The sequence below is a fragment of the Silene latifolia genome, chromosome 9, assembly GCF_048544455.1.
Source record: "Silene latifolia isolate original U9 population chromosome 9, ASM4854445v1, whole genome shotgun sequence".
In the NCBI taxonomy this organism is placed as follows: domain Eukaryota; kingdom Viridiplantae; phylum Streptophyta; class Magnoliopsida; order Caryophyllales; family Caryophyllaceae; genus Silene; species Silene latifolia.
Genome location: NC_133534.1, coordinates 15,173,670 through 15,245,758, shown reverse-complemented (window position 1 = coordinate 15,245,758; position 72,089 = coordinate 15,173,670). Strand labels below are relative to the sequence as shown.

General features: G+C 40.6%; 2 protein-coding genes and 1 long non-coding RNA gene across 8 annotated transcripts in view; all 3 read right to left on the bottom strand.

Moving 5' to 3' along the window:
- Nucleotides 1–1,541, bottom strand: part of LOC141599199 (putative aquaporin NIP5-1) — a 7,644-nt gene extending 6,103 nt beyond the window's left edge. The window contains exon 1 of the mRNA XM_074419138.1: nucleotides 705–1,541. Within this exon, the coding sequence (XP_074275239.1) occupies nucleotides 705–926 (222 nt within the window). The 5' untranslated portion in view covers nucleotides 927–1,541. The remainder of the gene's footprint in view (nucleotides 1–704) is intronic.
- Nucleotides 1,542–29,813: 28,272 nt separating this feature from the next.
- On the bottom strand, nucleotides 29,814–34,005 carry LOC141599198 (uncharacterized). 6 transcript variants are annotated; one of them, XR_012523758.1, is made up of 7 exons: nucleotides 33,768–34,004; nucleotides 33,448–33,560; nucleotides 32,854–32,929; nucleotides 32,594–32,655; nucleotides 32,081–32,256; nucleotides 31,014–31,084; nucleotides 29,814–30,187 (listed from the first exon to the last, which is right to left on the bottom strand). It is a non-coding gene; the product is annotated as an uncharacterized LOC141599198 (long non-coding RNA). The 6 variants fall into 6 exon arrangements; XR_012523759.1 differs by having other exon boundaries at nucleotides 32,081–32,230; XR_012523756.1 differs by having other exon boundaries at nucleotides 32,081–32,655; nucleotides 33,768–34,005.
- A 28,736-nt stretch (nucleotides 34,006–62,741) lies between these two features.
- On the bottom strand, nucleotides 62,742–63,583 carry LOC141602453 (uncharacterized). Its single transcript, XM_074422731.1, has one exon. It carries the CDS (start codon nucleotides 63,456–63,458, stop codon nucleotides 62,949–62,951), a length of 510 nt encoding a protein of 169 aa, XP_074278832.1. The 5' UTR covers nucleotides 63,459–63,583; the 3' UTR covers nucleotides 62,742–62,948.
- Nucleotides 63,584–72,089: the final 8,506 nt, after the last annotated feature.

The following is a 72,089-nucleotide window of genomic DNA, read 5'->3' as shown; positions in this document are numbered from 1 at the left end:
GATATATACTTAATTAACAACTCTTTCTTCTTAATTTAGTCGGTAGGTGTTTAAAATAAGGAAAATAATAAGTTCCATGACAAATATCTCGCTTCTCACTACTAGTAATATTTCAATTCAATTATTTTACGTACCATTATGATACTTCAACAAAATATCTTATTATGGTAAGAAAAAATGATGTCTATATCATGCGAGATCAATATAAATGACACTATTATGGTAAGAAAAAAAATGATATCATTTTTTTTCAGGTGAGCACGTTTGTGTCGCCAATGAGAATCGAATCCCTAACTTCGTAGTTAGAGTAAGAGTTGGTTGAAAATGATACGAGTAATTAGGATGGTAGCATCCGCATCCAAAAGAGTTAATCAGTTGGTTTTATAATAACGTGTAAAACGGTTTTATATAAAAATTATTGCATCCAAAATTAATCAGACACATAACTTAACTTTAACATAGTACAAATACTTATACAAAACAGTCTCGATTACCCAGTTTACTAAAGTATAAGACAATTTTAATATAAGATGAACATGAACTTATTATATTGTTATATAATTTTACAAAATATTATAGACAGACATTCTTAAAACCGAATATGTAAAAGCATTCTTATTAGTTAAGGCGTACCATGACGATAATAACCAAAATATATAACACGAGCATCAAGGTTGAGTATAGGATTAGTTATAGTTAGTTACCTTTCGGGTGAGAGTGACGTCAGGAGCTTTGCAGTCGGAAAAGCAAGACTGAAGTGGGCCAGATCCGAGGCTCAACGGCCCATCTGGGAAACATTGACAACGTGGCATTGACGATCTCTCGTACGACACAGAGTCAACTCTCCTACTGGACAGTATCGGCAACGGTGTCCCCTCTGGCGTCCCTGGTATCGACACCGATACCTCACTCCTCTCCTCTCCCATTTTCCGTAACCAGGGTGTTCACAGTCGATAACAATGATAAACGCAAGAAATCAAACTTTTTTTTGTTTTTTGTTTTTTAAAAAAAAGTGGGAATTACTTAAAAGCTTAAATTTTACATAATTTGTAGGTTTTTATAAAGTTGAAATTAAGGTATAGTAAGAATGGTGGCCACAACTCTAAGTAAAACAAAAGCAAATAAAATTAGGTAGAGAAATTCATAAGTTTATATATCAAAATATACAGTATAAAACTAATTTTTTTTGGGGGTTTTTTTTTAGTTGGATCTAAGAGAAAAAATAAGTTTTAAGTTACATAATTTGAAGAGTTTTTATTAAGGTATAATTAAGGTGTTATAATTTTGTCGAAGAGAGCCACTTTAAAGCGAAGAAATGCGAGATTAGGACTAGTATAGATCAAGGAGGAGTTTATGATGAATCATGTAAAACAAAATGAAGATGTTGAAGAAATAATTAAGTAATGAAGTAGGAGAGATGGAGGTGATGTAGATAATTTAGTGAATGAATAATGAATAATGGGGGTGGTGAGATTGAAGAGAGCAAGCATTATACATTTATATGGAGTGAAAAGAGAAGGGAGGTAAGGGTGGTGGAAATGAGATTAAAAAAATGTCTTATTTGGAAAGTCAAATGTATTGTCCACATCCAGCTTTTTGTAGTTTTCCATGCTTCCACTAGCTAAGTAGCTAGTATTTTTATAGTAGTAGTAGTACACATACTAAGGTGGTGACCATTTGGCGGGGAGGTTGGGCTCGGAAAGTCTATAGGCAGACTCTCCAAGGTAGACCTTCCGTCTGACCCCATAATCAAATTGGTTTAGGTCCACTTTCAACCCGTCCGGTTTGGCCTGACTTGACGTCACCTTAGATCGATTCAGGACTATTTTCCCAACCTGATCGATTTAGTCTGACCTAACCTAGCATCGGGCTTGATTAATATAGATCATCTTTTGAATACTTAAAATCAAAGCAAGTTAGAATCCATCGTTTACTAGTTGATTTAAAACAGTCATGTTATAAGGGAAGCGATAAAAAATACACATATTTACGTGGTTTACTAATGGTATGTTATCTATGTCCACAGGGCAGAATGTACAAGAATTTTATTGATATTGAGCAGATTACAGATTGATCAAATTGTTATAATATGCATCACTATTAGAGTGTGGCTAAGAGAGTTTATATAGTACGTACTCTTTAAGACCACTACATAATAACCTTAGAAATCCTAAAACTGTACCCTAGACAAAAGGATATTAGGAGAGCCCTAATCAGACACCGTTTAGGTCGTTTCGAGGGCTGCCCCCAAACCCCCACCAAGGCATTTCACCCCTGGACCCCGACTTGCTCCATAATAGTCGTTTAAAGCGGCAACTATCAAATCTAAGGCATTATTCAACAACTCGGATTATTTGTTGTAATTATGTTAAAGAACTAGCTGGAAACACCCAACCCTACGCATTACTGACTACAGACTACTAATGAAGAAAAACAAAATTCATAATCGAAAATTAGTGATACTACGACAACTCGAAACTAGCACTTGCCTGCCTTTTTATTCTTCCCTCTCCCTTTATTTAGAATATGACTTAGTTCCATCTTTCTATAAAAAGGTGTAGTGTGGGGAACGGGAAGCTCTTGACCATCCAATATAACCTTTGCTACAGATTCTGTAGGCCATGCGCACCATTACACTTAATCATACCTCGTACTTTTTAAACCTAACATAATACTATAAACAAATTACGCAATATGATACTATCTCATGCAATTTAGGATATAAACTCGTTAATATACTTAATTTAAGTAAAATTGTACCGGCTATAGTGATATACTACTAATTTATGTTATGATACCATATAGATCAAGTTTCAATAAGGAGACCCTTCTAAAATACGGAGTACTCCGTAATAAGCTATGAGATCCCCAAAAAAATGCTTAGTTTGTGAGATACTCCGTGTATAAATGACACTTTTTTTTGGTGACTAGGGTACCTATAGCCATTATTTTCGGTGCGTACTAGGTAAATTACCTTCGGGTATACATACGTAATCGTCCACGTAAACTTGCTAAGTACTCCGTATTTTTTAAGCTTGTTTCAATGAAGGGCAGTGGTGGAGCCAGGGAGGGGCTAGCAGGGGCGGTCGCCCCTGCTGCCGTTTGAAAATTTCGAAATTTTTAGTTAAAATTTCCGAATTTTTTAGTTAAAATTTCCGAATTTTTTTTGAAGCCCCCTTATAATATTATCGTTTCGCTCCCGCTGAAAATTTTTGCCCCCACTGACTTAAATTCCTGGCTCCGCCACTGATGAAGGGAATTGGTGTGAGTTAGAATAAGTGACACGTTCATAAAACAAGTTAGGTTATCTATAGGGGTTGTTTGAATGAAGGAAACTCATCACAGTGAAGTATAATAATCTTAAGAATACTTGGAAAAACACACAGTACAATACAAAAAGAAGCGTAGAGCAACGACGCTTTCCGCACGTTTGTCTTATGTAATAATGAGAAGTAATCAAAGTATATTGGACCCATTCGTTATTGGTGGATTAGTGGTTCAAAACATCAAGCTAAGGATCTTTAGAAAACACTAATACGATTCCACATTTCATGACGAAAGTTAGTCTTGCCACAATTCAACGATTTGCACCGAAGATTTCTTATAACTTAATGGTGAAAAAGGAGGTATTATGGACGATATTTAATAGGTTCGAATTCCCCTACCCTAATTTTATATAACCCCCTTATGAAATAAAAATTGTCACAGCAATAGCAATAACTTGATAACAAAGGTCATGACTCATGAGGCTTGTATTTGAATTCGCTAAATACATACGTTTAATTCAGTTCACAAACAACCTATAATTAATTCTTTTGATAGCTATGTTATTTGGGTTCTTAATATGTCTCTTATTAGAACACACGTTCGAATAACCGATACGCGTGCTATTTTTATGGAGTGGTCCTTAACAAATTCCTCAGTAAAAGATACTCCGTAAGTGTCTCCCTCCCCTTTTTCTCGAATCCATTAAAAGACAAGTTTCAGTAACACAAAACTCCTAACTAAAAGATATAAGACTTGGTTTATGTGAATGAATTGTATTAGCATTGAGAAGGTTACAATGTATATATATAGTGTACATATGTTAGCAACTATGGTAAGTAAATAATCTACACAATAAAGAAAGGCAATATTTGCAAGATTTACATGATTAATATAATATTTCCTAATTGTGAGATATATGGTTAATACGCCCCCGCAAGATGGACGTCCGAGGAGTAAGACCAATCTTGGATCGAAGTTCAATGTGCTGGAGCTTGTGGAGGGGTTTGGTGAGAATGTCAGCTAACTGATCCTTGCTTGCAACATGTTGAATACGAATTTGACCTTGAAGTAGTTGTTGTTTGACAAAATAGAAGGATAGAACCATGTGCTTCATGCGAGAGTGAAAGATTGGGTTTTTGGCATAGAGAGTAGCGGAGATATTATCACAGAAGATGGCCGGAGGTTGAGGAACGGAAATGTTGAGTTCGGTGAGGAGGTTGCGGAGCCAGAGAAGCTCAGTTGTGACGGATGCAATGGCTCAAAATTCAGCTTCAGTGGTGGATAGAGCAAGACCGCGTTGTTTCTTGGAGGACCATGAGACTGGGTTGCGACCAAGATATAGAATGTAACCAGTTGTGGAAACATAAGTGTCTTTGTCACCTGCATGATCGGCATCACAAAATGCATGAAGACGGGATGGTGAGTCTCGATACAATTGAAGGCCAATGGTTTGAGTACCCTGTAGATAACGAAGAAGTCGTTTTAGGGCAGTCCAATGAGTGGTTGTGGGGTGATGTAAAAATTGTGCAAGACGGTTGATTGCAAAGGCAATGTCAGGTCGAGTGAGAGATAGATACTGAAGGCTACCAACAATAGCGCGATATTCTGAATGATCATGGATAGCTAAGTGATCTTCACGAATCAAGGGAGGGGAGGTAGCCATGGGTGTCGTGGTGGGTTTAGCTTCGAGCATTTTGTATTTGGTTAAAAGATCATGGATGTACTTAGATTGATTGAGGTGAATTCCACGAGAATTATGAGCTACCTCAATGCCTAGAAAGTAAGATAAGGGTCCTAGGTCTTTAAGCGAGAAACGTTTAGACAATTGTTCAATGAAGTAGTTTAATTGGTGAGGATTCGGACCGGTGACGATGATATCGTCAACGTATATAAGCATGTAAATAAAGGTGGTGCGTGTGTGTAAAATGAATAAAGATGAGTCGGAAACTGATTGTTTAAACCCATAGGAGAGAAGGTAAGAGGTCAATTCCGTGTACCAGGCTCGAGGAGCTTGTTTGAGCCCGTAAATAGCTTTATTTAACTTGCACACATGATGAATGTTGGTTTGGTTAACGAAACCAGGGGCTTGAGTCATAAACACATCATCACTTAATGTGCCTTGGAGAAATGCATTATTGACGTCTAATTGTCGTAGTGACCACGAGTTCGTGACAGCTAAAGAGAGAATTAAACGCACGGTTGTTGGTTTAATGACAGGACTGAATGTTTCATTGAAATCTATGCCAGGTCGCTGATGGAATCCCTTAGCGACAAGACGAGCCTTGTGCTGTTTAAGAGTGCCATCGGGGTTGAATTTATTTCTGAAGACCCACTTGCATCCTATAACATTTTGAGAGGAAGTGCGGGGAACAAGAGTCCATGTGTTATTTCGTGTAAGGGCATCAAATTCTTCTTGCATGGCGGTGCGCCATTGTGGAAGAATAAGTGCTTGTTTTACTGTGTTGGGTAAATTATCACTTGTTGACGAGGTGTGGGCGAGGTTGTTAGCATAGTTAGAATTTGGTTTCCTTATGCCATTGTCTAGACGAGTAACGATGGTTTTAGGAGGTGGCTGGACAGCTGCTTTTCGAGCTTTAGGTGCGGATGAGGAGGGTGCGGCGGAAGAAGTGTTAGTTGGAGTGATGACAGGGGGGTCGGACTGAGTATGTGGGGTCGTGGAAGATGGCATAGTCGAAGGTTGAGGCCTGCGGGAATAAACGGCAGTGATTGGAGGACGGGTGGGAGGGTCGATTGAAGGGTCGATTGGAGTGGGTGTGGAGGTTGGCACGGCAGTGGGTAGCGTGGAGAGGAGGGGGATATGGAGAGTACACCAATCATCAGCTAGGGGTGTAGGAGATGGTGGGTTGGTGCCTCGAAATGGGTAATTGGTTTCAACGAATTTAACGTGACGAGAGGTGTAAATTCGATGAGTTTTTGGGTCTAAGCAATGATACGCACTTTGAGTGTTAGAATATCCAACGAAAATACAAGCGATGGAGCGATCATCCAACTTATGTTTTGTATATGGGCGTAGCCAAGGATAGCATAAACACCCGAAATTTCGAAGCTTGTGATAGTCGGGCTGGGTTTGATGCAATTTAAATTAAGGTGAGTCTCCGTTTAAGGTTTTGGTGGGTAGACGATTTATGAGATATGTCGCGGTTGTAAAGGCAAAGGGCCAATAAAGAGAGGGAAGACCAACGTGATTGAGGAGGGCGAGACCGGTTTCTACAATATGTCTATGTCGTCTTTCGGCGTAGCCGTTATGTTCAGGTGTGTGGGGTGGACTAGTACTATGTGATATGCCATTATCGAGTAAGGAGTGGTTTAATTTGATATATTCGCCACCATTGTCGGAAAAGAAGCGACGAATTGGTCGATTAAAATACTTTTCAACTAATGCTTTGAACTGGGTAAAAATTTGAGTGGTTTCTAATTTCCGTTTTAAAGGATAAAGCCAAACGTACTTAGTAAAATGATCTACAAATATGACGTAGTATTTGTAGTGGTCTCGAGATAGTACTGGGCTAGTCCAAAGGTCTGAAAATATTAAGTCCAAGGGTGCGTTGGAGGTTATCGATGAAGTAGAAAATGGCAATTTCTTGCTCTTTGAAATACAACACGCATGGCAGTAGTCGAAATCTTGAATGCAAAAAGGTAAATTTTTATTAATGATTCGGATTACATCAAACGTAGGATGACCGAATTTGTGGTGCCACGAAAGAGGCGTGGTTCCTTTCCACGAAGGAGGCGTGGTTCCTCTATTTCGGAGAGCAGCTTGATTGACGACCGGTGGTGGACACCATTCATACACTCCCTTGGTTGCTCGGCCATGGAGGAGGGTTTTCTGGGTTCGACGATCCTTTACAATAAAAGCGTTATCAGTAAAAAGAACATATGCGTTATTGTCGAGACATAATTTCGAAATCGATATAATATTACGCGAAATTGATGGAACATGAAGAACGTTGTTGAATTGAAGATTGTGCATATGAAACGAACCTGTATTAGCAATTTGGAGGGTAGAGCCATCACCTATTATGAGATCGTCAAGGCCGTCGTAGGGTGAGTGGAAAGCGAGAGTGTCCAAATCATGTGTCAAGTGGTGAGAGGCTCCACTGTCGAACAGAAAATTGGGGTTTGGAGCGGTGTTGGCATAGGACGAGGTAGGTGGAGCGACGGGTTGATAGTGTGGGTTGCCATAGTTGGCGACATGGGCTTGTGGTTGAGCATGGTGTTGGCGATAATTGGGTTCGGGAAAGGTAATATTAGGAAATAATTTCCTGAACAAGGCACAATTAGCAATCACATGGCCTGTTTCGCGACACCATTGGCATCGGCCCTTGAAGGGGCGTGAAACAGGAGGGTTCGACGGTGGGTTTTGGTGAGAGGGTTGTTGATAGTGGTTGGTAGTTTGTTGACGAGTGGTGTTGCGGTACTGATTAGTGTTGCGGTAGGCTGGGTTTGCCGAAGGGGCAAAGTGATTTTGGTTGGTGGAATTGTCATGGTTGGACATTAGGTCATGGTTTAAGAGTTGCTCATGAAGGGCTTCGAAAGTTATGGGTGTGTCCCGGCCCCTCACGGTGGTGATGACAGATTTGTAGGTTTCATAGTCGAGTCCTTTGAGGACTTTGTCTATGATATCTTCGGGGTCAAGAATTTTGCCCATTAAGGCGAGTTGATCAACACAAACTTTGATCGAGTTCATGTAATCGGTTATGGTTTGATCGGTTGTTTTGACAATAGATTCGAAGCGGTTTTTGAGTTACATTATGTGTGCCCTTGAAGGGTTGGCATACGTTTGAGCAATGATGTCCCATGCTTCTTTAGCGGTTTTGGCCCGTGCTATTAATGGTTGTAGGGCAGCCGAGAGGGTACCCATGAGGGCCCCAAGAATTAGTCCGTCTTGTTTGAGCCAAGTCAAATAAGACGGGTTTGGTTGCTCACCTTTGGTGGCGTCAGTCACGGTTTTGGTGGGTGTGGGCTCGGTTCCAGTGACAAAACCGAGCAGGCTGAAACCAAAAAGAATGTTGGTTAATTGGAACCGCCAGGCGGTATATGATTTAGATTAAGCGAGGTTAAAGGTTTGGTGGTGTCATGAGGATTAGGGATGATGGTGTCGTTGTGGTTGGTGTTGGTGGCCATGTCGAGGGTTGAGAAGGACGAAGGAAAGGCGGCTTGGCGTTTGAAAGTAGGTCGTTTAGGTCGGAGTTTTAGATTTGCGGATCGATGAGAGCTCTGATACCATATAAGACTTGGTTTATGTGAATGAATTGTATTAGCATTGAGAAGGTTACAATGTATATATATAGTGTACATATGTTAGCAACTATGGTAAGTAAATAATCTACACAATAAAGAAAGGCAGTATTTGCAAGATTTACATGATTAATATAATATTTCCTAATTGTGAGATATATGGTTAATAAAAGATTGACAAGACCAATCAAATTAAAGATGCTTAACTAAGCAAGTCTAATTACCTTTTGCTACAAAAGTACCTAGCTAAGAGCTACAATAAAGAATAAATCGCTAATAAATGGTGTTCAAACCTCAGGAATCTTGGATCAGGTGAGATTTGACGTAATAAAAGAAAAATGATTGAAGCAAGGAACGTTCAAGTGGGTTCAGGAATTTGGTCATGTGCTTTGGAATAGTACTTGAGTTAATCAGCATCTTTACTATTCACGTTACTACCATGAAAGTGAACTAACACCACCAGTCCACCACCCTTCTTAATATGTCCCCCTCTCTTTTGTTCCTAGCATGCGCCATTACTTTTCTCACAAATTCTTATGACGGTTATAAGTTTGTAACGTTTCATATCAAATTTTAAATAATGTAAAAAGAAAAAGGGATGTAAGAACATCCGCAAATGTGAGACTCCCCATATTTTCTCTTTTCTTTCTTATTCGTTCACCCCATTTTTCACTAATTTTTCCATTTACCCTCCTTATTTCATAACCATATCTATGCAACAATGGGGTTACCCAATTCACACACAAAAATTTGGGAACCTTCCTAAAAGTAACACAAATTGCTTTACTTTTTTTTTTGGACCTCCCCTAAAAACAGTAGTGGAGCCCCATTTTATGGGGAAGTTGGTGCAACAATGAGGTTGCTCATTTGAGGAAAGAGAAGGCAAATGGGGAGGTGATTTCTCTCCTTTGCGGATGCTCTAAGAGACTAAAAGGCCTTGTTCTTTTAAATTTAATTTTGCTGAACTTTTCAAAACTGAATTTATAGGGATTTGAACGTTTCTAAACTGAACCTATAGGATCTGAACTAAATTTATAGGATCCGAATTTTTCTGAACATATAGAATCTAAACTTTTCTGAACTGAATTTATAGGATCAAAGCTAAACAAATCATTTGTAGCTAACGCCCAAAAAATTAACAACCCGAAACCGACTTGACCCAACTCAACACCTAAAACAACTCGATAATCAGTGACCTGTACTCCACCCGACTCGACACCCGAAACAACTTAATGATCAGTGACTCGAACCCCACCCGAATTGATATTGACCCAATAAGATTGATGAACCGAAAATAATTAAGCATGATTTTGATCAAAATGAAAGCGAAATAGTATTTAGCTTGATAGTTTTTGCAAAATACTGTTTAGCTTGATAGTTTTTACTTAACAACAAATTAACTAAACCAAATAATAGTCGAAAACTAAATATAATAGTAAAAAAATGAACTAGTGTGATAAAGTATCTACACAGGATAATGAGCAGACCCAAACCTGATCTGACCCGGTATATCAATTAACCCGAAATGACTCCACCGACCCAATTCGACAGAGTATGCTAGCTAACTCGATATGTCTGAATCAGATATAATTCAACCCCGCCTGGCCTAACCCAAACCCGACCTGATGGACCCGATCAGCACCTCTAAGTCTACCATATAAGTAGAAAGCCCAAAACGAGATGAATAACAAAAACCATGACCAAAGCCCAAACTCAACCTCAAATTGAGCCGCCTGTATTGACTCGAAGTATAAAAAATGGGCCTCAACCGAACTTATAATCCAACACAAAATCTCATTTGTGACGGCACGTATCCGTCATTTTGGAGTGACGGATACCATTTTCTCTCACAAATGACGCAAATAGAGGAGAGAGGGAAGCACATGGGAGTGCCCCCACCTTGTCCCCCTATTCGTTTTGTGAGTGACATTACCCGTCACTTGCTCCGATCCGTCTTCAGCAAGACTAACTGATAATCCAATTGGAATAACATGTCACCACCACCATATGACACCGTAACAGTCAAACCACAGCAGCGCCCTCCTCCTTCACCGCTTCCGCCATTTGTTCATTTTTCACCATTGCTTCGACATCTGTCATCTACGTAAATATACTATATATATCCCTCCCTCCATAATCACGTTCATTCCACGTGCAATACCATAACATACTTTCATAAAACTTAAAGAATCCTACGTAAAATATATAACAAAGATGGTGAACATGAAGAGTTGTGTCCTCCTAATCCTACTAATCACTTTGCCCTACCTCATGGCGGTCTCGACCGCCTTCCAGTGCGGTAGGCAAGCCAGTGGGGCCCGTTGTTCTGGTAGACTGTGTTGTAGCCAGTATGGATATTGTGGGTCTACGTGGCAGTATTGTGGTCGAGGACAGTGTCAGAGCCAGTGTTTGCTTGATATGCCTAATCAGTCTCAGGCTCAGGCTCAAGCTCAAGCTCAAGCATATGAGGCTGCTTTGACTCAAGCTCAGGCTCATGGCATAATTCCTACGACTACGGTTAAGGCTGCCGCTGCTGGTGCTCCTTGAAGGATGGATGAAGTAATTATAGTGTACAAGGCAAATACGCTTTGCCTGTTTGTTACATAAATAATTAGTATCATGAAAGTGTACTACGTAGTTTAGAGTTTAATGTAAATATACAACAACGTGGTTGTGAAATAAAGAGTAACTTTTGGAAATAGATCTTGGATCGCCTAATTTCTTCTCTCAATCTTTCGTATATTATATATACCCACGTATAATAACTAGAGAAAATAATGTCGCATATAGTTATAGCACGACGACACTAATAAGGTTGGCTATTATTACGGTGCTCTGATACCATTCTAAGAGAACAATATTGATGATACCATAAAACTCATCTGCTGTCTCATTAATCCTCAAACGAATACTTATACTCTTATAGTACGACACTAATAACAAATATAATAACAAATATAACTAGTTTAGACCCGTACAACAAATGCACGATATATATAGTTATTTTTTTTATATATAAATAAATTACTTATAAAATGTAAAAGTGTTTAATCAGATGGTTTTCTCATTGATATTCCTGCGTAATATATACAATGATACAAACATATCTTAAGGAAACTAATCCCATTGATTGAGCCTAGAATCATGGGTTGACCACTAATTATGGAGAGTCAATCTCCTAAATAGGTTAGCTAATAACAAACTAAATATTACAAGGATAATATCAAAACTATATGGAATATTTACATATTAATACACCCCCTCAGTCGAAGCGGGAGGTGGTCGAATGCTGAGACTGGCGCGGAAATCGTCGAACAAAACTTTAGGAAACCCTTTAGTGAACACATCTGCGAATTGGTACCGTGACGGAACATGTTGGACTTGAACTTGACCAAGAGCGACCTTTTCTCGTACAAAGTGTATATCCAGTTCAATATGTTTCGTACGCTGATGATTTACTGGATTTTCCGAAAGATAAATGGCAGATACATTGTCGCAATAAACCAGTGTTGCTTTACGAATAGGACAGTGTAGTTCGAGCAAAAAGTTACGCACCCAACTAGTTTAGACCCGTGCAATAAATGCACGATATATATAGTTATTTTTTTTATATATAAATAAATTACTTATAAAATGTGCAATTAATCAAGAGAATTGGGTAATGTGCTAAAATGTATTTTAAATAAAAAAAATTTCTCCGCAAATCTAGTGATTTCATTTTTTTTAAAAAATTTTCACAATTTAAAAAGATGCTTTTTGGAGGGAAAAATGTGAGAATTTCTATTCTTTTAGTAGATAGGGGATGTAGTATGTATCAAGTCATTCTCAAATAATAGTATCAATAAAAATAGCAATTTATAGTTTTATGTATATTTTATTTATAATTTAATTAAGATATTATAGTTTAAAGTTAGGTGAAAATAATATAATTTGATGAAAAGATTAATTTTAATTAAAAGATAATAATTTAATGAAATAAAAATTTAATTATTAGTTTTCTTTTTTTAGTGAATGCACATAATTGTAATTACCTTCCTTATTTAAAAAGATGTTTTTTTGGAGGGAGAAATGTGAGAATTCCTATTCTTTTAGTAGATAGGGGATTGATGATTGATTTATAATTTTATATATGTTGATTAATACTTAATAGGACTATAGTTCACAAATTCTAAAATTAAACGGTCTCTTATGTTGTGACTGTGTAAGATTCTCCTTTTCTACGAAAAATTACTCATTTATTATTATCAATTGATGAGTGCGTTTTTTTTTTATAAATAGACCGTCGTATAATGTGACCATCTCACATAATAATTACTATAATTACTCTTAAGTCATAAGGTGGGGAGTATAATAATCATCAATTCATCAAAATTAGGTTTAAACCCGTGAAAATTCACGGGTCTGCTTTATATGTTTTAATATGGTATATTTGTAATTAAACATTATTATTATTACTTTTATAATGATGATAATATTCATTTTATGATACAAATTTTGTCCCTGATAGATATATATCTCATTAATTATAATAATGTAATACAATTATATTATTTTATATTAATTTTATGATGATAAATTTCAACTCTTTTCTTTATTAATATGTCGGTCACCCAACCTTCTCATTTTCTCATATCTTAAGATGGTCATTTTGTATAAATGAGTAGGTTTCTTACAAAGGAATGGTGTCACACTCTGAGATCTTGTAACACTTTGCAATTGTCTTACTTAATAATCAATGTGAGTGACTAAACTTTGTAATTGGCTTATGTTGTTTTTTTTTTTAAAATTATTTTTCACATGGTTTGGTGAGGAGTTATTTTTGAAATTTGGTAGAGACAAACATATGTATTTTCATTGCAAAGTACTCTGTGTAAATTAACTCTCATTATTCCGATGAGATTTCAGATATGTGGACTATTTTTGATTTATGGTTTATATTTCCATTATTCTTATTTTAGAAAAAAAATGATAACAGAGTCAGATAAAAAATTACATTGGATTATAAAAAAATAAGTTTATACGTAATTAGAGAAACTAATAAGTAACATATTCATAGCGAATCATAGCCCAAGGAGGGTTCTTTCGTCGTGTGCTTTGTCCATGCGATGGACAGAAAACTAAAAAATGAGAATAAATAAGAATGTTATTGTTTTTTTTTTTTTGGTGCTAATAAGAATGTTATTGTTAGTGTAACTAATTAAGCAAGTGAATGACAAACTTAGTAACGTTGTAGTTGTAATTTGAATTGAATAAAATTATCTACATTTAGAAATAACTCCAACTTCCTCTACAAATTCTCAAATAACTCCCGCATCCGCTGCAGACTACTACACCAAATTCGCAACTTGATTTTCAAAGATAACAACAAACAAAATGAGAGGCCTTTCGTTATCCATGCCAATCACACAAAATTTTACATAAAAGCTGGAAACACACACATTTTTATGAATTATCAGTCAAGTATTATGTTTTTAAAGTTTAGAAAAAAAAAGTATATAAAAGTCATTAAGGAATAAGACAATCACCTTGGAATGCTTGTTTCATAGCACACCGAGTGACGATGATGGCAGGTTCACTGGTTCCCTTATGACTTGATACAGAGTCTTGCACTACACCAACATAGTCATTCCAGACTGATGAGCATGTGGTGATATTCATCATTAGCATTTTTGTTTTCGAGTGAAATGTTGTGTTCTAGATTTGTGAAATGGTTTTTTTTTTTTTAGTATAGATTTGTGAAATAATGTTGATTAATGAGAAAGATTTTTGCGCCGGTTGGCATAAAAAAATTACATTTATAGGTTTTTTTTTTACTTCTGTTAATTTGAGCTTGAGTTTAGGGAATATTTTGTGGTATAAATTTCGAGATTAGGGGAGATAATTTCAAGTAAATTTGGGGAAAATAGGGGAACAATAAATAAAAGAAAGTAGATGATTATTAGAAAAAGAAAGACAAGATAACCTGCAAAAAAAAAAATTAAAATAAATAAAAATAAAAATATATCGATGACAACAGGTAACTAAGAGGGAGATATCAACAAAAGATAAATGATGTAATAGTTTAGTTTATCCTGGGATAATGAATAGTTGGGATTATTTTGAGCCACTATTCTCTTTTTCCATAACTTAGCAAGAGCTTGGGTCTAATGCTAAGTCCGTTGTATACTTTATACGTAAAAAGTAACAACTTTTTATAGGACCCTCTTATTCCATAACTCGATATTTTATAATGAATACTGACATATTTTATTCATTATAGTACGCTTATGACCATCTTACCCTCCTCATTTTCGGAGTACATATTTTACTCGAAATCAAACCGAACCCAAAACTAAGGCTAACCCGACTTAAATGGAATCGATTTAACCCGATTTAAAGCTTAATAACCGACGGACCCGTTTGCGAGATATAGCACCATGATAGAAAAGCCCAATACAAAGTGAATAACAACAGCAACTCTCTTATACGACCGTCCTATAGCATAGGACTGATCCAAAAGGAGTATAACCCAAAATAAAAAATTTATTTTATTTATATTCTATCTTTATTTTGATAGTCCGATATCTTATGATGAATACCGACGCATTCAGTTATGCTAGTTATCAATATAAAATGTTTGGTTATCAAAATAAAATATTTTAATAGTATATATTTATCAATTAATTTTATTGGACTTTTTCATATTGGGTTAGTCTTATGTAGAAAATGGTCTTACACAACAATTTGTCGAATAACAAATACCACCCCCAAAGCCCACACACAACGTTAAATTGAGACGCCTGAATTGACCCAAATATAAAAATGGGCCTCAACCGAACATATAACCCAATCGGAATATCATGTCACCACCATATATATCCATAATCCATATGACACCCTAACAATCAAACCACACCAGCGCCCTCCTCCTACAGTCCTACACCTCTTCCGCCATTTGCATGTTCACGTTTCGCCATTGCTTCGACATGTGTCATGTCATTTGCACATACAAACATTATCCACTACTACGTAAAATAGTATAAATACCCGTCCATAATCATGTACACTATCACAATACCATAACATATTTACATAAAACTTAAGAATAATCCTACGTAAAAGATTATAACAAAGAATCAAAGATGGTGAACATGAAGAGTTGTGCTCTCCTAGTCCTATTGATCACCTTGCCCTACCTCATGGCGGTCTCGACCGCCTTCCAGTGCGGTAGACAAGCCGGTGGAGCCCGTTGCAGTGGCGGGCTGTGTTGTAGCCAGTATGGATATTGTGGGACTACTTTTCAGTATTGTGGTGCTGGACAGTGTCAGAGCCAGTGTTTGCTTGATATGCCCAATCAGTCTCAAGCTATGGCCCAGGCTCAAGCTCAGGCTTACGAGGCTGCTTTGTCTCAGGCTCGGGCTTATGGCATAATTCCTACAGCTACGGTCCAGGCTGCCGGTGCTGGTGCTCCTTGAAGGACGAACTAGTTAATTATAGGGTACATGGCAAATACGCTTTGCCAGTTTATTACTAGTAGATTCTTATAAGCTGCTAGTAATTGAATAAGTTGAGGTTTATGTTTGTTACATAAATAATTATAATTATCATGCAAGTGTGAAGTGTACTACTATACTACGTAGTTTAAAGTTCAATGTAATACTACAACGTGGTCACGATGGAATAAAGAGCAACTTTGTAGAATAATCTTTATCGCCTTATTTCTTCTTCTCTCTATCTTTCGTATACGGAGTATTATATATATACACGAATAATATTAATAACGAATAATATTAATAATGAAATAAAATGTGACATATAGTTATCTAATACGCGGTTCACTGGTATGTGTATAAAACGTACTCCATAGTCCATGTTACGTAGACGATATCATTTGATTTTCGCTAGACAAATATACTCTCTTTCTTACTCCCTTCGTCCTGGTTATTTAAACACATACAACTAGGGATGGCAATGGATCGGATCTGGACCGGATCCTACAGGATCCAGATCCAGATCCATTTCACTGAGGATTTACCCAGATCCTATCCAGATCCTAAGGATCTAAAATTTCAAGATCCATATCCAGATCCTATGGATCCGGGTAGGATCTGGGTCCAAAACGGATCTCAACAAGTTTGAAATACAAGAGTGGCCAATACCTTAGTAACATCCAAGTTCAATGTTACAATAGCTAATTAGTGAACTAATTAGTAAGCCAATTTGATTGTACAAACAAAGTTGATAGGAAACGAACCTGATTGTACAACTGAGAAAACCAAGATCGAAGAGATGAGAGTGTCGCAATAGAAGATCGAAGAGAGTCGTTGACTTGACGGTCAGACTGTCAGACGGAGGAACACAGCCGGCGTCGCATCTTTGAGGAAGATGAGTTTGATATGGTAATTTGGAAAAGTTAGGGTTTCAAAGCTTTGAGGAAAGACGGAGAGTCAGATCGAGGGTTTCAAATTAGACTTAAAAAAAAGGAAATGGGCTTGAGCTTATTAATTAAATGGGCTTGACTCTTGAGCTTGGGTGAGAAACTTAGACTTAGGAAAATATATGGATCCGAGGGTCGGATCCGGATCTCAGGGGAAGGATCCAGATCCGGATCCTTAAAATCATATATGGATCTGGATCCGATCCGGATCCTACGGATCTAAAATAATGGAATCCAAATCCGGTCCAATGGTATTGGATCTGGCGAATCCGAGGCGGATACCCAATCCATTGTCATCCCTACATACAACAACCGTCCTTCATAAATTAAACATTTGAACAAAACTGTATTTACAACAAAATAAAATACTAAGTGACAAGTGGAGTCGGTTCAGGCCTAGAAAACAAGACTGGTCCGACAAGCCGTTAAAAAATAAAATAAAAAATATGCAAGACTGGTCCGATAAGGCGTTAAAAAATAAAATAAAAAATATGCATCAAGCCGAGTTTGGGCCCACATATCTCCACCCTTTTAGCCAGTGCAGTTCAACCCATCCAGACAAGTCGGTTCAGAGCCATCCAAAGGAGCTTTGCTTGCCACGGGATTGCTCGTCCATGGCTACGTTTAATCCAATTGAATGAAATTTCATATATAAGTTAGTGTTTGTGTGAAACAAGATTAGTACCTTGAAGGTCGAAAGTACCCTCCTATATTTTGTGATCTACCCTTAAATGCAAGGGTTCGACCCACGGTTTGTAAATGCGTAATCTAATAAACAACGCTAAATTACTTATAAAAATTTAGCGCTCAACAATGAATGATATAATTCTCAAACTTAAACAAAGGAATTCCCAACGATACTTATATATCAAGAAGATTCCAATAACACAACATCAACTAGACTCTCACAAGAGTACTTGTGAATGCTAAATTACAAGCTAAGGGATATATGGCTGATTACCTCCATGATCGGATGGGCTCGTCGTGCTACTTCTACTTCTACTTCTAATGTTAATGCTAATCTACGCTACGCTTAAGAGACTAATCTAAAGATAGAATAAGTTGTAGTTGCTGTTTGAGTTGTCGTTTGTTTGAATGAAATGCCTCCTTATATAGGCATCATTCGGCTTCTTGAAAACTACTCCTTATAGGAGGCGGTTAGTAAACCGCCGAGTCTTCTTGAAGCTTCATATGTATTAACCAAGATCATTCTTTATCCTCCATATCTTCACATAATCACAAATCAAGCAAAGTAAATAATAATATTGAGTAAATATAGCTAGTGTATAAATCTTGTCTATAGGCTCCATATTCTATCCTAATTTAGAGGTCCTTTAGTCCCTATAAATACCAATGTAAACATCAGTACAATGTATCCTTGATACAATCAATATAAACCTTTTCTATATGGTATCTAGGAGCTCTAAACGATCCATCAACAACCCTCTATCACCTCGGCAAGCCACCTCCTTCAAACGTTCCAGCCCTATTTCCGTCACCATCAACACACCCGCCACCATGTCCACTCCAGAAATCACCATTCCCAACCCTCATGACACCACTACACCATTGATATCACTCAACCTCAACAACTGTGTAAAGTTGAACCCCATGAATTATGTCTCATGGAGGTTTCAACTCATGAACATCCTATTTGGATACAACCTATTCGGGTTTCTTGATGGAACCCAACCCGCCCCATCACCAACCATCACGGGTGATGAAAAACAGGAGAAACCGAACCCGGCCTATCTCTCATGGCTTAAACAAGACGGTCTCATTCTGGGTGCTCTCATGGGCACTTTGAGTGCCACCGTTCAAGCCCTAATAGTGAGAGCCACCACGGCCAAGGAAGCGTGGGATATCCTCGCTTCCACCTATGAAAACCCGTCTAGAGCGCATATTTTACAACTAAAAGACCGTCTAGACTCCATAGTCAAAACCTCTGATCAATCGATCAGTGACTACATCAATTCTTTCAAAACCTGTATCGACCAACTAGCACTATTAGGCAAAACCGTCGACCCCGATGACATCATATCGAAAGTCCTCTGTGGCCTAGATTACAACCTCTATAAGTTAGTCATCGACACCGTCCGCAATCGTGATAACCCAATTTCTTTTGAACTTCTTCATGAGAAATTACTTCACCATGAATTATTGTTAAAACAACAACCATCAAACGATTTATTTCAACCGACTGCAAACCTGTCTTACCGAAACAACAACAACAGCCGCGGCAACCATCGTCACCAATACCAGCCATCTGCCAACAACTACAACCCTCTGCCTCACCAATCCTCGGCCTCCACCAACGCAACCCCACGACCCTTTAAGGGTCGATGTCAATGGTGCAGGCAAACGGGTCATGTAATTGCCAATTGCCCCTTCTTTAGGAAATTATTTCCTAATATTGAATTTCCTTCTCCACCATCTCGCAACAACCAAACCGCACCCCAGGCCAACACCGCCACTGCCAACCACCTCGGCCCCAACCCCAATTATCTGCTCCACAGTGGGGCCTCCCACCACGTCACCCACGACCTCGACACCCTTGCCCTTCACTCCCCTTACCTCGGCCCAGACAACCTCTTTATTGGAGACGGTTCCTCGTTGGACATTGCTAATATAGGTTCGCTTCGCTTACCTTTCTCATCGCTTAAATTTACGAATGTTTTACATGTACCTCGTATCTCTCGTAATATTTTATCTATTTCACAATTATGTCGAGAATATAATGCGTATGTAATTTTCTCATCATCTTCGTTTATTGTAAAGGAAATATCGACGGGAACGATACTCCTCCAGGGCCGAGCTAAAGACGGGATTTACGAGTTGAGCCTGTCACAACCCCACGCCTACTTCACCAAGAAAGGCTCAACTCCTCTTTCGTGGCATCATAAATTAGGACACCCGACTTATGATGTAATGAAACAAACTAATAAAAATGCAACATTTCCATTTTTCGATTTTTCGTTTTGCAATTCATGTCATATCAGTAAAAGCACAAAACTCCCATTCACAACATCGTCGTTCAAAACAAGTAAACCACTTGAATTAATTTACTCGGACTTATGCACAACTCCCGTTCTATCACGCGAAAAATATAAATATTATGTTATATTCGTAGACCATTTTACTAAATATATTTGGTTATTTCCTTTAAAACAAAAATCCGACACCACTCAAGTCTTTCTACGATTTAAGGCTCTTGTTGAAAAATATTTTAATACAACCGTTAAAACATTTTTTCTCCGACAATAGTGGAGAATTCCAAAAATTAACCCCAGCCTTTTACTCGATAATGGTATAAGTCATTCAACCTCTCCGCCTCACACCCCCGAACACAATGGATACGCGGAACGACGTCACCGTCACATAGTTGAAACTGGGCTTGCACTACTATCCCACGCGGGCCTCCCAACCACTTTTTGGCCTTTCGCGTTTAGTACCGCCACCTATCTCATTAATCGTCTACCAACTCGAACTTTAAACAACCAAACACCGTATTTCAAACTTCACAATGTTGAACCAAACTATAACAAACTACACAACTTTGGTTGCTTATGTTACCTATGGCTTCGGCCCTATACCAAAAATAAACTCGATTATCGATCAACACCGTGTATTTTCGTAGGATATTCTACAACTCAAAGTGCTTTCCACTGCCTTGATCCCAAGACCAATCGTATCTATACTTCTCGTCATGTTAAATTTATTGAAGACGAATTCGCTTACCAAAGTCTCGTTTCTACCGCATCAACTCCTCATACTCACAACAATCCTGATGAATGGTGTAATCTCGTTATTCCTGTATTATTGCACCCTCCCAATAACGCCTCTAGCACCGTTCCACCACCTGCTTACCAATCTCGACATCCCATTCATCACGTATATACTCGTCGAACAACAACCACCACCCCTTCATCAACTGCTACACCCTCGGCATCTACCACACCTCCATCCACCTCGGCCACCATACCCACAATGAACCCACAACCTCCAAGCACGGTAGTCACTCGACTTCAAAATAATATTCGAAAACCCAATCCTAGATATGCGAACCTAGCTCAAGCTTCCACCACCACTCATTCGCTACCAAACACGGTAAAACAAGCTCTTATCCTTCCTCCATGGCGTCATGCTATGCAGGACGAATATGATGCTCTTGTCCGTAGTAAAACTTGGACTATCGTACCTCGACAACCCTCTCACAATGTCATCGGCTGCAAATGGGTATATCGAATTAAATATAATCCCGATGGTACCCTAAAACAACATAAAGCACGCCTTGTGGCTAAAGGATTTCACCAAAGACCTGGCATCGATTATACTAAAACCTTTAGTCCGGTGATTAAACCAACCACTGTACGACTCATTCTCTCTCTGGCGGTCACCAACAATTGGACCCTTCGACAACTAGATGTTAATAACGCCTTTTTACAAGGCACCTTAACTAATAATGTATATATGGCCCCGCCGCAAGGCTTCGTGGATTCCGCTCACCTACCTTCGTATGCCAGCTAAACAAGGCTATATATGGCTTAAAACAAGCACCTCGCGCATGGCATACCGAACTTAAATCATACCTTGTCAACTATGGTTTCAAACAGTCCATATAAGACTCTTCCCTATTTCTTCTCAAAACCAAAACAACCTGTATTTACATGCTAGTCTACGTCGACGATATTATTATTACTGGTCCAAACCACACTCATATACAACAATTTATAACACATTTAGCTAACCGATTCTCAATAAAAGATTTAGGACCGCTCTCTTATTTTCTTGGCATCGAAGTTGTACATAATACTCTAGGCATTCACCTCAATCAATCTAAATACATATACGACCTACTAACCAAGTACAAAATGTCTGCAGTAAAACCTATCAATACCCCTATTGCCATGGACATCCACCTTATCCGTGAAGATAAAAAACCAATTCAAGATCACTCGGATTACCGTACCATCGTTGGGAGCCTACAATATCTCTCTCTCACACGACTAGACATTGCCTTCACCGTCAACCGTCTAGCTCAGTTTCTTCATCACCCCACGACCACACATTGGACTGCCCTGAAACGCCTACTCCGTTATCTTCAAGGCACTCAAAACCATGGTCTCCAACTTTATCGTACCTCACCTCTTTGTCTCCACGCTTTCTGTGATGCTGATTTTGCAGGTGACAAACAATCCTACATCTCCACCACTGGCTACCTCATTTACCTCGGACGCAATCCAATCTCCTGGTCATAAAAAAAAAACAACGTGGCCTGGCTCTATCTACAACTGAAGCAGAATTCCGCGTTGTCGCTGCTGTCACTGCTGAAACTCTCTGGCTGCGCAACTTGCTCACAAAACTCGGCATAGTCACCATCAAAGCACATGCCATCTACTGTGACAATATGTCTGCAACCCTCTATGCCAAGAATCCCGTCTTTCATTCAAGAATGAAGCACATGGGTCTTGCCTTTCACTTTGTTCGTGAACAATTACAACTCGGTCGCATTCGAATTCAATACATTGCTGGCAAAGATCAACTAGCTGATGCGCTAACCAAACCACTTCACAAGCCACGATTTCAAGAACTACGCGACAAGATTGGTCTTCTTCCTCCGAAGTCCATCTTGAGGGGGAGTATTAACCAAGATCATTCTTTATCCTCCATATCTTCACATAATCACAAATCAAGCAAAGTAAATAATAATATTGAGTAAATATAGCTAGTGTATAAATCTTGTCTATAGGTGATATCGGGTTTGTCGCACTCCCCAAATCAAACAAATAACTCAACTAATGTAATAGGGTAGTCGAGGTCGAACCACAGGGAGATCAAGTTTGAATACTAGTTTTGTCTTACATTATAAGTTAGCTACGTGAATCAAGAAATTGGTTGATATTAAACTAATTAACTAAATTAATAACTACTAAAACAATTAAAGTAAGAAAGCAAGTAATAGAAATGGCAATTCAACAAGAGAAGTGAAAATGAGCAAGAAAAGATTAAGTTGTAAATCAAATGATTAAAGGGCCTAGAACTCGGTTCTCCCACAACGATTCATAATTCCACGTCACGATTCCCTAGCTAGTTATTGGGGTGATATGTAAGGAGGAGATGGCTCTAATTCGCCTAATACCCCCCTCTCGGGTTCGCATTAGGACACTAGTTCTCCCAACCCCCCTCCCTTTCGGTCTCGGAGGTCGGAATCCTAAGGTAGAGGCCTCGACTACCCTAGAAATGTGCACTTCTCTAAGATATCCTAGCTTCTCCTAAGTCTATCAAGCCCTCATCATTTTCCGGGTCATCCAACTCCTTCTCTCGAAGGTCGATTTCAAACGCTAGTCTAGAGGTGCCCTCCCTTGGTTCTCCCTTTCGGTCTCAACCTAGGTTAGCAATATGACCAATTTTCGGGTACCCGATTCCCGACCTAACCAACTCTCGTTGGTGGACAAGGGTCACAAACCAACATTACCCAAAATCGACCACTTCACAAAATCAATCCTCTAGTCTACCCTTACTAATCCTCCCCAACAACTACCTTTTAATGGAAATCAATCAAGCAAATTACTCATGTTGGGTCAAACCGAGTCCTAGTTAAATGACTACTCGCTAATCATTTTTACTAAGACAAGATAATTAGTAAAGATGGATTCTTTACCCATAGACTTAGTATGAAATTGAATACTACAATTTAACAAGCAATAAAACCAACAAAACTATGATGAACAAACAAAATTAAGCTAAGATGAGAAATGATTAATGCAAAAAGACACAAACTTTAACTCAATAACCCAAAGATTCAATCTTTGGGGGAGAAATATCAACTACCAACATGAAGAAGAAGAACAAGAGATGGAGAATTATAATCCAACAACAAAAGAGAAGAAATCAAACACAAACAATTAAAATATAACTAGAAGAAAGTAAATGTAAACAAATGAAATTAAAGAGATAAATAAGAGTAAAGAATTATACCAATAACATAGAAACTTGAATTGATGGAATGAAGAACTTGGATAAACAAGAGATTGATTAAACTAATTAAGGAATGATTACAAATTTAATTTAAGAAATAGTGAGAGGGAAATATTTAGGGTTCTACAAATGTTGAGAGAAAGATGAACTAACTAATCTAATTCATTGTCTAATTCTAAGGTAGTGTGAATAATTGTGTAAGGTTGTGGTCTTTATATACCACTTCTACTAATCTAATAATAATAATAATAATAATAATAATAATAATAATAATAATGCTAAACTAATATTAATGATAATACTAATCCTAATGCTTCAAAACCAATTACACGGTTCAAAGACAAAAACAAAGAAAAGCAAGGACAAAAAGGGGGACGCGTGAACAAAACGCAGCAAAAGGGGTGTCCTGCCGGCACGCCGGCGGCCGGGCTTGACACCGGCAGCGAGGCCATTGAAGAAAGAGCAGAAAAAGGATGGGTGTGCGTTATGCCGGTAGGCCGGCTGCCGGGGCACCGGTAGAAGATCACAAAAATGATGCGAGGTAGTTAATTTGGTGCGTTGTGCCGGCTAGACGGCTGCCGGTCCCTATACCGGTAGCGAGACCTTCACAAAAAGAGAATAAATGGGTGTGTTCCTGCCGGTAGGGGATGTCGACTGCCGGGGCACCGGCATGGAGCACAAAGCTTCATAAAAGCTCGGTTTCGATCCCGAGTTCGAATCTGATTATGCATTGGAGATGGTGGGGTTGCTGTTGTTGATTAATGGTGATGATTGATTATGGATTGACGGAGGATGGAGTTCAGGTTGTTGCGGGTTGATGGTGAAGGACGATGGAGGTTGAAGGTGGTTATTAATGGTGATGTAAGTGGTTAATGGTGGAATGATTGATGATGATAAATGAATGAACGAGTTGGTTGCTGTGGGTTCGGGTTTGATTCAGAGGAAGTTGCAGGTTGTTGATGATAGAGGAGAAGGAAGGACAGAGGTGAGCAGGGGAGTGGAAATGGCGCGGGTTTTGATTCGAGTCGGGATTTGTAGAGGATGGTGATGACTGATGATGGAGATGAAGGGTTGAACGAAGGTGGAGGACGACAATGGAGTCAGGTTTTCGGGCTCGAATCTGGGCAACAATGGTGATGAAGGTATGAAGGACGATTTTGGTGAGTGGAGAATGATGGCAGGTGAATTGTTGATGATGGTGTACTGTTGGTATGTGGGATTGGGTTTGTGAAGTCAAGAGCTGACTTTGACAAAGTCAAAGGCTGACTCCATTCATGCCATATTTTATTTCTTCTCAAATTCTGTCTCGCCTTGCTTGCATCACGATTTGCCTTCCTTTATTCCGCTTTGTTTTTCCGTCTCGTCTGTACACTAAATTAATATAATAATAAATTAATAGTAGTAATACTAATATTATATAAAATCCGACTAATTATTAAATATAAATAAAATGACTAATTATTATAAATTAGTTAAATAAATGAGCTAATTAGACAATTAAGCACACAAAATCGAGTCGTAATAAGATATAAATGCGGGGCAAAAAATGACTAAAATGCTATTTATCAATAGGCTTCATATTCTATCCTAATTTAGAGGTCCTTTAGTCCCTATAAATACCAATGTAAACATCAGTACAATGTATCCTTTATACAATCAATATAAACCTTTTCTATAATATGGACGCTTATCATACCCCTTAGCCCAGCGTTCCTCCTTAATTGTAGTCAGTATGGATATTGTGGGACTACATACCCGTATTGTGCTCGTGGACAGTGTTAGAGCCAGTGTGCTCTCAATATTGTCCCTAATGAGGCTCAGGCTCCAGCTCAAGCATACGAGGTTGCTCTGGCTCTAGCTCAGGCTCATGACATACTGCCAACAACGACTACTGTTGAGGCTGTCGGTGTTGGTGCTCCTTGAGGGACGAACTAGTTATAGGGTACATGACATATACGCTTTGCCTGTTTGTTACTAGTAAGTACTACCTAGTTTAGAGTTCGATGTAATAATACAACGTGCTTATAGAATAAAGAGTAAATTTTGAAGAAAAATCTTGATCACCTTATTTCTCCTTCTCTCCATCATTCGTAGATTACATACACGGATAATAATTACAGTAAGGGCTTGCTTGGATTGAGGGTAAAAGAGGAGGAATGAATAGGGGAGTGATATGTTAGATGCATTTTTCATGTTTGGTATGGGAGTAACTATTCACCTCCCGAATCTATTACCCTCATGAAGGGGTAATACATTACCCACCCTCCCCCCTAGGTAATGATTAAGGGAGTGAAACATCTCCTCAGTAATTATTACTCTTATATGTCAAACCTATCACCAAAGAACTCATTACGCCTCTAATTAATTTCCCCAGTAATTATCACCCAACTAAAATTTATCCCCTAATTATTCCATGGATTCCAGGCAAGCTCTAAATGTCACATATTGTTGTCAATACAAGGTGTTTTGGGGATTTTCTGCGCATGTAAGGGATGATTTGAGCAAAATTATACGAGGAGTTAACTAGTATCATCCTATTATAATGTTATCATAATTGAATTTTTGCATAAATAACTACTAGTCCCTCTCATCCACTCTTTTCTTTCCTATTTCCTAAAACGGATTATTCAAGTTTCTTCCCATTTCCCTTTTGAGAAATTTTTTATTAATATTATGCTCCTACATCTCTCCACTCATCAAACCCCACCATATCCTTTATTAATATTTAATTCTAATTAGGTCATGTTCTTTTGGACTTAAAGTTACTTAATTTAAGTTCAGTTCAGATCCCATAAGTTCAGTTCAGTTCAGGTCCTATAAGTTCAATTCAGATCCTATAAGTTCAGTTCAGTTCAGATTCTATAAGTTCAGTTCGGTTCAGATCCTATAAGTTCAGATACTATAAATTCAGTTTAGAAAAGTTATATACAAAGTATTATTTTTAGAACCGACGCAAAAACATTTGACATTACTAGTTGGTTGCCCCGCGCGCGAAAGCGCGTGGCCCCCAAGATATTTTTATTATTTCCGTCTAAATCGTTTGATGTTATTAATCCATCCGAACAATCTATTTAAAACTATGTTTCTCAATTTCCAAATGACCTATTTTCATTTTAATTTTCATATTTTTTATCTAACACCGTTCTTACTAAATTGTTTTTTCTATTGTTTGCATAGTTTATTTCCAATTTAGGTAAAACCGAATGGCTTTTTGTTTTAACCTTTATCACTGCTAGATTATTTGTTTGATACGCGGATTTTGATTTACAACTTTGTCTTTGCTTGCCAATATAGTTTGTTTGGCAGATGATTAACCTAAATTACTAAGCACAATACCAAATTCATTACCGAATCCAACATAGATTACTAAAACACTCTAAGAAATTATTCATTATAAACAACCTCATGTAATGACAATAACCATAAATCCATGATAAACACCCGAGAAGCCGAAATGTATAAATTCCGGAACCTTAAATAAGATTGTTTGTTTTAAAAGAAAGATAAAGGAAATTGATTAGTCTTATTAATTGGTTATGGCATCTTTTAATGGTGTAACATCTTCTGATCGAAACAGGTTCTCCATTTCAGGGACGAAGTGTGCAAAGTGCTAGATTGATAATGTTGTAGGTGCAAACGCTATCTTCATCAGCAAATTTCCTGCCTACCCGTTTCAACACGTATGGAATTTTACTGTAGCTGGGCGTATTGTAGAAGAACTCTGAATCTTTTTTTGAAGCCACCCATAGGTATTGGCCTCTTTATAGTTTGTATGTGCTGAACCAATCATCCCGACCATGACTCATTTCCTCAAATTTCTCCTGTAACTTAAAAGCGCATTTGCAGTCGGTATCAGTCGAACCGATTTGAATCCGCACCACTCCCGTGAAATGAAAAGTTCTGCTACATGTGACAGGGCACAAAGCTTCAATAGGATAACCTTCCTGTGTCAGAGCGTCAGCCAGTTTTGCCAGGTCTTTGCAAACGTATCGTCCATCCTTGTTATAACCCGAAACGTTAGTTAGGATACATGTGTATGGATACACAAATAGATTTGTCATTGTATTTTTAAAAGCTAAGGATTATTTCCTTGTTATGGGTCTGTATAATTTTTTCGAAACACGTTTTATGTGTAAGTTAGCGTATCTGTATTTGGTTTGGCTGACTCTACATATTGAGTGTCGATCACAATGAAACTCTTGTTATATTATTTTGATGGTTGAATAGATTACAAACAAAATTACAACCTTTCGTAAATAATTTGTATTCGTATTTAACTTTGTTAATAGCATAATATCCGAATATAACTACGGCTTTTGTTCGATGGTTAATTATCAAAGAACACAATTACATGAAATACATAAGACATAAGTATTATGTTGTAGCTTGCGAAATAACGTAAATATCAGTACTCCTCCTCTTTCCCTTCCTCCTCATACTAATCGTTCTTCTCCCGTTAGCCCTTCTTACTCCTCCTCCTTCTCCTTTTTCCCCTATCGTCCTCACGCTCTGCCTAGTCCTCCTCTTTTTCTTCCTCTTTTCTCTCCAACCTCGCCGCATCCTAAACCATCTCCTCCTCTTCAACTTTGTGGTCCTCCTTCTTCCCTTTCCTCTTTCTCTTCTGGCATACCTTCTATGTTCCACTATCCTCCTTTTATTTATGTATTCTTCATTTCACCTCCTCCTCCACTTGCTCTCATGTTACTTCTCCCACTTTTCCTAGTACTTCTCCTTCATATATTCCCTTTTCTCCTCCATCTTCCTTCCTTTTTCCCTTTCCTCTTATAGTTTGCATCCTTCCATTTCCGTCTCTCTCTACCTCCACTTCTTTCCCCCTGCTCTCTTTCTCGACTTTCATCTCTTTCCCCTTCCTCCACCTTTACACCTTCCATTTCCCCTCCTCTTCCACTTGCTCTCTTATTATTACTCCTACATATATTCCCCTTTCTCCTCCACCTCCCTTTCTCTTTTTCTTCCCTCTTATCGTTCACATTCTACCATTTCTCTCTCCCTGCCTCCTATTCTTTCCCCTTATTCTCTTTGTCGACCTCCATCCCTTTACCCTTCCCCCCATTTGTATTCTTCCCCTTCCTCTTCTCCTCTATTATTTGTCTTACTGACTTAGCTCATCCTCCTTCTCTTCCCCCCAAGCCTCACCCCATTTCCCCTCGTTCTCTTTTTTCCCCATCTCTTTCTTCCTTAACGTCGCTGCCTCCTAATCTCCATCCTTCTCCCTCTTCTTAGCCTTCTTGTTCCCTTTCCTATTCCTTCTCCCCCCCCCCCCCCCCTCCCTTCTATTTGCATATCTCCGTGCCTATTACTACTACTACTCCCTATATGCTTCTTCGAAAACAATGACATCGGGTTATGATTATAACTACTTCTCTGCCTATTACTACTACTCCTCCCTTTTCTCCTTGTACTACTCTCGCTTTTCCTCTTACCCCTTCCTACTCCTCTTTCCTCATACCTCTCCCTCTCTCTTGCCCTCTTTCTCTCTTCATTGTTGTTTTGATCTCCTCCATTTTCTCCTCGTACTACTCTTGCTTTTCCTCTTACCCCTTCCTACTCTTTCCTCATACCTCTCCCTCTCTCTTGTCCTTTTTCTCTCTTCATTGTTGTTTCGATGTTGACATTTAATTTTAACGTCGATTTGTAGATACATGTTGATTGTCGTTAAATTAGACTATTGTCGATGTACTTCATTGGTAGGTGAATTGGCCCAAAACAAAACAAGTACTTGTAAATAATACATATGTAATCTTGTCAAGAACGTGATTGTTAAGACATAACTACACCTTGTGTTTGGATGATTAGTTGTTAAAGAATATAATTACATTGAACACGTAAGACATTAAAAATATGTCTTAGCTCGTAGAGTAAGATAAACCCACATCCCAAACCATATTCAACTACAGATAATAACTTTAAAACTTGGTACTGAAGGAATGCATAACTTGTTTTATTGTAAAACGAAACTAAGAACGATGTATAGTAAATATTGCATCTATTATTCTTTTAAAGATGCTCAACATTAACCAATTGTGTTTATCAAACATGTAATTATACTAATAATTAGTAAGTCAATTGATGCTTATCCGTGGCAAAGCTCCACAAGTAACAATAATTAGAGACTGTAATTTCTTTATTGAAGTTTTAGCTTTGTTAAACTTGATTTCATCTTCACCTTAGTATTCTTGGCTATGTAGCGTTGCCAACTTCTTCTCGTGTTCGATCTTCACACCTTCTCTTGGCTGAGGAAAGCAACTGCAGCATTGAAACAAACTCAATATAAACTATTTTCATTAATAGCAAATTGAGAACGTAACCATTGCCACATTAAACCATCGCAAACATCGCCACAAAATTCTTAGGCCTTGTTGATCACCAAATTCATCAACCAACTCCATCGCAATGTTCTAGTGTAACATGACAAAACCAAAATCAAGTGGTTCAGAATTAACGCGGACTTCCACATATACTTTTTGTAGCTAGCCTAGTACACCATTCTAAAGAAAAAACTTTCCAATGAAATATCATTTGTGATTGAAAAAGGTTTATAACCATTTCAACTTTTACTTAATACTCCCTCCGTCCCGGTTATTTGTTGTCATATTCCATTTTGGGCTGTCTCAGTCAATTGTTGTCCTTCCTATTTTAAAAATGCATTTGATGAGCAATTTGATCCTTCACACTCAATTTTGGTCCACTTGTCATCTTATAATTGACCCCCTCCTCTTTCCTTAGTCTTTGTGCCAAAACCAAAGGACAACAATTGACCGGGACGGAGGGAGTAGATAAGATTATTCAGTCATTATTAAACAATCATTATTAAACAGAAAACAGGAAAAGGTTGTAAAACTGTCATATATAATTAGGGCTAGGGAGCGGTAATTAACACAAATCCAATAGAATCAAATCATCAATTGGCAGTGATCATCATTTTAAGGAATAACAAAAATATTCCAATCTCAAGTCTTAACAGCATATAGTAAAGTACTGTAGTACATTTAGAAATCTAACAGACCAACATCTGAAAGGGAGGAGTTGAATGAAGAATACCATATGCGCCAGATATGAAGGAAACCAGTACCTAAATCTGATGTTCAATAAGATTTCTCTGGGAGTCAACTGGAAGATGACTTATTCCACCTGAGATCACACCTACATTAGGTAATAGGGTAGGTGAAACAGCAAATGAAGGCAACTGGGGCAAGGAAAACTTATTTGCCCACTGGCATCTCCAAGTTGTTTATGCTCAAGTTGTGCTGTTAAACGTTGTAAGACACCAAACTCGCCATTAATTGGACAAGGTGAAGTGATAGGGTTTCAGGACACTTCTAGATATAGATAAAGTTTAATAGATTTAAGGGATATTCTCTCGTATAACCCTGAACTTTTTCGTTTTTATGGTGTACCCCTCGTTTTCCGCAAAAAAACTTTGACCGACAATAATTCTCTATTACGAGTTTAGAAAACGGTAATTTTATTTTCCAACCAATTATCTCGTCAAGGCCTTCAATTTGGGGAAAAAAAATTCACCGCTTTTTGAACTATTAGCCGGCATTTATGGTTGGTCAAACATTTTTTAACGAATAAACTTTGACCGACCATAATTCCCGACTACGAGTTGAGACGTCGGTGAATTTTTTTTCAAACGGAAGAACTCTTAAAGACGTTCAATTTGGAAAAAAAGTTTATCGTATTCTGAACTTGTAGCCAAAAGTTATTGACGGTCAAAGTTTTTTTGCATGAAAAGAGGGGTATATCATAGAAAATGAAAAAGTTGAGGGGTACACGAGAGAATATTCCTAGATTTAATGTGTCATTCCGGATAAAATAAAACATGAACATTTTTTATGTTGTAAATGTAAGCTTTCTCGTCAGTGCTAAGAACCAGTACAAAAAAATTTCATTAACATGTACTCCCTCCGTCCCGGTCATTTGTTTACGTATTCCAAGTTTGAGTGTTTCACTCATTTGTTTACCTATATAATTTGGGAATACTTTTCATGATATATTTGATCATCCACCTCATCTTGATCCACCGTATTATAACTGTTTACTATCAAGAAGCTTAATTGGCGTATTATGTAGTTTGTGTACCAATTTAGAAAACATGAACATTCAGGATGTAGTGAAAGGGGGGCAGAAACTCACCACATCAATGTCTTGTTGGAAGGGTAAACAAGGGTTTCTTATAAACCGTGGCAGCTGCAGCCTGAGCCTGGAGTCTCGCTTCATTACCATGCAAAGAGCTTCTTGTCACATTTCCCCTTGTTGAACTTTGACCCGAAGCGCCAGTGGATGCTGTAACACACCATCGACAAATCGTACTGAAAGCAAGAATGTTTGTAATTCTAAAAAAGACCGTTGATCCAACTCAATGATCAATGTATTCCAACAAAATCCTAACAACCTATACGTATAAGCATCAAAAAAATTATTTGAAAGTCTTAATCATAACCATCATGCATGTCACAAAGCCATGAAATAATCTTGATCAGAGTATTATATTCTGGTAATTATCTATATTACTCCATTCACATGAGTTCATTGTATTTCCTTTTCGAGTGAAGTTTTAGGAAACGTAGTGAATTGATTTGAATATCCTAAAAGAAAATAAAAGACAAAGGCATTTCCAGTTAGTTTGCACAATATGTAAGTCGTTACCTTAGGGCTCTGCATGAAAAAAAGACAGGAGATAAACCTACACAAACTTTCAGAATCAACATCTGCAGCAGAAGTCAAAGTAGTCCTCATTAGAAGAAAGTGCAAAATGAATCATGTGTAATTCCAGTAGATCATGACACAAATACACCCAACGGATAAAAGTATAAAACTGGAAACTCATGAGCTGAAGTGACATATATTGTACATTAAAAAAAGTAGACAACGACTACTATCTCACTTTAGATAAATCACAGTGCTACCTTTTTTAGATAGGCGGTAATATCTACAAATAATATTTCAATGTCTTCAACTGTGGACAAAGACACTTCTGTTCCACTGAGACAAAACAAAAGGCAGGGTAAGGATTAACATTAACGTTAGACGAACACACACCACACTGCCATAACTTCAAAACTTTCCAAAATCCAAACCGCAAATCCTTTATTTCCTAATTTCTCAACCTCGTCTTTAGATATTAATTTCCAAGTTATATAATCAGCTTTTCCTCTTTAACATTTCTCTGCAATTCAATCATTCCCTCTAAATTTAGTCTCTTCTTCACCTCTGTATTTGTAATCCTACTTTTTCTCTGCTTTCCTCGACAATTCACAACAATTTCTCTGTTAGTCTAAATTATGAAAAAGAGAAAAAAAAGCTGAGACTTCTTCTGATTCTTCTTAATTTCAATATATGTTGAAAACCCTAATTCTAAGAGGCACAAAATTGCACTGGGGATACATTGAGGCATAGAGCTACAACTACATACTGAAATACTTATTAAATCAACAAAAAGTAAATACTTCGCAATTAAATTGACACTTGCTTGATAAATAGGACAAAAAAGGAATAATTACCAGATTTTTATTTGCTGTTTCTTGCGATTTTGACCTCCGTCCAGTAATAAGCATTGGGAACTACAGGGTAAGTTCCCCCATATTGATAGCCAACACTCAGCAACCTTCTCATCCTATTCAGTACTCGGAATTTAAATTAATCGAATTAATTATGAACTAAATCAAGAAACCCTAACCGAACAATTACTCATAAATCATAATTACACGAAATATTAGATTATGAGCTAAATCAAAAAACTCTAACTGAACAATAGCTTATAATGAACAAATTAAAAGTTAGGGTTACAATTTTTTTAAAAAGATGAGAAATAAAGACTTACCTCAAATCAAACAAAAAGGTGTCTTGTTGTTGGTAGTTTGGGAAGCAAAGAAGAACAACGAAGGTGACGGTAAGATAAGATGGTGAAGAAAAATGCAGATGATGAGGGGAGATGATGGAATCAGTAGGAGGAAGTGTACGTAGAAAGAACAAAATGAATGGAGGAGAGCAAAGAAAGAAAATGGGTGGAGGAGAGGAATACACAGGCTAAATGAGAGGTTGGTAGTAAGGAGACGGTGCAAAAGAGAGACCGGATCTGAACTATGAGAAGAGTTTTGGGCCAAAGGTGATAACTCGGTATTGAGGACCGAAAGCCAGGAAAAAGCCCAACTGCAAAACATCTCAAAAACAAGCCCAGAAAACAACCCAACACACATTAGTGTTACTATTCATTTCTGAAGTTACTATTCATTAGTGAATAGTAACTTGGAGCATACACATTTAAGGTAAGGTAAGGATTAATTATTCGATACATATATACATTATTATTTTTAAACCAAAATTATCACTCTTCTCATTAGTTTTTATCGTTATGTACCTGTAGTATAATGTATGAACAAATCAATGTATATAAAGCAGACAAATGTTATTATTTTACCTTGTGTTTTAGACTATATTTTCTTATCAATGTTCTCTCTTGGCTGCGCACTAATTTCTTGTAAAAAAATTGTTTAATCTCAATAAAGGTTTGCGTTTATAATAATAATAATAATAATAATAATAATAATAATAATAATAATAATAATAATAATAATAATAAAAGTTGCGGTTTTATAAAAAATTATTAGTAATAAATAATAATAAAAATAACAAGTAATAACTGATGGGGCATATTCTGCACCCGCTGACCGAGTCAACATATTGAGCAAGGTCAAAGATATCCAAAGCAAAGTCAACACCTTGGACGGCCTAGCCGACGCAGCCCGTCGGCCTGTCACTTGTGTCCCGGCTAGGACAACTAGTCAGCCGGGGCACATATCCGCGTACTCATATCCAAGACCCCTCGGCGGCGAGTCAACAGGGCCCGCCGGCCTGCCATGGGTCCCTCGGCCGAGGGTAGATCAGTCTTTCCACCTGCTAGCCACTTGGCCACTACGTGACAAAAGGTGAAAGTCTATAAATACTCCTCAACCCTCATTGAGGAAAGGATCAGAATTCATACAAAATATAACACATACACCTCATAATCTGGTAATATCTTCCTTATCTCTCTACAATATATACTTCCTCAAGTAACACGCAACTTAATCCTTTAAGTTTACTGACTTGAGCGTCGGAGTGAGTACGCTCGTCCAAAGCCGAGCCCTCAGTTTGTTCATTGTTTCAGGAGACCGAAAGGAGGATTCAACCAAAGACATCATTCTACAAGCCACGAGTGGTAACAAATAAATGCTCCGTAATTACACCCGGAACAATTGGCGCCGTCTGTGGGGAAAGATACTAGAAGCTAGTCACATTCATTCCCAAACACAAAAACAAAAACCCACCCAAAAAGCTAAGAAGATGTCGAAACAACAAGAAGTATTCGTGACTGACGAAACCGAATTCTGCCAAGATGATACAGTCCCTAATTCGGGGATCGGTCAGTCCCCCACCGGCCGAGTAACTCAGCCGGAGTACGGGATGCCAATAATACAAGATACACTACTGCCCGCCGACCAAGTCGCCATCATGGGACATGTGGTTGATGCAGCTAAACTGAAGCTACTTCTAGACCTAATAGGTAGCACGCCGACTCACACTGTCACAACGACAAGAGCGGCGGCACCCCTACAGGAAACCAGGGCCCAAAAAGTGACTCCGAGAAACTTGAACGGAGCATTGGAGGAAGCCGAGCCTGTCAAGACGCCGGGGGAGCCCAGAGTGCTAGTGGTAGACCTGAGTCCTTCCCGCACTCGCGGGAGGACAGCGTCACCGCAGCACCAACGAGGCATGCCCCAGAGGAGTGAAAGAAGTCCGACTCACCAGAGTCGGAGAAGAATACCGACTCACCAGAGTCGGAGAAGAAGCCCGACTCACCAGAGTCGGAGAAGAAGCCCTTCCCGCCACGGGGAGAGGAGCCGGACTAGGGATGCGAGGAGCCGATCGCCGCGTGTCGTTCGACACGTGGTCAGACAGCCCCTCAGCGCCTACGTCCTAGATGTCCCGGTGCCGACTAAATTAAAGTTGCCACCCATATTATACAAAGGAGAAAGCGACCCAACCGACCACGCCGAGGCTTTCGAGTCTTACATGTCGGTGTGGGAGCAGCCTGATGAAGTTTGGTGCCGTGTCTTCCCAACGACCTTGCATGGGATGGCACAAAGTTGGTACAAGGGGCTACCCAATGGGTCGATATACTGTTATGGCAACCTAAGGGACATAAATTTGGCCCAGTATTCTTGCAATAAGAGGAGGGCCGTCGAGACATCGGATCTCCTGACTATCGAACAGGAGGGAGGCGAGTCTCTCCGAAGTTATGTGAAGAGGTTCGACGCCAAGGTTCAGCAGATTCGTGAGCTGAACAGCGAGCTGGCGGCCTTCGCACTGATGAAAGGCCTCCCAAGAGGGGACTTAAAAAACGAGCTCATCAAGTGCGACGGCCTGAACCTAGACTCCGCCAGGAAGATGGCCGACCAAGCCATAAAAGTGGAGGACTACCACAAAACCTAAGTAGGCCCCAGCGAGGCCGGGCACTCATAGAGTAAAAGCCGCCGGGAGGACAACCCGGATGAAAGACGCCGTGACAATAATAGGTCACGTCTGATAAGTCCGCCAGGAAACCGAACTCGGCGGGCGCCGGAGGGAGTTCGGGACCGTACTATCAAAAGCGGTACCATGATCACACCCCCCTGGTCGTATCTGCTGCCGAGGTCTTCGCCCTGAGCAAGAACGAGGGTCAGAAGTGGGAAAGGCCCCCCAAGGCGAGGGGGGACGGTGACACGAGCCAATACTGTGAGTTCCACGGCCACACCGGTCACCTAACTAACGACTGCCGGCATCTGAAGAATGCCATTGAAGAGCTGATCCGGAAGGGGAGCCTCGGCAAATATGTTGCCGGAGGTCAAAAAGCTGATACCGGCGGGTCAAATAAGAAATCCATCTTTGAACGGATTGGAGTAATCCATGTTGTCATCGGTGGCAACGAGAACGATGGGTCCGCTCATGGGCACAAACGGCACCTGAATGAACTATATCAGGCCATCAACTTTGTGCCCAAAACAGCAACCCCCGCTTCCAGCATCCCCGATATGACTATTGGGAAGAATGACTACGAGGGAGTCATCGCCCCACACAGCGACCCACTTGTAGTCCACTTGGACATAGCCAACCACCTCGTCAAAAGGTGCCTGGTTGATACAGGTGCCTATACGAACATCATGTACAGGGAATGCTTTCTCAATCTCGGCCTGAAGGTTGAAGACTTAAGCCCCTGCACCAACCCGCTGTCTGATTTTTAAGGGGCGGCTTGGTACCCCAGGGTCAATCAAACCGCCGGTGATGTTCGGCGAGGGAAATGCGGCTAAGAATGTTACTCATACGAGTTCGTGGTCATTGACGGCTCGTCTGCCTACAACGTTCTTATAGGCCGAGTCACTCTGAGCGAGGCCGACGCAGTGATGTCCATCCGGGCCCTGACACTGATGTATGTCTCGGACCGGGGGGAAGCGCATAAGCTCGTCTCAAAGAACGAAAAGGACGAAGTGGTCAATGTCCATATATCTGCCAGAGGGTGCAACATGCAATCCTTCAAAGCGGCGAAGAAGTCCGAGAAGGGCAAGATCCCATCCTTACAACAGGAGGGCGACCTCATGGATAGCACCGTCGGCATGGTCGAGGGCGCCGAGACCGAAGAAGTAGAGATTGACCCAGGCCGCACCGTAACTGTCGGTGTCAACCTGGAGCCAAAGTTCAGAGCCGACCTCCTAGACCTGCTGAGGAAGAATAAAGATGTCTTCGCCTACTCAGCGGCCGAGATGCCAGGGGTGAGCCGGGAGGTGATCGTTCACAAGCTAAACGTCCTCTCTACCGCTCGCCCTGTCAAGCAGAGGATGAGGAACTCGTCAGCCGAGAAAGACGAAGCCATCAAGGCCGAAGTAGACAAATTACTAGCGGCGGGCTTTATCATGCCTTGTACTTACCCAGAGTGGCTAGCTAATGTTGTAATGGTGAGGAAATCATCAGGGGCATGGAGAATGTGTGTAGATTTTACCAACCTTAATAAAGCATGCCCCAAAGATTGTTATCCTTTGCCTCGGATAGATAGTTTAATTGACGCCACGGCAGGCTACACTATGCTGAGCCTGCTGGACGCCTTCTCAGGGTACCATCAAGTATTCATGGCCGAAGAAGACATGCCTAAATGCGCATTCATCACCAGAGACGGCACATTCATGTATAAAATGATGTCGTTCGGTTTGAAGAACGCCGACGCAACTTACACAAGGCTGGTGGACAAAGTGTTCCAAAATCAAAAAGGGCGAAACGTTGAGGCTTACGTCGACGATACTATTGTAAAAAGCAAGTCGACAAATGAGCACTTAGCCGATTTACACGAGACATTTTGTTCTCTAAGGAAATACAAGATGAAGTGAACCCAAAGAAATGCAACTTCGGTGTCCGGCCGACAAGTTCCTCGGCGTGCTTGTCGGCGCCGGGGAATTGATGCCAATCCGAAAAAAGTCCAAGCAATACTGGACCTGCCGGAGCCGAGGAATCGAAAAGAGGTTATGATGTTGACCGGGAGGATGGCGGCTCTGGCCCGTTTTATCTCTCGGTCAGCCGACAAGAGCACCCCATTCTTCAAAGTGTTAAAGGGGAATAAAGACTTCAACTGGGGGAGGAACGAGCACGGCTTTCATGCAATCGAAAGCTCATCTTCAAACTCTCCCAACCCCGTCCAGGCCGATCTTTGGGGAGACGCTATATCTATATCTAGCGATTACCTCGGCCACGGTCGATCTTCGTGATCGTCGAGAGAAGAGAACAAGCAGCAGCACCCAATCAACTTCGTCGACCATACATTGTTGCCCGCCGAAAGAAATTACCCGTGATTGAAAAAGCGAGCCTTTCTGTCGTCGTTGCCGCAAGGAAACTGAAACCGTACTTCGACGCACATCCCGTGACGGTCTTAACCGACCAACCATTGGAGAAAGCATTGGAAAAATTCGAACAATCCGGCAGGCTCATCAAATGGGCGGTAGAGCTATCCGGCTTCGGCATTCAATACAAGTCGAGGCCCTCGATAAAGGGGCAGGCACTTGCAGACTTCCTGGCCGAGTGCACATATAAAGAAGAGCAAAACCCCGGAGTATGGGAAGTGTACACCGACGGGTCCTCCACGGCGAACAGTTCAGGAGCCGGCATCCTTATCATCAGCCCAAACGGGGACGAGTTTGAATACGCCTTGAAATTTACCTTCTCGGCCTCAAACAACGAATCCGAATACGAGGCGGTGATAACTGGAGTCGAGCTAGCTAGGGCTGCCGGGGCGGAACACATCATTTTGAAAACAGACTCACTTTTAGTGGCTAATCAAATCAGAGGAGAGTACGAGACTCGAGACGACGGGATGGTAAGATACCTGGAAAGGGTAAAAGCTGACACTTCCAAATTGAAATCTTTTCAGATACAATGCATTCCCAGGTCTGAGAACAACCGAGCCGACGCTCTCTCAAAGCTTGCCAGTTCAACCATCAAGAATGTCAGTCGAACCGTGCTGGTAGACATCAGGAACGCCAAAAGTATTACTGAGACCATCGGCATGGTGGGCGACCTAGAGGCCGAGACGACGTGGATGACTCCGATAATGAAGTACAAATTGACAAATGAATTACCGGAGGACCGCAGTCTCTCGCAGAAGATAAAGAGGATCGCAGCAAGGTACTTGGTGTTTGAAGGAGAATTATACAGGAGGTCCGTGATAAGGCCACTCTTGAAATGTGTCGGCCCAGGCGACGCGGAGCTAATACTGACAGAGATTCACGAAGGCATCTGTTGACACCACATGGGGGCAAGAACACTAGCCCACAAAGCTCTCCGAGCCGGCTACTTCTGGCCCACCATGCTTGAAGATTCCAGAACAAAGACCAAGAAGTGCACAAACTGTCAGATGCATGCTCCGGTGATACATGCTCCTTCCCGGGACCTGCAACCGGTACTTAGTCCCCTTCCTTTTGCACAGTGGGGGATGGATCTGCTAGGGCCATTTCCAACGGCCTCCGGAGGAAGAAAGTTCTTGATCGTCGCCGTTGATTACTTCACCAAATGGGTTGAAGCTGTAGCAGTACCTGCGAAGACCACGGCGGCCGTAAGAAAGGTAATCTGGGAAAATGTCATAACTCGTTTCGGGTTACCCCAAGTCATGGTATTTGACCACGGCCGAGAGTTTTGGAGCGACATGATAATGAGTTGGTTAGAAGAACTTGGTATCAAATTTGCATACTCCTCCGTCTGCCACCCACGAGAACGGACGGACGGAGCGAGGCGACCAATAAAACAATCCTCAACGGTTTGAAGAAGAAAGTTGAAGACCTAAAGGGAAGATGGGCCGATGAACTACCCGGCGTCCTGTGGTCCCTTCGAACCACGGAGAAAGAAGCAACGGGGTACAGTCCATTCCACTTAGTCTACGGGTCCGAAGCGGTCCTGCTAATTGAAGCGACGGTGCTCACATTCAGAACGGCTACCTTTGACCCGGTTGAAAACGAGGAAGGTCTGAGAACCTCCTTAGACCTGGTCGAAGAAAGCCGAGATACAGCACGCCTCAACTTGGCAGTATACCAAAACCGAATGAGAAGAGCCTACAACCGAAGAGTCCACAAAAGGGACTTAAAAGTAGGGGATCTAGTCCTAAGAAAGTCGGCCGCCACCAACAAAGGAAACATTCATGGTAAATTGATGGCGAACTGGGAGGGTCCCTACAAAGTGGTTGAAGAAATGAGGCCGGGTACATACCGGCTGACCGACATGGAGGGTGTGCCTTTGATGAGCCATTGGAACACTGACAACCTAAGGAAGTACTTTGTGTAGCGGCGGAGGTGTCCAAACCCATTGTGGGCACCCCAACGCATGATATTATCTAATGAAGAATCATCCAAGTTTTCCATCAAAGCGCTTGTCCTCTCCATAATCGTTTCGAGGTAGACGCCGACGGTTAAAACCGGGCAGTCACCCCAAGAAGTAGAAGAAACGTATACTCAGTGCAGTTGAGACGCAATTCTAGCCGCCTCGGCCAACCGAAGGCCCGGCAGAGGAAGCGATCAATATGTTTACAGATACGCTAACATGTTCACAACGGCGGTTGGGAATCGCAAATCGGACGCCTCGGCAAGACCGAGAGTGAAAGAGGAAGCGACCAACATGCCAACATGTTTAAAGACGTTAAGTACAGTTGAGACGCATTCTAACTGCCTCGGCCAAAGCCGAAGGTAAAAACAGAAAAGAAAAAGAAGCGCTCAATTAATAACGCAAGAAGACAAGTGGAAAATCCGCTAACATGTTCACAACGGCGGTTGGGAATCGCAAATCGGACGCCTCGGCAAGACCGAGAGTGAAAGAGGAAGCGACCAACATGCCAACATGTTTAAAGACGTTAAGTACAGTTGAGACGCATTCTAACTGCCTAGGCCAAAGCCGAAGGTAAAAACAGAAAAGAAAAAGCGCTCAATTAATAACGCAAAAAGACAAGTGAAGAATGGTGATCAAAGCCCCGACCAAGCCGAGGGCCAGTAAGACAAACTTTATTAAAAAAGATTCTAAGGAGAATACAGACGACGGCCGTCCCCATAGGGATAAGCCGAACACAACCTACCAAAGTTTTTACCAAAAACACAAGGAAAGGAAAAGTAAAAGGTTACAGACATGTCAATAAAGCGCCAAAAGATGGCAGGGAGGAAAGGCTTAATAATTGGCCCCCGAACAGCTGAAGCTATCCGAGATGCCGGGTGAACCTAGTGACAACCGCCCGTCTCCCTATGCCTGTTGCTGCTCGCCACCGGCGACATCAGCAGCATCATCTTTGGTGGGCGACCCAGAAGCTGACTGGTCAGCTTCAGCTTCGGCTGCCTTCAGCCTCTCAGCCTCCTCCTTGGCCGCCTTCGCAATTTCAGCACGGGCCGCCTTCTCCGCAACCTCCTCCTCCTCTTTCTTCACCTTTGCCTCCTCAGCGGCCTTCGCCTCCGCGGCCTTCTCCTTAGCTTCGAGCTTATCATCCAACAGCTCGTCAAATTTTTGCCACGGAAAGGAGCCATCAGGAAAGAGCTCCCCTATCACTTCCCTGGCGGCTTCTTCGGCCAAGTCCCGGTATTGGGCGCACATGTTAGGGAGAATCTCGCCTTGGAGCTTCTCAATGTCCTCCCCCCTCTGGGCGATGATAGCCTCCTTATTTCGAACCACCTTCCCCTGGGCCTTAAACATGGACTTCCATTCGTCCCTCTTCTTAGCATTGAAGTCGGCGACGGCCTGAAGCTTGTTACGCTCCTCCAGCAGCTTAGCAGCTTCAGCCCCTGCAGCCTCAGCCTTGGCTCTCTCGGCAAGGACTGCCTTTTCAGCATCCTCCCTAAGTTTTCGCTCAGCGAGGACCGCCTTTTCAGCCTCAGCCTTGGCCCTCTCAGCTTCCTTCTCCGCAGCAGCGAGTTCAAGCCTGAGCCGCTCTAGCTGTGGGGCAGCTTCAGCCATGGCCTTTTCTTGCTCCACAATGAGAGCACCGGCCACATCAGTCCACTTCGACAGCAGCCTGGCCAAACTTAGACCCTCCGACCTAATCTGGGCGGGGGTAGGCTTCGGGAAGGAGGAGACGACGGAGTCATCTTGACCACCCGTCTGCACAGGTCGCTTCTCAGCACGCCGATCAACAGTGTGTCCGGCAGACGAAGGCGGTTTATCTACAAAAAATTCAATCAAGGCATCTGTGTCAACGTTTATGGACATACCAGAAAGCTTGTCATCAGGAACGCCTAATGAACCGGCTAAGTCTGAGCTACAGGTTAAATCTGTACTAAGCTTGGCCTTCTTGGCCGGAGGATCCGTTTCTTTGCCGGCCTCGGTAAGAGTAGCAGCAGCAGCAGCGGCGGCGGCGGCAGTCTCTTTTCTCTTGCGTACGAGAGGAGATTCCACGGCCACGGTGACCTCGTCCTCGGCAGTAATATCAACGATCTCCACCGTCTCCTTTTGGACTGAAAGGATGGGAGGTGGAACCGATGTTGACGCCGTCGCCACCGAAGACTTTGTTTTCCGCGTTCGGCGCGGTATGTTACCAGCAGCCTTCGCCTGGGCCGCCGTCGTATCTAAGCCCTTCAGCTGATGGTCCATGAGGTCATTCGGCGCCGGTCTGCGATCACGCGTCTCAGCCTTAGGATTCAAATGGACAACGTTCTTGTCCTTATCAAGTCCCATCCTCTCGAGGAGATCCTCAGACAGATTCGGGCCAAAATGGTCTGTAAGAGAAGCAAAGCAAGGAATTAGCCAAAAGAAGATAAACCAAGACAAAGATATCCAAAGCAAAAATGGGCCTCACACCGACCCCACTCACCCTGGCTCAGGGCCGGTATGAGGCCGACGTGGCAGAGCGGCTCGTCCTGAAGAATGATCTGCGTCGGGGGCAACCATCCCCTCGGCGTACCGTCCTTTTCAGCAACAAACAACCCCATTGCCCGCCTCTCGTCCTCTTTGAGATAGACCTTCACGGCGTCCATCTTGAGCTTACTCCGGGAGACATATTTCTCATACTCTCCCCGGCTCTCGCACCGCAGGTGAACCTCGCTCTGGAACGACCGAGGCAAGGGATAGTCCTCCGGCACCTTGACGTACACCCACCGCCTCTTCCAGTCCTTACAAGAAGTAAGCTTGGACACAAAAACGTAGCCCGACTCCGTCTGCACGCTGTACCACCCCACTTTACCGGGGGTCGACGGCCGGAGATGATGTAGCCGGCGGAACAAGTTAATTGTCGGAGCCTCCCCCTTAAACTGGCATAGCCACACAAAGCCAACAATCGTCCTAATGGCCAACGGATGCAGCTGCGCCACAGCGACGTTCATTGCTTTAATTATGGCACAAACGTATGCGTTCAGAGGAAACCGAAGCCCATACTCCAGGTGTCTGAGGTATACGCCGATGCAACCCGGGGGAGGGCAACAGACGGCCTGACCCTCCTCAGGGATAACAATTTTGTATCCCCTGCCGAAGTGGAAATGGCCCTCGAAAAGTGTTTCGCCGGAACAACTGGCGAACTTATTAGTCCAAGCACGATCAGGACCAGTCGTACAGGCCTCGCCGTGATCCAGGAGATGCGGCCTCTCCTCACCAGCGTGAGTCCTTTCCTCATCACCAAAATCATCATCGTCATCATCATCATCAACATCATCCTCATCCTCCCTGACACGTCTGTCGCGTACCTGTCAAAAATAAACCAACTGGTTCCAACTAACTAATATAGCTAGGGAAGTCGGGTCGAATCCACAGAGAGGTAGGAACTTTTCTGCTAAACTAAGTTCGCCAAGGTAACCAAAATGGGGGTTTAATAATTGTGATTTCTAAACTAACAGAGTAAAAAGAAAGAGAAATAAAGGAAGGAGTTTAACAGATAAAAGAGAAAAGCTAAGACAAGCGGTTCGCCATAATCATCAGGTTGAGTAATCTAGGTCCCAGGTTAATGCAGTACAGTCTAAGGGGTAGCGAACGTCACCTTTCGGTCCTTAATTCACCCTAAAGTGTAAACAGTTTAACTTTCGCCCTCGCTGCAATACTCTATTGTTCGCTACTAGTCTCCCCCTTCCAACCTTTCGGTCCAGGTCAAGGTCCACTAAGAATAAGGGTCTAATTGCGTCGACTCAATTAGGCAATTACAGTTATTTGTAGCATTTTAACAACAAAGACGGTACCGGTATTAACCTAGTAATTCGATTACTCTCCCTTCAAATCATGGGTCCCCTATAGTCTTAGCATAGGGATTTAGCTACTCATAATTACCAAATTAACGGAAACAATAACCAGACAATTCAAACTAAACATGATGAATAAATTAGATGATTAAACGATTATCAAGTAAGAGGGAAAGGGATTAAAAGCAATAAAAACGATAAAGAAATAATTAAATTGATAATACCGAATCCGAGTAACAAGGTAGAGAGTAGAATTCCCAAAGAACAGTGACAAAAATAAGAGAAGAAAATTTACGTAGTAAAAGTGATAGGAGTAACGTAGTGTACTCCTCAGTCTTATACTGTAAAATGTTTAAAACCTAATCTATGGACTGGTTAACAAAGCCCATAAAAGATTAGGCGGAAAAGACTAAAAGCACACGAATTCCTCTCGATCGAGCAGAGATATCACTCGATCGAGCTCCAAGTCACTCGATCGAGCTAGGGTAACCTCTCGATCGAGCACTGCTTGCTGGTCCTCCTCGATCGACTTATTCAGCTGGTCGATCGACCAGCCTTGAGTATGTAAAGCATTCGATCGAGCACCAAAGTACTCGATCGAGCTATATAGGCGCATTCAGGACTTGAATTCCTTCCTTAACTCAAATCATCATACGTCCTCCAAGTGTAAGATTCCTTAACTCCTAGCTCCTTATTTCCCATGAATGCATACAATTGGGACAATTAAGGCTCGATTTAGCTCCTCCTCGGTCAATTCCTGCAAATTACAATAAACAGACCAAAGTAGAATATTCGGGGGTATTTGTAGCCAGATGCTACATAAAAAGCACGGAAATGCGTGTAAAAATGAGGTAAAAACCTTATATAAAAGACACGCATCAAATCTCCCCAAACCAAACATTTGCTTGTCCCCAAGCAAATATGAATGCAACTAAGGGTGAACAAAAGAACGGGACCAACGCATCAGCTACAAATCATCCAATAGAACCAATTTAATGCAACAAAATGACAAGTGGCAACTCGAAAAGTGCAGAGGAGTTAAATTAATGTTTCAAGCTTATCAACTCGTCGACCTTGCAAGATTCAAAGATGTCGGACTCTCACGGGTCGCTCGTCACTCAAAATCAGGTACAAGGTGAGTATATATGTGAAAGATAGGAAGAAGTAAGACACTCACCTAACTCGACCTATAAGAGCATGCATGCAGCTAACATGAATAAAGTCTCTACAACCGTACATATGCATTCCAACCATACTAATGACCAAGACACGTGCCGAGGACTTACTTTTGGGTTAGTGAGGTAATGGGTAGAAGGGGCTAAATGAATTTGGATATGTGGGGTTAATAGCTAGGCTAGCAACAACGGATCCAAATATAAACTGCATCCCAACTTCGTACTCATAACAGCAAAATGAAACGGTGCATAATTATGCACTAAACTCGCTAAACACCAAAAAACGTCAACTCCCCATAAAATATAAATAAGGCATGGGAGTGTGAAACAATGTGCAATTCTCATTCTTTTTCATTCTTTTTTTTTTCTTTTGAATTTTCTGTCTTTTTTTTTTCACACCTTTTCTTCCGTTTTTTTTTTCGTTCCATCTTTTCTCTTTTCTCAATTCAACACATTTTTCTTTTCTTTCCCTTCAATTCTTCCACCATCTGCTGAAATGAGCTGAAATAACCATATTGCAATAACACATTCCAAGAACTACTCGTTACTAGCTCAGCTAGGGTAGGAAATATTATAGAAAGTAGTTGATGGGCAAAAAGGGCAATTTGGCTATGTGAAGCTCATGGGTAGAATGAAATAAGGGGAATTGCCTCTCCTAACACGTGTCACCATCCACAGACCGAATGCATACAGGTATTAAGAAGACTAGACTCATGCTTATGCAAATTAATGTTACATGTCTTAAAGAGAGTACTACTCACATTCTAAAAGAAACCGGTCATGAATGACACCAGTTTAATAAGCTCTAACCTCAGAATGTATTGTAGCTTGCCGACATAAAGAATCAAGTCTATTCGTTCAGATAAAAGAGAAACAAAAACTCGTAGATTGTGCACATAGTCATGCCAGCTAAATGTCAAGAATATGCAGGGCTCAAGTGAGGATTCAAAGTAGCGTCAAAGTTCAAACGTTCCGACTCAATTTAAACATGAAAATTATGAAATTTTTTGAATTTTTTGAATTTTTATGATTTTTTGGAATTAATTAAAACAACAATGCATGCGGAAATAAATAGATTAAAACAAGCAAAAATGCAAGAAACATGCAGACACAGATATGGATGCATACCTCCCCAAACCAAACCGTACAATGCCCTCATTTTACCAAAAATAGGGAAAGACATGCAAACTAAAAAGAAAAAGAGGAGTGGAGTCGGAAAACTTACAAAACGTCAAATAGCGGGACCTCCCCAAACCGACCATGAACATGGGAGGTCAAAGAAAGTCAAACAATGGCCTTGCAGACGTAAAAACAATGGTGGAAGTCATAGCTACTCGATCGAGTAGCTGGGACAGGTCGATCGAGTGAACAGGTGTAAAGAAGGGGTCGATCGACCGATAACCCACTCGATCGAGTGGGTTTGGTTATGGATCTGATCGATCGAGGACATAATTCCTCGATCGAATGGTAGCCGCATCAGAGTTTGCTCGATCGAGCTCAAAAGCCCCTCGATCGAGTACTTCCAGCCTGCAAAGGACGCATGAAAGCAAGGAAAGAACAAAAATTGTTCAAAAGCAGCGTCTAAAGTTAACTTAAGGTTTAAAGAAAAACAAATAAAATGAAAAACAAAAAGTTCAACAAAAGCACAAAAAAAAAGCCCGGCCGCCTCCCGGAGAGCTGGTTTAAGGGGTCCCGCACGACCTTTCTCGGTATCAAGTTGGCGCGTCGAGCTCGTCGAAGTGCAGGACTTCAACGGGGTTGTCCGCTTCACTCGCCTCATAGTAATGCTTCACGTATTGGCCATTCACCTTGAATCTGTGGCCCTCGAGTCTTCAAGTTCCACGGATCCAAACTTAGTGACTACTGTCACCGTATATGGACCACTCCACCTGGACTTGACTTGCCAGAAACAGTCTCAACCGGGCATTAAACAAAGAACACCTTCCCCCCCACATGAAACTCCCGAGGTAAGATTCTCTTGTCATGCCATCTCTTCGTCTTTTCCTTGTAAATGCGGGAGTCATCATAGGCATTAAGCCTAAACTCCTCTAATTCATCAAGCTGCAAAAGACGATTCTGACCACACAATTTAGGATCATAATTAAGCTCACGGATTGCCCACCAGGCCTTACATTCCAGCTCAACGGGTAAGTGACACGATTTCCCATAAACTAACCTATAAGGTGATGCACCAATTGGTGTCTTAAAGGCAGTTCTATAAGCCCATAATGTGTCATCTAGCTTAAGACTCCAGTCTTTCCGTGATTTAGAAACTACTTTGGACAAGATCTCTTTCAGCTCGCGATTAGAGACCTCTACCTGACCACTAGTTTGGGGATGATACCCCAAACCACGCCCGTGTTGGACACCAACTCTAGACAGTATGGAAGTGAGTTTCTTTTCCTTAAAATGCATCCCCCATCACTAATGACGACCCTAGGGACACCAAAACAGGGGAATATGATCTTTTTGAACATCTTTATCACGGTCTTACCGTCACAATGAGGTGAAGCAATTGCCTCAACCCACTTTGACACATAGTCTACAGCTACTAAAATGTACCTGTTACCCTTACTGGATGGGAACGGTCCTTGGAAATCGATGCCCCAGACATCGAAAACCTCAACCTCTAGGATGCCGTTTTGTGGCATCTCATGTCTCTTCGAAATGTTCCCTGATCGTTGGCATGCATCACAAGTGAAACAAAAGACTTGGCGTCGGCAAACAAAGAAGGCCAAGAAAAACCAGATGAAGTACCTTAGCCACGGTGCGCGATGGACCGTGGTGACCACCATATGAAGAGGAGTGACAGCCTTCCAGGACTATTTTGGTCTCCCATTGCGGAATACACCGTCCTGAGAGACCGTCTGCACATTCCTTAAACAGTAAGGATCATCCCAGGAATACTGTTTTAGCGTTATAGAGGAAACGCTTCTTCCTGGCGAGAAGAAAGATCAGACACTTGCCATCGACAACGAAGTTAGCTATATCTGTATACCAGGGTTCCTGGTCAACAATAGACGATATAACAAAGAATTAAAGTATCGTCGGGGAAAGAATCATTAATAGGAGAGAATCTTCCCCTTCTTGTCGCATCGCCGCGACAAGTGATCGCCTACAACGTTCTCGGCTCCTTTCTTATCTTTGATCTGCAAATCAAACTCCTGAAGAAGGAGTATCCATCTCAATAGCCGCGGTTTGGCCTCCTTCTTAGCAAGGAGATGCCTCAAAGCTGCATGGTCGGAAAAACAAGTGACTTCGACCCAACTAAATAAGTACGAAACTTTTCTAAGGCATAAACTACAGCTAAGAGCTCCTTCTCAGTGGTAGTGTACTTCACTTGAGCTTCATCCAGAGTTCGGCTCGCATAGTAAATAGCATTCAAGGCTTTGTCTTTCCTCTGACCTAGCACCGCTCCTAATGCATAGTCACTCGCGTCGCACATGATCTCGAACGGCAAGTCTCAATTGGGAGGTCAGTATGATCGGCGCGGAGACTAAGGCCTGCTTTAACCTGTTAAAAGCGAGAAAGACAAGCATCGATAAAAACAAAAGGGGCATCTTTAAGCAACAGTTGTGTAAGTGGTTTAGCAATTTTGGAGAAATCCTTGATGAACCGGCGATAAAAGCCGCCAGCGTGACCAAGGAAGCTCCTCACCCCTTAACATTAACGGGGAGGCGGTAATTCTTTGAATCACTTCCACCTTTGCTTTGTCAACTTCTATTCCCCTATCGGAAACTAAGTGCCCTAGGACAACTCCCTCGTTGACCATGAAGTGGCACTTCTCCCGATTCAAAGACAAGGTTAACCTCAATACAAAACACAAACACTTTCTCAAGGTTAGACAGACAATCGTAAAAATCACTTCCATATACGCTAAAGTCATCCATAAAAACTTCCATGATAGACTCAATATACTCTGAAAATATCCCCATCATACACCTTTGGAAGGTGGCAGGGGCATTGCATAAACCAAAAGGCATTCTGCGGTACGCAAAAATGCCCTTGGGACAGTAAATGTAGTCTTGGCTTGATCGTCAGGTGGATAGGGATCCGAAAGAACCCTGAATACCCATCTAAATAGCGAAAAAATTTATGAGAAGCTAACCTTTCTACCATCTGATCAATAAAAGGAAGGGGGAAGTGGTCTTTCTTGGTGGCGGCATTCAGCTGTCTGTAGTCTATGCACATCCGCCAACCAGTCACTACTCGGGTAGGTATTAATTCATTTTTCTCATTCTTAACTACGATTGTCCCTCCTTTCTTCGGGACTACCCGTCTTGGGCTTACCCATCTAGAATTACCTACCGAATAGATAATACCTGCATCTAGCAGCTTCATTACCTCAGCCATCACAACATCCTGCATCTTCTGGTTCAGCCGACGCTGACCCTGCCTGCAAGGTTTGTGATCCTCCTCCAGCTCTATCCTGTGCATACAGATATCGGGACTAATCCCCGTGATATCATCCAGTGAATAGCCCATTGCCTTCCTGTTTTTCTTAAGTACGACTAACAAGGAAGTTAGCCGATCATCACTAAGCTTGGCACTAACGATGACGGGATACGCAGTATCGTCTCTAGAAAAGCATATTTAAGATGAGAAGGGAGAGGCTTACGTTCCGGTACCTTTACCTCAATGGAGCAAAGAGTGCTGATCATTTGCTCCACCTGCTCTCCGTCATGCTCATCTAAATCATCAACAAGCAAATCCAACGCGGCGTCATCGTCCTCCGGGCTATCTGCACACTCATCAAAAAGCATGAGAGCTTCCAGTGGGTCCTTCATAAAAGAACCCGACCAGAAGTCATAAATAGACTCATCAATGATATCGACCGAATAGCAAGTGTCCTCTATCATTGGGTGGGCTAAAAATCTTGGGCAAACTGAATGTGATAGCGTCATCCCCTCTCGCAAGAGTCGACGCCCCTTGTCGACATCAATGACGGCCCAAACTGTACAAAAAGGAACGTCTTCCTAAAATAATTTGGGTCCGGTGTCCTCGGCTATATCCAAAACAATGAAATCCACGGGGATGTAAAGCTTGCCTATTTTCACAGGCACATCCTCCAAGACACCTAAAGGTCTCCTAACAGATCTATCGGCCATCTGTAGGGTAATGTTAGTCACCTTGAAGTGACTCATCTTCAATTGCTTGCAAACAAGAAGGGGCATGACACCGACACGGCACCCAAATCACAAAGGGCGTTATCAATAACCAAATTACCTATGACACAGGTAATAGAAAAGTGCCCGGGTCTTTCATTTTTGGAGGGGCCTTATTTAACAGTAGGTTACTAGACTCTTCCATAAACGAAATCGTCTCAAATTCGCTCAAATTCCTCTTACGCGTCACAATATCCTTCATAAATTTAGCGTAAGTAGGAACCTGAGTGACAAGTTCGGAGAAAGGAACAGTTACCTGAAGGTTCTTCACGATATCCACGAACTTACCGTACTGTTGCTCGATCCTTGCGTCCTTCAGACGACTTGGGAAGGGTACCCTGGTAGCAATGAGCGGTCCCGCAACCTTTCCTTTACCCTTATCAATGCGTGACGTCTCCACAGCAGGGGAAGGCGACACGGTGGTGGTACTGGGTAGTAAATTGGAATTTCCGCCACTTACAGCACTGGATCGAACACTTCCACTGGTCGATCGACCAGTTTCTTCTTCAACATCACTCGATCGACCTGTCTTGATGCTCGATCGAGTGTCTTCTTCAGCATGGTTATTCGATCGACCAACTTGGAGTTCTGTACCTTTCGATCGACCGCCACTGTCACTCGATCGAGTGACTGGATGATTAGAGCTGCTCGATCGAGTGGATGAGTTGCTCGATCGAGTGGTGACTTCACACGCAGCAAGCATTTTCTGCAGGAACTCGTCTAAATCATCGTCTGAATCATCATTAGCTGCCAATATTTTGTCTTCTTCATGATGGAAGTTCATTGCACTGGCTGGGTCACAAATTGGAAAAAACTTGGCTTGATCCGTGGCCTGTGTCAACTGTGCGACTTGTTCCTTCAATTCGATATAATCAAATCAGTTTACGTGACATACTCAAAGATAATGGACTTCAACTCGGCAATTTCTTCTCTTGAAGAGGGAGAAGCGGTCGTGATAACTGGCGTAGAAGGGGCGGCAACGCTCTTTATCTCTTCATATAGCTGGGAGAAAGGAACTCCCTGCTTGAACTTCTTATATGCGAGAGCGCGCTCTATACTCGCTACACATTCGTAGAGATCGTGCCCTTCTTCACCACATCTTCCACATGGCTCTGTATGCTCTGTAATCGTAGGCATCTTGGCAAACGGCTAATCTGCAAAACTTATCAAAACTTGCAGAAAGTGAGATCAGCCTCAAGGAATAAATTCCTTGAGACAAAAGACAAACTCAATTTAAGCAACAAAATTGCGCCACTTCCCCGGCAACGGCGCCAAAATTTGACACGTCTGTCGCGTACCTGTCAAAAATAAACCAACTGGTTCCAACTAACTAATATAGCTAGGGAAGTCGGGTCGAATCCACAGAGAGGTAGGAACTTTTCTGCTAAACTAAGTTCGCCAAGGTAACCAAAATGGGGGTTTAATAATTGTGATTTCTAAACTAACAGAGTAAAAAGAAAGAGAAATAAAGGAAGGAGTTTAACAGATAAAAGAGAAAAGCTAAGACAAGCGGTTCGCCATAATCATCAGGTTGAGTAATCTAGGTCCCAGGTTAATGCAGTACAGTCTAAGGGGTAGCGAACGTCACCTTTCGGTCCTTAATTCACCCTAAAGTGTAAACAGTTTAACTTTCGCCCTCGCTGCAATACTCTATTGTTCGCTACTAGTCTCCCCCTTCCAACCTTTCGGTCCAGGTCAAGGTCCACTAAGAATAAGGGTCTAATTGCGTCGACTCAATTAGGCAATTACAGTTATTTGTAGCATTTTAACAACAAAGACGGTACCGGTATTAACCTAGTAATTCGATTACTCTCCCTTCAAATCATGGGTCCCCTATAGTCTTAGCATAGGGATTTAGCTACTCATAATTACCAAATTAACTAAACAATAACCAGGACAATTCAAACTAAACATGATGAATAAATTAGATGATTAAACGATTATCAAGTAAGAGGGAAAGGGATTAAAAGCAATAAAAACGATAAAGAAATAATTAAATTGATAATACCGAATCCGAGTAACAACGTAGAGAGTAGAATTCCCAAAGAACAAGACAAAAATAAGAGAAGAAAATGTACGTAGTAAAAGTGATAGGAGTAACGTAGTGTACTCCTCGATCTTATACTTTGTAAAATGTTTAAAACCTAATCTATGGACTGGTTAACAAAGCCCATAAAAGATTAGGCGGAAAAGACTAAAAGCACACGAATTCCTCTCGATCGAGCAGAGATATCACTCGATCGAGCTCCAAGTCACTCGATCGAGCTAGGGTAACCTCTCGATCGAGCACTGCTTGCTGGTCCTCCTCGATCGACTTATTCACCGGTCGATCGACCACCTGAGTATGTAAAGCATTCGATCGAGCACCAAAGTACTCGATCGAGCTATATAGGCGCATTCAGGACTTGAATTCCTTCCTTAACTCAGCTCATACGTCCTCCAAGTGTAAGATTCCTTAACTCCGGCTCCTTATTTCCCATGAATGCATACAATTGGGACAATTAAGGCTCGATTTAGCTCCTCCTCGGTCAATTCCTGCAAATTACAATAAACAGACCAAAGTAGAATATTCGGGGGTATTTGTAGCCAGATGCTACATAAAAAGCACGGAAATGCGTGTAAAAATGAGGTAAAAACCTTATATAAAAGACACGCATCACTCCCATTCCTCCAGAGCTTTTGGATCGACTTCGGGAGAGGGAGACCTAGGACCTCCAACGTTCAACGGAGTGACAACCAATACCTCCTCCTCATCAGGACGCGACGAGGAACCCCCCGGCGCAGAAGTACTAGGCCCGGCGTCAGCAGCAGACATGGTAGCAACAATTACTTAACAAAATAAGAGATTGAGAAAAATTTGTTTGTTTACCTTGAAGAAAAGCACTAGCCGAAGTAACGATTCTGAAGATTAGAAAAGAAAGAAGCCCTTGAAAAATTTAGAGAGAAGAAAATTTTAGAGAGTGTGAAATTGGTGGCCAATTTCAGGGGCTAACTGCCCTATTTATAGAGGAAAGCCCACGAAGAAGGACCAATCGGGCACGGACCCGAAACGTCGACCAATCGGCGACGGACACGTGTCGGACATGCGACCACGGAATGTCAATCGTCGCAACAGTTGAACGTCAATCAACGCAACAGTGACCAAACGTCTTCAACACGCCCCTTCATATCTCTTTGCCTATCCATCTTCCTCAACAAACTCTTAAGTATCCGTTCTCCGCCGGCCACATGATCAACCAAGCTAGGTAGCACCAGTAGGGGCAATCAAAAACAACCTAAGACTCTCAACCCTGGTCTCGGCCAGCGTCATTTTCTTTTCCACATCGGATGTCCATTACACAACCATGTGGAGGGGGGATACGGTACGGCCATAACATGACCAAGCCGAGGTAGAAGAAGCCGGGGCATAAAATTTTTCAAACTTGCGCAGAATACGCTCAACACTCATCGAAGGTCCATACCACGGCATAGACTACGCTGGGGGCAAATTGATGGGGCATATTCTGCACCCGCTGACCGAGTCAACATATTGAGCAAGGTCAAAGATATCCAAAGCAAAGTCAACACCTTGGACGACCTAGCCGACGCAGCCCGTCGGCCTGTCACTTGTGTCCCGGCTAGGACAACTAGTCGGTAGGGCACATATCCGCGTACTCATATCCAAGACCCCTCGGCGGCGAGTCAACAGGGCCCGCCGGCCTGCCATGGGTCCCTCGGCCGAGGGTAGATCAGTCTTTCCACCTGCTAGCCACTTGGCCACTACGTGACAAAAGGTGAAAGTCTATAAATACTCCTCAACCCTCATTGAGGAAAGGATCCAGAATTCATACAAAATATAACACATACACCTCATAATTTGGTAATTTCTTCCTTATCTCTCTACAATATATACTTCCTCAAGTAACACGCAACTTAATCCTTTAAGTTTACTGACTTGAGCGTCGGAGTGAGTACGCTCGGCCAAAGCCGAGCCCTCAGTTTGTTCATTGTTTCAGGAGACCGAAAGGAGGATTCAACCAAAGACATCATTCTACAAGCCACGAGTGGTAACAAATAACTGCTCCGTAATTACACCCGGAACAATAACAATAACAATAACAAATAATAATAATAATAATAATAATAATAATAATAATAATAATAATAATAATAATAATAATAATAATAATAATAATAATAATAATAATAATAATAATAATAATAATAATAATAATAATAATAATAATAATAATAATAATAATAATAGTAATATTTAAGTTAAATTAATTTAAGTTAATTTAAATTCAGATCGTGTAAGTTCAGTTCAGATCTTATAAGTTAAGTTCAGATCCTATAAGTTCGATTCGATTCGAGATCCTATAAGTTCGATTCGATCCAATAGGTTCGATTCGATTCGAATCCTATAAGTTCGATTCGATTCGAGATCCTATAAGTTCGATTCGAGATCCTATAAGTTCGATTCGATTCGATTCGAGATCGTTTCGTTTTCATTCAAAAGAACAGGACCTTATTCCTACATCTCTCCAATAACCAAACCACACCCATCTCTTTTATTAATATTTAATCATAATTATTCATACCTCTCTCCAATTACCAAACCCCACTCATATTTTTATCAATATTATACTCCCCACCCTTAATCCTTGTGCCCATTTCAAAGAGGAAGAAAAGAGTGGATGGCAGGGAGTATAAAGTACTCAAATCGATAGTAAGTTAAAAAAAAAAAAAAAAAAAAAAAAAAAAAAAAAAAAAGATCTGCTACAACTCAAAATACAAACAGGCAAAGCGTATAAAGATCTGCTAGTAAATGAGCCTCTGGCACCTCTATAACCAATGCTAAAAACAACTTGTGTTGTTCATTGGTCCGGGATCGGACAAGACCAGGCCAAACTTAGTGGACCGAAGACAAATAAGAGTAAAATGTTGGACCGGACCATAGTTTATTGGTCTGATGCGGTCCGAACCATAAAAATGTATATACCGAACCAGACTGGACCATATGGACCGAATATTATATTGCTTGTCACTTTATTATTTCAACTATTACTTTAATTTATAGGAATGACCTAGTTTTATTTTGTTAGAATAGTAAAATATGTCAAAAAATAATATTAAACAAAGTAATATCATCATATTTAGAAATATTTATAAACCATACAATTTCAAACATCTCTGTTATAATAGTTTGGTCCATTCCCGATCCGCGATCCGTTCAGTTTGGTCCAAAAACCGACCAAAGCCCAAACTTATGTAAATAGGTGGACCGTTGACCAAACCAAATAAAGCATGGTCCGGTCCGGACCAAATTGCGGGATCTGGTGTTGTCTTTAGTCCAGACCATTGAATGAACTCCCCTTGATATAACTTAATGTAAAGTCTATTCATTCGAGTTCAGCTCATTTAGTTCAATTCATCCTTTCACAAATTAAGCCATGTTCTTTTTTACTGAAAAAAGATGAACTGAACAAGCTGAACTGATGAAATGAACTTAATGGAGTTGAACTGAACTAATAAGACCTTGTTCTTTTGGACTTAATTTCAGCTCATTTCAGTTCAGTTCAGCTCTATTCAGTTCAATTCAGTTCAACTTCATTCAGTTCAATTCAGTTGAGTTCAGCTTTTCTCTTCAGAAATTAACTCTTTACTTCAGTTCAGTTCAGATCTATTAAGTTCAGTCCAGTTCAATTCAGACGGTTTTAGTCCAAAAGAAAAGGACCTAAGAGTTAGTTTGTGAAGAGATGAACTGAACTGAACTGAATGAAGCTGAACTAAATTTAATGAGCTGAACTGAATTTAAATGAGTTGAATTGAACTTAAGTCCAAAAGAATAGGGCTTAACTCTTACTTCGGTTCAGTATAGCTCTATTTTGTTTAGTTCAATTCAATTTAATCCAGCACTATTAAGTTCACTTCAACTCCTTTCAGCGGAGAAAAATAAGGGACATACAAAATAACGTCGACACATTACAAAATAAAACATCGACAATTAGTATTGAATTTCCAACTTTACCCTCTCATAACCTTCCCTTTATACTCTCTCTAACCTCTTTCAAAAATAAATTTAAAATACAAATTTCATTAAAAAGACCTTTTTTTTAAAAAAAAAAAAAAAAAAAAAAAAAAAAAAAAAAAACTAGATGGTTTTAAATATGACGAGAAGTCGACAACATAATCAAACAAATTGTTTTGTTACGAGTTTTTGCAACTTCTTATTAAGACGCTATTCATCATGTCGACGACGTTAATTAGTACTCTCCCCGTACCGGTCATTTGTTGTCCTATTTTTTTTGGGGTGTCTTAGTCAAATTTTCTATTTTAGGATTGCATTTGAAGAGCAATTTGATCATTAATTTGGTCCACTTGTTATCTTATAATTAGCCCCCTCATTTTTCCTTGGTCTTTTTGCCAAATTCAAAGGATAACAATTGACCGGGACAGAGAGAGAAATATTTAATTATTATTTAATGACATTTAAAAGACGAAACCTGAAATAAAACTGGACGTGAATAATACACGTCCGGGCCTAGGGTTAGACGTGGGGTGCTCACATCCAAGCCTAGGGCCGGACGTGTACTAGTCACGTCCAATTTTTTTTTTAAAAGAAAATTACCAAAAGAAAAAAAGTCGTCTTATAATTTTGGGCGCGTGGATCAATCTACGATAATCCGTTCTAACAATGACAATTCTATTATAATCCTCTTAAATCTACTAAGTAATTACAAAATTAAGAAAAAGATAACGAATTTAGATTACTTTCGTCTTTGATTATTCGTTGATTTTTGTGGTGAAATTGAAACGGTGGTGACGGAAATAAGAATGTTTGTAAAGCGTTGTTTTATTTGTTTTGTAAGCGATCTTTTTTAGTTATTTCTGAAAATTTTTAAATATTAAGGTGTTTATGTTGGAGATAATAGAATGAGGGTCAAATTAGGAAGGAAGTTCATTACATATTGTCGACGTTATTTAGTAATTTGTCCATATTGAATGGTCAAATAGCAACTTGGAAAAACAAAGCCCCTTATACTTAACAACTAGATAAGAAAGGCCAAAAAAACTGAATATCAAAAATCATAACCAAAGCCCAAATCCAACATTCTGTACGTTTGCATGTTCACTTTTCGCCATTGCTTCGACATGTGTCATCTCTTTTACGCATACAAACATCGATCATCTTATAATGCACGTACTACTACTGCGTAAAATAGTATAAATACCCGTCGATAATCACCTACACTATCACAATACCATAACATATTTACATAAAACTTCAAGAATCCTACGTAAAAGATATAACAAAGAATCAAAGATGGTGAACATGAAGAGTTGTGCTCTCCTAGTCCTATTGATCACCTTGCCCTACCTCATGGCGGTCTCGACCGCCTTCCAGTGCGGTAGGCAAGCCGGTGGAGCCCGTTGCAGTGGCGGGCTGTGTTGTAGCCAGTATGGATATTGTGGGACTACTTTTCAGTATTGTGGTGCTGGACAGTGTCAGAGCCAGTGTTTGCTTGATATGCCCAAACAGTCTCAGGCTATGGCCCAGGCTCAAGCTCAGGCTTACGAGGCTGCTTTGGCTCAGGCTCGGGCTTATGGAATAATTCCTACAGCTACGGTCCAGGCTGCCGGTGCTGGTGCTCCTTGAAGGATGAACTAGTTAATTATAGGGTACATGGCAAATACGCTTTGCCTGTTTGTTACTAGTAACCAGTAGTGGGTGGTTGAATAAGTTGTGACTTGTGAGCTTTATGTTTGTTACATAAATAATTACTCCTATCATGCAAGTGTACTACTACGTAGTTTAGAGTTCAGTGTAATACTACAACGTGGTTATGAAAATAAAGAGAAATCTTGATCACCTTATTTCTCCTTCTCTCAATCTTTCGTATATATTATATACACGAATAATAATAATACTGATGAAATAAAATGTGACATATAGTTAGTTGTCCAATACGTGTATTGTTATAAAACGTACACCATAGTCCCTTTTACGTTTGATTTTAATATCAGAATTTGTGAAAATTTAGAAAATTGGGTTGAATTTCACTTTTGGTGAAACTTAAGGAGCTTCATTGCTCCAAATGAAACTTATGGGGCCTAATTTCACAATTGAATAAAATTAAGGGGCTTAATTACCACTTTTGCGGATAAATTAGTAACCTTTTAGAGACGAAATTTGTTTTATTTTTAAAAAAATGAAACTGTTCATGTTTAAAATCGGTTGTACATTTTGAATAACAATTAATACAAGAACTGAAATTTTCCCCAATAAAACAAAAAGACAATAAACAAAATTATTTTACTCTGTATTAAATAAAAAGATTGAAGGTTGGTTGAATAAAGTTAACTAAGAGTTTGAAAGATAAATGGCCCCGTCTTTTTGGTTTAATTCAGTTAAGTTTTATTCAATTTAGTTCAGTTCAACTCAGCTCTATTTAGTTCAGTTAAGTTTAAATTAGCTTCTTTTAATTGAAAAAACAGGACTTTAGTAAGAAGAAGTCAAACCTAACTAGTTAAATTCCTCAATAAAGTGGGGTGAATGGGCGTGGGTTTTGTCACAAATTTCTTCCACCGTTAATGCCAAGACAAGCCCAAAATTACTTTAACCCGATTAAGAGTCACGGCCCACGTGCTTAGGGCTTTCTCACTTCAGGATCCACTAGGTACTCGTCCATTTTAAGGAAAAATAGATGCTTGAGTGGTTGGTTGTCACTTAAAAAATGGGTGATTTGTAAATTCAAATAAGTTGAAAAATAGGAGTCATTTAGCTACCTAATATTGGTGATTTACATTTTCATATAAATTGACAACTTCTCATAATAGAAGACTACCTAGTGGAGTTGAATTACCTCGTCCCCTTAAGTAATTGGAAACTCCTACATGCATTTAATTCTCGTATGCCAATCAAACACTTTTTGAGACGGGAAACAAATTAAATGCATGCGAGAGTTAATTTTGAGTTTTGACGTCAAAAAATTAAAATTAAAATTATAATAAATTTTAAAAGTTTAAAAAAATACATGTAAGCTCAAAACTAGAAGGGTATGATCTCTGATGTAATATATCAAATACGTGTTCTCTTTTTTACACAAAAATAGAATAGGTAAATATTTCACTTAAACGGTTAGACGAATGAGATATTTGATAACACCACCATAATCCATAGCAGATAATTTGTTATAACCACCTCTACGTATTTACTCTTTACCTAGCTGTCTGTCCATTGAAAACTTTATATACATAGTAATCCAGCTCCATAGTGTGTACAAGTAAATGACCAAAATGAGAAACATTGAAGAAATGAGGCAAGCAACGGAGTAGTTACTTATATGCATGTACAATTCATGTTCATATTTGCGAAAGATCCGTATCAATAGTTTGAACATCTTCTGGTGCAAAGCTGGATTGCACTTCTCCTGTCTCTTTTTGTACTCAACTCCAACAGTTAACAGTTTCTCTATTATTTTGTTCTTATAAGAAGATTCCTCTTATTTTACCATTGTTCCACTAAAATATGATATGAATATATATATGACTATATGAGTAATTCGGATAATTGAGTTAATTTGAGCTAAAAAACATGAAATGTTACGAATTTTAAAGGTGAAAAGCTCAACTCGAGTTGATTTGAGCTAGAAAAAACTTCATCAAATTATTGACCAGATCGGAGAGAATATTTACTTTGAACTTTACAAGACTAGGGAAAAAGCAAAAGATATTTGATTGATACAATTACTACAATAGCAAATCTTTTTTTGTGACAATTGGGGACACAATTCAAATCCCTTTGTACGAGAGGTCAACAGAAGTCCAAGAAGGGTTAGCAATAATAGGACCAAGTCGTAAGTCTTCCTTAAAACGACACTATTCGTCTTAATCTTAAGACGTGTTAAGTACATGTCACTTGTGTATATAACAACGTTTGTATGAAAAAGTAATATATTTATCTTGTATACACAGGTGGTATAAATACTCAACCGTCTAAAAATTAAGACGGATATATAGTATTGTCTTAAATAAGAATGTGTGAAATTTGTGAATAGGTCAAGTGCATATGTAGTGAAAATCAGCCCATTTGATTTGGTTCGGAGTCCGACCACATTTACCCTGGCATGGCCCATGAGCCGTACACCATTCCATTAAATTGCACACATGTTTAAATTCATCACATGTTTTGGAAAAAATGTACTCCGGATAGATAGTTTAATACTCGTACAATTTAATCCCATTTTCCCATATTATTGTGAAAAGCAATCATTTACCAAAATATCGAGTACTCTGTATTAAATGGGTTATATTAATTTGGTTTTTCTAATGTTTGTAAAGGTTAGGAAGATATTTTGATGAGATATTCAAATATATACTCATTTTTACATGATTAATAAGGATATTTTATGAATTTTACAATATTTAAAGTTATTAATGGGTGTCATTACTTATTAGACACACGTTAGAAAAATCGTTACTGTATTTAGTAACTACCTTCTGACTTTTATGGGCCATTTCCTTATTAGTGAATAGTGAGATCCAAATTACACAATATTAGGGTAAAATCGTCTTACAAGAACCCAGTGTAGCTTAATAGAAGTAGAATGGAAGAAATATTGTGCGGAGTATGACCCTCAACCCGACCCTAATGACCCTCATAGCTGACTTGACCCAAATAACATGACCCGTACTCGACTCGACACTCGAGCTTGTCCTGAACAATCCGACCCAATATAACTCGGCCCAAATGCTTATTATTCTACACTTCTAATTATCCATAAATAGCCTGATAATAGTTTACCAAAAAATAACTCGAATCCGAAATGATTTGTCACGGTCTGACCCTAACTAGACTCACCCAAGTTCGGGTCAGGCAGCGCCGGATTCGGTCCATACTCCATACATCATAGGTAGGTGCCTGGGTGGCTTCTCTTTTAGTCTACTTACTTGTCTGTTAACGTTAAGTTTGGTAATTAATCAATGGATAAACAGAATTAAGCATGACAGCGATGGATGGTTGGCGTATGTCAGCAGCAATATCTTACTTAACAGTTGCCCTGTTTCTAATTTATACTCATTATTCCGATAATTAAGCCTTAATCATTCTGGTAATAATACAAAAAGCAGTATCCTGGAATATGTACATGTTAACTCCCATCATTATCAATTGTCCCTAGTAAATACGGAGTATTCAATTAAGTATATTTTTTCTATCCGTCTATAGATTAAGATGGATACTCTCGTCTTAAACAAGAATTTGTGTCGTTCCTAATACTTTTTAGGAAAGTTCATACTCCGTAATTGTTAATTTGTTAGTAGCATTATTGATCTATCATTAAAGCCCCACGTTTAACTATTCATGATACATAGGCTATTCAAAGCTCTTGATCCAGATTCATGAATCATGATGGGCATATCAAGACACAAATAGTGTTCTCTCAATTATCCAAATAGATCCAAATAGTACAGGTCTTATGTGATCAAAGTTAAGGAAACTTTTTCGGGCCGATGCACGGATTCACGACTAATTTAACTTGGTGTGACGATAAACGATTAGATTTTTCTAACCGGAATTATCTCTCGTAAATCAATTACATTTTCTCACATGCCTCATTTGTCCAATTTAGGTCGGAAATGCTTCGTAGGCAATTGTGACGAGTTTAACAAAATAATGTTTTGAACGATGAAAATTGTCGATAATAACACGTTTTATTGGAAATTTTAATAGCTTTCGATCCGGTTAATTACCAATAAATTTGATCCCATTGATTTAACAAAATATTATGAATAATCAACAAGTTTAATTAAACTTCATTAATTAACCATTAACTCTAACTCAATTAAATTAAACAAAAACAATAAACCTGATCTGAAAATTTGTACAATTCATATATACACTAAACAAATTAATCAAAATTCTCATCTAATCTCAACTAACTTTTTCTTTCCGATAACGAGGATATCTGTAGCCGCTGCCTTTTTGTGCGCTCGCTTTTTATTCCGGAATAGCACTCAAATTAGCCAAAAACAGTTTTTTCCTCCCATTACCCCTATTACCACTCCTATTACCCCTCCTAGCACGACTCACGTTAGCCGACCCCAAATCCGCAACCTTAGACGAAGGCGATTGCCTCTCTTTCTCTCCTCCCGCAAAAAACCCGGTCGCCTTTCGACACCCGCATTTCTCACCGCCACTACTCTTCAAAAGCGCAGCATTAGCCTTAACAGCCAAAGCAGCCATTTCCTCAGCCTGAAGAGGTTTACTAAGCTTACTCAATGGCAAAGCAAAGTAAAGCTCTCCAGGTTGAAGCTCTTCATCTTCTCTAATGGCGGAAACGACGTCGTCGAACTCCATTTCATCGGAATTGCATATGAATATGTTAGGGTCTCTTGATATAATGTAGGATACTTTAACTGGGTATGAGAATTCTTGTAGTCTTCCGTCTTGTAGTATTAGTTTTGCTGTTGCTACTGATGTTGATGTACATGATACACATAACCCCATTGTTGGTTTAATTGAAGGTGTGTTAATGGTGGAGAATGAGTTGACTCGTGACTCGGTCGAGTTGAGGAAGGTGGTGTGTGCTTGTGAGAGGTTTGGTGAGGAGATGGGAGAAAGATGTGTGGGTGTATATATATACTAGTGAGGAAAATAACAACTTTTCCTTGATTAAATATTTACTTTCCAAAAATAAAATATAGTATTAGCTAGGTATGTAAAACTAACGATTTATATGGTAAATCTTGCTTTAAGATCTTAAATTTTAAAATGGATTAAATATATGGGAAATGATAAATACAACTCACTGTTGTATTTAAGCATTTAATATCCTTCATAATTCGGTATTAATTTAAAAATTAGAGTATAAATTACACATAAATCAATAAAATTAATACATATATTACGTATTATTTCCTTTTTTAGTTTTTTCAATACAACTTATTGGGTTGTATTTATCATTATCCTAAATATTATTATATATGGCAAATAAAGATAAAATTTTTGGTATATTATTGGTATTTTTTAGGCAATTTACCATTTGATTTAGTATATACAAAGTATATTTGACATGTCTTAAGTTTCAAGACAGATATCTTTTTATAAGATTTTTCGTTTTAGCCTTTCTTTTATTTTGTGTGCTTGTATAACGTTATTTTAAATATATTATAAAATGCTAATTAATAACATCAACGATAAATAATAGCAAATCGATTAAATTAAAAAAATGATGATTAAAAACGAAAAATTTGAAAGGCAGGTGTCTGATTTTGACAATCTTTTTCTCAAATAGCTAATCTCAACAAGACAAATGTAATAGAAAAAAAAAATTGAAAGTTTTCTTACTTTATCAAAAAAAATAAAGTGTTTTTATATTAGACCTGATAAAAACACTTTATTTTTTTTGATAAAGTAAGAAAGTTTTATCAGGTCTAGTGTAAAAAATAAAATGTTTTTATCGCAAATTGAAAATTGGTCCATTTGTGTTGTTTACACTAGACCTGATAAAACTAGCCTGGGCCGCACCCAAATTAAGGACACAAATATAACTCGAGACCCGAATTGACCTGACCCTACTCAACTCGACGGAATGTTTATTATTGTAAACTGATCACAATCCCAAATAACTTGAAAACTGGTCCATTTATGTTGTTTACACTAGATCTGACAAAACTAACCTGACCTGCAAACGAATTGAGAACACGAATATGACCCGAAACCCGAATTGACCTGACCGTACTCAACCCGATTAAATGTTTTTATCGCAAAATGATCATTTATCCCAAATAACTTAAAAACAACCCGCCAGAAATGACCGGAACCCAAAAAAGACCACCCTGACCTGAGTTCTTGCAAAACTGAAAAACCCAAACCCTATGTAAACCTAATTCAATTGACCCGTTCATCAAATCTAATTTACAGGAATTGGCCTCGGTAAATTCATGTGGAGAATACGAACCAATCAAGTGGTATAGTTAACATGAACGGACTTGGGCTAGTTGATGATTTTTACTACGTACTACTTCCTCCGTTCTTATATGATGTACCCATTTGTTGAATATATGAGTGAAGTATTTTAATAAAATGGGTACATCATATGAGAATGGAGGAAGTATAATTAATTTAAATTTAGGGTGTGAAAAAGGGAAAATAAGAGGACACGTCGGAAAAAGGAGTTGAGAAAGTGGGGAAACCAAAGACAGAGTGACAACCTGGAGGAAGGTTGATGACAGGGTGTAAGTAATTAATAGAAACAAAATACAAAATAAAAAAGGGTGAGAAACGGAGGTTAGTAGTAGTGATGTGTAACGTAGACTAGTAGACATGTAGCGTATGGAGAATATGGAATGGTCTACGTCTACCGCTATTATGTTTCAGAATTTCAGGACCACGCAAATGCATTATTCACCACTATCTGAAATGACAGTAAATTTTTGCTGTATTATTTCCACTATTTTTTTGGCCTATTACAAAATTTCCAATCTTTCCATTTTATTGGAGCTTGTAACTTTTCCGAAAATAAATACCAAAAATTCACGTGATATTCTTGATGATTGACATTTAGTACAAAATAACCGGAAAACTTTAAGAGATCATAACTCGTATTTACGAGTAAAAATGTGATAATTTTTTTTGTAAAAAATTGATTATCGTTTCGAGTACTACAATTTGGAAAAAAAATTGTCGACTTTGGAACTCGTGACCAAGAGATATGGTCCTCAAAGTTTATCGGTAAAAAACTTTGACATACAAAAACTCCTTGCTACGGCATCCAGATACAAATTTAGGGGGTTAATAGGGGTGTTCGCTCCTGCTAGAAAATGAAAATCTCGCAATTTTTAATTTAAATTTTCGAATTTATCTTATGACATTACTTGGTCGTCCTCGCTGCAATTTTTCGCCCCTTATTCCCTAACCTCAAACGTTGGCTCCGCCACTGAATAGATTGCGACCGAGCCGTGTTTGAGACGGGTCAAAGCATTACATATTAGGATATTAGGCCCATTAGGGCCGAATATCATTATGGTTAAGTTATGACGGCTACCGTCTAGGGTTTAGACTAATGTGGTTTATTATATAAATCGTGTCCATGTATTCAATGAGACGACAGTCAATAATACAATTCCCTTATTATGCAATTATCTCCCCTCTTAAATCTTAACATGGTATCAGAGCCTCACGCTCTTGAGGCCTAAAACAAATTTCCGCTACCTCACCGGTGGGTCGATAATGTAAAACACCCACCGGCGGAATTTTCTCCGTTGATCTAATAATAAAGATTAGTTTAATTTTAATTTTCCTTTCAAAAAAAAAAAAAAAAAAAGAAATCAGTGATAGAAACGGTGGAGCAGGAGCATTTTTATATTTCTATATGTTCCAAAAGCACAGGAACGTTAAATATGCATGGATGATGAATCTAGAAACTCCAAAATCACCCCGATCTTATTTCTTCGGAATTTCGTTATTAATCTTCAAAATCGTTTAAGGTGGTACAAAATTAACTGGCGAGTTACGCAACCAATTTGGAGTCCGAAAAAATTAACGTTCCCCAAATATTGAAATTAACGGATAATTTTCCGTCTTGATGAAATTTGTTTAGGTCCGATTAGTGTTCCTAACAAATTGTTTGATTTTCGACAAGTCCGAAAAACTTAACGTTCTTGTTCGAAGAAAATTTTCTAACGAGTCTTATACTCGTTTATCTTACCAACCAACCTTGCGGAGATAAAGAATTAATGAAGATTGAAGAAGACGAAGATTGAAGATTTCATTTTTTTATGTTCTTTTTTCTTTGTATTTCTCCAATCGTAAAGTTCGTAATACGTACTGCCTTTACGATGCCATTAAGTTAAGAGGTATTATAAATACCTCACTATATCGATGTAAAAGAACATCAATCAATAATACAAATCCCTTCTCTCCCCCTCTATAATCTTAACATTACATAATGCAGAGTACGTGGGTTGGACTACGCTGGTCCACACGTGGCGGGCCTTTTTGTTAACCCATTTGGGCCAGTCTTTCGGGCTTTTCGGACCGATTCAAGCTTTTAATCTTTCGGGATGGAAAACGACGAATTTGATTAAATCAGACATGTTACTTGATAAGCCGAGGACATTCGACTTAACGACAGGGGCAATTTGATCTATCAATTGTGGCTCAAAATTCTGAAATAGACGTATTTATTATAATTATAAATCAAAATATATGCAGATTTCAAAATCAAAGTAAACATAAAACATGCAGTGTTTCACCACCAAATTAGAACGTACACTTCTCGTCATTTCATTATTCCACGTCGTTCGCATTTCAGTTTACGTTTTTATGCGTTTATAAGAATACATATATACGAGTACATAGTCTAGGTAGTAGCTACTTGTTTATGGTTCACTAGTTTAATAAACACTAATGTTTGTCTAGTTCTATTTGCTAATCAATTTGGACTCGCTATCTTCGGTTAATGGGTTCCCATGTGGGAGACGAAGTAAGCAATGTTTGCAGTACATGCATGTGTATTGCGTATGTTAGAGTACGACAACTTGGCACTTGCTTGCATCGATCGTTCGATACCCGAATAACCTGAGTCATTCGGATAACGGTTAAGAATGAATCGTATAACTAAAATAAGTAAATATATAAATGATGCTAAAGTTTACCACTTTAAAAGATTGTAGTTTACCACTTTGTGGAGGTTTTGAGGATCTTTGTTATGCCGGAGAAAATCTGACCCTAGCTAAGTTTTCATATTACAGTGTAACCCCTCCTTGACTCAGCTATTGAGTCTTATATTAATCCACAAAATCAGATCATTATTTTAAACCTCGGTTCTCCTTATTGTTCACGCCAAGATCCGCTTCTGGTTCAACTGGCCTGGGTCCGTTAATTAGTGCATCTAATAGAATCAACTTTCTCAAAATGTGTTAATAAAACCCACAAATTAGAGCTCAAACTCGAGATTGGGAAGATGATCGATGAGGAAAAATTTGTCGTAACAGTATACTTGTAAATAAGTGATAATTGACTTATTGAAATAGATATGGTCATTTTTAGAAAGTTGTAGCTAGGCTATATGTAATAATGCGAATGTATAGTCACAATCTATGTTGTTCAACTATCAAGCTGAAATTGGAACCCACATAACATGAATGGAGTGAAGCAAGCTAGCTTGTAGGACAACTTCACCTCGACTTTGAATAAATGTAAGTAGTTGTTAGTATTAATTGAGTCTCACGATCACCTTAAATAAATTTTTGCGTCAAATGTTCTTCTCACATGGTACAGGACCATGATACCAAGTTCGAATTGTCAAAGCTTCTAAACTCTCATATACAGACTATACAGTTGAAATTCAATACATGGTGATGGGATATTCTTCACCGTGACCACGACTGTCAACATATCTTGAAAGAAGTCGAAGATGTCCCACAACAAGTGAACGACTTATACTGACCCTAGCCGATCAGACCATCGGCTGTTAGCTGGGTCTCGGCGTGACAACTAGTCGCCGGGACACATATCCGCGTACTCATATCCAAGACCCCTCGGCGGTGAGTCAACATGGCCCGCCGCCGCCATAGGTCCCTCGGCCGAGGGGGTAGATCGATCTTTCCACCGTAGCCACTTGGCCACTACGTGACAAAAGGTGAAAGCCTATAAATACTCCTCAACCTTCATTGAGGAAAGGATCCAAGAAATCGAACCTAAATACACTATTCATCCTGTAATATCTCCCTTATCTCTCTACAACATATCTAGCCAAGTAACACAAAATTAATCCTTTGAGTTCTTCGACTTGAGCGTCGGAGTGAGTACGCTTGGCACAAAAGCCAAGCCCTCGCCTCGTTCATTGTTGCGGAGAGAGGCCGAGAGGAACGATAGAGACGCGAGGAATCCAACTCAAGACATTATTCTACGAGCCACGGGTGGTAACGATACTTGCTCTGGAATTACACCCGGAACAATTGGCGCCGTCTGTGGAGAAAGACACTAGAAGCTAGTCACATTCATTCCCAAAAAAAAAAAAAAAAAAAAAAAAAAAAAAAAAAAAAAAAAAAATCAACAAAAACCCACCCAAAAAGCTAAGAAAATGTCGAAACAACAAGAGGTATTCGTGACGGACGAAACCGAATTTTACCACGATGATACCGTCCACAAATGCGAGTCGTGCAACCCTCCACCGGCGGAGTAATCCAACCAGAATTCGGGATGCCAATAATACCCGACACACCGGTGCCAGCCAACCAGGTCACCATCATGGGACAGGTGGTTGACGTAGCAAAGCTGAAAATGCTCCTGGACCTAATCAGCAATACGCCCGCTCACACTGTCACGCCGACAAGAGCGGCGGAAACTGTCCAGGAGGCTAGGGCCCAAAACGTGACTCCGAGAAATTTGAACGGGGCACTAGGAGAAGCCGACCCAGCCAAGACGCCGGGGGAGCCCAAAGTGGGCGCGGTAGACCTAAGTCCTTCCCGCACTCGTGGGAGGACAGCGTCCCCGCCGCACGAACGAGGCTTACCCCAAAGGAGCCAGAGGAGTCCGACTCAGCAGAGTTGGAGAAGAAGTCCGAGTCGAAGAAGGAGCCCCTCCCGCTACGGGGGGAGGAGCCAGAGTTAGGGATGAAGGAGCCGATCGCCGCGTGTCGTTCGACACGTGGTTAGGCGACCCCTCAACGCCTACGTCCCGGAAGTCCCTGCCGCATAAGCTCAAGTTGCCACCTCTCGTCATACAAGGGAGATAGTGATCCACCACCACCACGCGAGGCTTTCGAGTCTTACATGTCGGTATGGGAGCGGCCCGACGAGGTCTGCAGTGCCGAATTTTCCCAACAACTTTGCATGGGATGGCTCGGAGGTGGTACAAAGGGCTTCCCGACGGCTCGGTGTACTATTACGCCGACCTAAAGGACGCTTTCCTAGCCCAAGACTCTGCAAAGAAGAGAAGGGCCGTAGAGACATCCGACCTCCCGACTATCGACAGAGGGAGACGAGTCTCTACGAAACTATGTGAAGAGGTTCGACGGAAAGGTCCAGCAGATTCGAGAAATCAATCCCGAACCGGCGGCCTTCGCAGACGATGAAGGGCCTCCCAAGGGGAGATTTAAAAAACGAGCTCATCAAGTGCGGAGGCCTAGGTTTGGACGCCGCCAGAAGTTGGTGACCAAGCCATCAAAGTAGAAGACTACCACAAGACTGGTAGGCCCCGAGAGGCCGAGCAATTAGAAAGGAAGAGCGGCCGGGAGGATAACCCGAATGAAAAACGTCGTGACAACAACGGGTCACGGTCTGATGAAAGACGCCGTGAGAGTAATAGGCCACGGTCAGAAAAGTCTGCCAGAAAACAAAGCTCGGCGAATGCCGGGGGGAGCTCGGGGACGTACTACAAAAAACGGTACGATGATCACACCCCCCTAGTCGTGTCGGCCGCCGAGGTCTTCGCTTTGAGCAAGAACGAGGGCCAGAAATGGGAAAGACCCCTAGGCCGAGGAGTGACGGTGACACGAGCGATCGTAAGTACCACGGCCACACCGGACACTTAACCAACGATTGCCGACACCTGAAGGATGCCATTGAAGAGCTAATCCGGATGGGGAGACTCGGCAAATATGTTGCCAGTGGCCAAAAACCAGATGCCGGCGGATCGAATAGCAAGTCCGCCTCGAGCGGGTAGGAGTAGTCAATATCGTCATCGGGGACAACGAGAGCAGTGGGTCCGCTCATGAGCGCAAACGGCCCCAGGATGAACCTTATCCGGCCATCAACTTTGTGCCCAACACAGCAACCCCCGCTCCCAGCATCCCAGACATGACCATCGGACAAAGGGACTACGATGGAGTCGCCGCTCTTCATAGCGACCCACTTACAGTCCGCCTAGACATAGCCAACCACCTGGTGAAGGGGTGCCTGATTGACACAGGCGCCTACACGAATGTTATGAACAGAGAATGCTTTCTCGGCCTCGGTCTGAGGATTGAAAATTTGAGCCCCCGCACCAACCCGTTATACTGACTTTTTCGGGGCCGGCTGTACCCCTGGGTCAATCGGTTCTGCGGTGAGGTTCGGCGAGGAGGTGCGGCCAAGAACGTTATGTCTAAATTCGTAGTCATCGACGGCACGCCCGCCTAGAGCTGCAAATCGGGTTAACGGTCGGGTTCGGTCGAGCCATTTCGGTCGGGCCATTTCGGGTTTCTCAAATTTTCGGGTTAGCTCGGGTCGGGCGGTCATTTCGGATTAAGTCTGTTTCGGGTTTGTTTGTCGGGTCTACTTCGGGTCAAGCGGGTCGGGTTATTTTGGGTCAGGTCATTTTCGGGTCAATAATTAAGAGAGAAAAAGGCATTTTAAGTCTTTTGAGGTCAATTAGAGTTATATTTTGTTGGGTCATTTTCGGGTAGAGTGGTTTCGGGTCGGGAATTTCGGGTCGGGTCTGTTACGGGTCCATGAAAGCTCGGGTCATTTTCGGGTCGGGTCGGGTCAATTCGGACATCGGGTGTCATTCGGGTGCGGCAGTTCGGGTCGATTTCGGGTCTCGGGTCAACCTTTTCGGGTCGGGTCAATCGGGCCGGGTTGATTTTGCCAGGTCTACGCCTGCCTACGATGTACTCATAGGCCGGATCACTTTGAGCGAAATCGACGCTGTAATATCGATCCGGGCCCTGACATTGATATATGTCTCGGACCGGGGGGAGGCACATAAGCTCATCTCGAAAAAAGAGGGAGATCCCGGTTTGTGGGAGGTTCACGCTAACGGCCCCTCCGCGACGAATGGCTCGAGGGCCGATATCGTTATCATCAGCCCAAACGGGGATGTATCCGAGCACGCCTTGAAGCTTACCTCATTGGCCTCCAACAAGGAATCCAAGTACGAGGCGATGATAACCGGAATTGAGCTAGCTAAAGCCGACGGGCGAACGTATCATGGTAAAGATGCAGTTCGCTCCTCGTGACCAACCAGGTTAGAGGAGAGTGCGAAGCCCAGGACTACGAGACAATAAGGTATCTAGTAAGGGTGAGAGCTGTCGCTTCAGAACTGGAATCGTTCCGGATACAGTACACCCCCAGATCCGGGAACGACCGGACCATCGGCATGGTCGAAGGAGCAGAGACCGAGGAAGTAGAGATTGATCCGGGCCGCACCGTA

Excerpts from the sequence above, each read along its gene's own strand:
- LOC141602453 (XM_074422731.1), bottom strand. The coding sequence starts at position 63,458 with ATGGGGTTATGTGTATCATGTACATCAACATCAGTAGCAACAGCAAAA.